Source organism: Cryptomeria japonica, chromosome 5 (genome assembly GCF_030272615.1).
Source record: "Cryptomeria japonica chromosome 5, Sugi_1.0, whole genome shotgun sequence".
NCBI classification, from domain to species: Eukaryota; Viridiplantae; Streptophyta; class Pinopsida; order Cupressales; family Cupressaceae; genus Cryptomeria; species Cryptomeria japonica.
In genome coordinates, this window is record NC_081409.1 from 643,315,252 (window position 1) to 643,387,340 (window position 72,089).

Sequence of the window (72,089 nt, forward strand, 5' to 3'; positions counted from 1 at the left end):
TCATGGTGTAAGATTATGGCTGCTAAATATTTGGATTCAACCGAAGCAGAAAGGATATTTACAGTGGCCAACTCAATTAAGGGTTCCCCAATTTGGAAACATATTTGGGAAAGTAGAAGTATATTAACAGAGCATCTGACATGGAAAATAGGAAATGGTGGAAAGGCAAAATTTTGGAGAGATTCATGGAATGGTGACATTTCTTTAGCAGAAGAAATAGACGACAAGGCATGGATTTATGAAGTGGAAACAAAGGTTGGCTATTATGTGGCGGATTATATTTTGGAAGGGCAGAAGGAATCAGATTGGATTACATGGAAATCAGTTGGTGAATGGAAGATGGAGAAGAACGCGCAGTTAAAAGACATCCTAAACAGAAAAAAAAAAATTTATCTATCTTAACGAAGAAGACCAGTTACTATGGAGTGTTTCTAAAACTAGAAAATATAAAGTCAATCTGGGATATGAGATCCTTAGGAATAGAATAAAGAATGTGGAATGGCCCTCGGAGTTGCGTTGGCATAAATTAGTATTGCCTAAGGCAAGGGCATTCTTATGGACAGCTTTGCACGACCGCATATTAACAGGGGACAGATTGAGAACTATTGGAATTGTTGGTCCGAGTGTATGCATCCTATGCAAGGAAAATGAAGAGACAGCGAATCATCTTTTACTTTGGTGTTCATACTCTAAAAAAGTCTAGGAATGGCTATTGGATAAACTACAGCTTGGATCAGTGAGAAATCTAACATTAAAAAGTTTTATATTATCATGGCCGACCAACATCAATAAATCAAAATGGAGTATATTGTGGGTGGTGAGTCCATTGCTGTTTGTGTGGCATATATGGAAGGAAAGAAACATAAGAGTTTTTAATGAGGAAGCTCTGTCTTATGATATGCTAATTCCAAAAATAAAAAGAGCCATAGAAGAGGTAATCAATGTGAAAGTAGTGGGAGGGAAGTATTGTATGTATTCTTCTTGGGACAAAGAGATGGAAAGACACTGGAATTTAACGAAAATTAGTGGATACAAACTAATGGAGAAGAAGCAGAACAGAGCCAGTGAAGTATGGATTCCTCCAAAGATAGGAAACTTCAAGATTAATTTTGATGGAGCTAGCCAAGGCAACCTAGGTAAATATGGATATGGTGCCATTATAAGGAATGAATTTGGCAATTTTGTAGGGGCAAAAAATGGTTCACTGGGAATCAATACAAACAACATGGCAGAATTGGTAGGATTACTAACTGGACTAGAATGGTGTGTGGCACATGGTATTCAGGATGTAGAAGTTGAGGGTGATTCACAAATTATCCTGAATGGGATTTCAAATCAGAATTTTGAAAACTGGAAACTGGAGGCGGTACGACCCAAAATTCAGAAAATAAGCGAAAGTTTAAACAATTTCACCCTCAAACACATCTACCAAGAGGGCAACTTGGTGGCGGACTGGCTGGCTAATAGAGGCATTGAATGTGATGACTCAATACAGTTGACAGAAAAGGAGGAGCTACCAGACGGATTGATAGAGATCCTTGCTGCAAACAAAGATAGATTTCCTAAATCGAGAATCGGTTGACATAGATTTTCTGTGACAAGAAGGGTGCATCGAGGATAAACGCGAGGGTTTCAATCATGCCTTGATTGCACATAGTATTATGGGCTTGCCACATCTGAGAACTTTTCTTAAAGAAAAACGATAGGCAGAGACTAAAAGTAGAGTCACGTAAGAAAAGATATTGTTCGGGTACCAATAATAGGGATCTAGGAAGCAATTGATGGCTGGATCACATGGTTCCCGAGAAGCTCAGGTAGTTCAGAAAAGAAATCTCAGAAAAGATTTGAATTCAGTTAGTAAGATTCTAGCAGAAGTAGGACAAAGTTAGAAATTGCTAAATCATTCACCATCCTTTTAAGGCAAAGGTGAAGGTTTTTTTGCCAAGTGATTTTTTGGATAAGGTCTTAGGGGAGACTAGAAAGATTAGTACTAAATATGGCTTTTTTCGGAAGGATCAGCTGTGTTAACTATGAAAATGCATTGATTGCACAATTGAGAAACTTGTTCAATACAGAAGAGTATGCTTATGATTCCATTAGGGGGCTTGTGGGCATTACCTTAAACACTGATAGACACTGGTGCGATGCTTTGGTGCTGGAAGTTGTTCTTCTTCATTTGGCAGATATCATTGAAACGAAGGAGAAAGTGGTTGAATTAATAGCAGGTTTCATTAAACCCTTCATAGCAGATACGGTTGCAGAAGCCATTCTGGGCTTGGAGGAAGGAGTCAGAGTTAGTATACTGAAGGTTTATTTTCAATTTGAAAATTACCTTCGATCAGACTCTGAGGAAGAGGAAGAGAGTGATGGTGACGATGCTGAGAAAGGAGAAGATAGCGAGAGCAGTGATGGAGGAGAGGAGGCTTCTGTGACTAGTGAGGAGATTCGAGAGTTGGCCCGTAGAGAAGTGTGGAGGGAAGAGCGGGAGAGAATAAAGACTTTTGGGGATGAGGCATGGGAAGTTTTTAGATGCGTTGTCTTCAATGGAAACATGAAACCATTTCACAAGATCATTGAGGTAGAAGAGTGGTGGCTTCCAAAGAGTTCCACACGTAAAGCAATTGCGATTGGTGAGTATGTTGTTGTGATATACCAAGCCATAGGAGGACAGATGTAACCCTAGTTTTGCGTTGGGTCAGTTGAGGTAATTTGGAGGTAGAAGGAGGGATAACCTTATGTGCCTTTTATGCAAAGTATTTTATATATGTATTTGGGTAGATCTAGATGGTCTTTGGGTATATGAATATCTATTACAATGTAATTTCAAAATTCTCAAGTAATATAGGGAGCTATCCCCATAAAAGATAGCACTTATCAATTAAAAAAAACAAAAAAAAACAAAAGAAAACTATTCTAAATGTGAAAACCAAACATTATTTATTATAGGCTTTAAAAAAAATCTGAAACAAATGCATTTGGCAGGCATAAAACCAAATTATTTGCCAGAGTCTTCTCCATCTGTGCCATAATCAGATCCTTAGAAATAGGGTATCGACAGACATTCAAGCATAGCGGTAGGGAGAATTTTCTTTTGTTAGACATTATAGCTAGAAATGCTCTAGCAGGCATATAGGAAAAACGTGGAATTACAGGCAACACGCCTGAAGTGTTTGATAGAATACCTCAAAGAGATGCCATCTCATGGGATGCAATGATTGCAAGATATGCAAAAAAAGGATTTGATGAACAAAGCTTTAGAAACTTACAAGAAAATGCAATTGGCATACAAATACCAATCTCACCGTAAGCTCGCAGAGAGTGGATTTGTTGGAAAAGCTTTAGAAATTTTAGGAAATAAATAGTTGGTTCCAAACTCTACAATCCTTCACCTGTGTCCTCACTGCCTATGCTAGATTGGGCACTTGATATGTTTGTTGTTGCAACCGCCTTGGTAGACTTGTATGCAAAATGTTGTAGCATAGATCAGGCACACGAACAATTTAAGAATTGTGATCTCATGGGTGCTATTCATAGGATACACATACCTAACAACGTGTTTCATTGAAAAAACCTAAAAACTTTAAAACAATATGAGAATACCTAAATGTTGAAACCTAGTGGACAATCTTTAAAATAAAGTTGTAACAACCTTAAGGCTCTATTGATTCGGTTTAAACTATAAGAAAAAATATCCAATGCTAGCTACCATAGTAGGCATGATTTTGGACAGATTTATATAGACTTAACGTTGTTGGGAAGATAATATTCTAGATTGTTAAAACTCACTCTGTTTGGATTTTTAGTGCAACCTTGTACATTTTCCATTGGTGTTTGTTAGGCAATGATGAATCTGCATACCTGAAATCTTGTTGTAGTGATTCTTTTGTAGTTGCGGTGAGAGTCAATTAAAAATGCATATGAGTTATCATTAAAGTTCAGATAAATGCATAAATGCATACAGTGTACAATCAATAAAATAAAATTTGTGTAGACTTATATGCAGGAGCTAACATTCATACCTCTATGTAAATTACAAACATCATAGGTCTAGCGAGAGTATAATCAAACATGCCATCTAGAGTGTTGAATGAAGCTTATGTTTCTTCTTCGAAGTATAGATCACAAAAACTAGTCATAAAATCAAGTGGTAATCAACACCATCACTTTCATAGATATTCAAATCACCATTAGAGGGCATTCATAACATTATGGATTTGCAAAGCTTAAGGTAAGCTTTTAGGTCTTTAGAACAAGGTCCTTGTAAAATAAAAAAACCACGTGTCAAAACATTGGAATATGCCATTGAGATAAACCCACATTTCATACCTGAAAATACAAATGCCATGCACTCAAAATTCCACGTTTTGAGATATCGAGCATACATGGAGCAGACAGGGAGGTTAGATTTCTTTTACATTGAGAAAATTGCAAATTTGAGCACCTGGTTCCTTTCTTTAATGGTTAAATGTATTCTCTGTATACAACCAGTTGCTTTTCTTTACCATAAATGGATCCTACGGGAGAAATGAATGCCCATTCACATGTCCCGCTAGCTCATTGTATGCATAACAGTTGTTACAAAATAAAATTGCGTGTCTCAAAGTTTTCTAAAGTTACCAATTTACTTTATTTTTTACTTCAGTTGTACTGTCATTAGTTTTCTTTTTTTCTTTTCTGTATTTTCATAATATTATAAACTATAGAATATGATAAAACTGAGTGTGCTTTAATAGAAAAAGTTGTAATCTTCTTGCATGGACCCCATGCACAGCTCCCTTTCATGCGGCTCAAATTTTTTTGTATTAAGCATCATATAAACATGAGTTACAAAATTGAGAGTTTGGGTTGAGAACCTTTCAGTCGATTAAAAAGTTAACACCTAAGATCAAGAGCTATATCAGATAACAACTCAATCCATGATATACAGTGATTTACATAGGAGCTAAAATTACAAAATTACATACAAAATGATAGTCATGATAAAGCATCTCGGGGAGTGCAACTAATTGAACACAAAGGAGGAACCAGGGTCATTGTTGTCGCCCACAGGGGGGAGCCAAGCAGTCCAACCTAGTTCTCCATCGCTCCAAACCAGCACATTTCCATCAGCGAACTGATCTCTGTAGGGGTGGGAGGGCATTCCTTCTAGCTCCAGCTCAATGAAGTCTTCTCTCTGCTGTCGTGCCTCCATCTCTTGCATGAACCTCATCAGCCCTTGCTCAAAGTGAATCTTATTGCTTCCCATGTGATCCCAGGTGTATCCATGCGAGAGCTCCCTTATGAAAACTAGAGTGGATCCATTCTTTAACCACCTGTCAAATTTGCCCTCCTCTAGTCTTAGAACGGTTGTGACCTACATAGCAACAAGGTATCGGTTGAGTCTCCTAAGAGACTCAGTGAGGTTCCTACTCTTACCATTAAACACATCATCATTCCTAAATTTCCAGATTATCCACATAATTTCCAAAGAGATAGCAAACCAAAATAGATTAGCATGTTTCTTGTCGCCTTTAATATAACCAAATACCATCTCTTCAACAGTAAAACAATTATTGTTAAGTGAGATACCAAACAGATTCCATACTTCTCTAGCAAAATGGCAGCCAAAACAAATGTGATAAACAGATTCTGGGATACGACAAAGTTTACACAGAAGGGGGTTTCTGATGATGTCTTTCAGTGGCAGTTTATGAAGAATAAGTCTCCAGGCAAAAAAATTATTTTTAGGCTCGGTTGGGTAGGACCAGAATCTCAATAGGGTAAAATGCCATTGTTTAGGGTCCCATGACAGGTTCCAGGCATAGTTAAGGTGATCAAGGATGTCCCTAGAGTCAGTAAGGGCAGAGTATATCATTTTGGCTTTGGTTAGTAGTAGGGGGGATTCATCTATCCAGCTGAGGGAGGCTAAGGGAGGAGGGGAAGAGGGGGGGGAGGTAGGGAGGATGGGGGCGAGTGCAGAGTTGAGGATGGAATAGGTTCTGGCCTGGGATAGGGGGAAGTTGAATCTAGAGCTGAGAGATTCCCAGGAGGACAGAGTGCCATTTTCCAGAATGTGCTCAAATGTGACTAGTCCCTGGTTATGCCATTTCAGGGCAGAGCATCCTTGAAGATGTGCTAACTGTTTCCCATTGTGTAGAGTATTCCATCATATAGACCTTTTTACATTAAGAGATCCTTTCTTATCAATTATGTCATTATTGATAATGTATTGTCTAACAAGATTTCAGGCTTTCCATATAGACTTGAAGACTTCTGATCCCAAGGGGGAGACCTCAAAATTCCCCGCTATCAGATCACACATGGGTAGGTTCTTCCATTTTTATGCCGATTTTGGAGTTGAGCATTGTATATTGTTCCTAACAAGGACTTTCCAGGGTTCATTGCCTTCAATGGATTTACAAATCCATTTGGCAGCCAAAACAATTCCTTGAAGTTTAAGGTCTTTGAGGCCCATGCCTCCTTGCAACTTAGATCTAGTACACCAATCCCATTTAACATCATGTTGTTTCTTTTTTCCTTTTCCATCTGACCAGAGGAAATTCTCGATTTTCTTTTGAATGTAATTGAACTGGTAGTTGGTGAATAACCAGGCTGAGGAGCAGTATATGTTATATGGAGAGAGAAGCTTCTGGCAAACTTGGAACCTACCTGCTAGGGAAAGGAAGTTTCGGTTCCATTTAGAGAGTTTCTTATCTACCTTGTTTTTGAACCATTCCCACATTTCTTTCAAATTTGGAGAGACTGAGAAGGAGATTCCCAGATATCTAATGATGGTATTTGGGCCTCCCCACCTTAGTTCAAACTTAGACAACCAAATAGGAGGATCTTCAGTCCAGCCCAACAGGGTGGATTTGTGGAGGTTAATTCTACTACCTGATGCTTTGCAAAATATCTCGATGTTGTGAAGGAGATGTATTAAGTTCTCCTCTTCTAGGGAGAATAGGATAGCTGTATCATCTACAAATTGAATATTCCCGATTTCTTTTTTATTAGGGAGTGCAATCCCTTTTACCTTAGGGGATAAGCTGCAGTCCTTTAGTATGTAGTGCATAGCATCTGTAGCCAGGACAAACAGGGCCAGGGCAAGAGGACATCCCTATCTAATTGATCTGGAAAGCGAGATGTTGTCAGATTTTAATCCGTTCACTTCCACTACTGCATTGGCATCACTAAATAGGGTCTAGACAATCCCGCAGAAGGAATTTGGAAAGCCCAAACTAGCTAGCATCTGCAAAATGAATCCCCATTCTATCCTATCATATGCCTTCTCAAAATCTATTAGTAACATAGCTCCATTCTTCCCTAAGAGCTTGGCCCAGTCTAGGGACTCCCAGCAGGTCACTAAATTCTCCAAGATGAACCTGCCTTTAACAAATCCTATTTGAGTAGGACTAACAATCTTCAGCAGTATACCGATTAACCTGTTTGCTAATACTTTAGCCAAGATTTTATAAGATACATTTAGTAGTGTGATGGGCCTCCAGTTCTTGACCAAGGTCTTGTCTCCGTCCTTGGGTATGAGTTTGATAAGTCCTTGATTGATCTCTTTGCCAAGGGTTCCTTTAGAAATGGCCTCCAGATATAGGGTATGGAGGTCATTAACAATCAACTTAGAATTTTTCTTATAGAATTCCACTAGGAATCCATCCGGTCCAAGGGACCTGTCATTACCCATAGAGGAGATGACCATAGCAATTTCCTCCCTTGAGATGGGGGATTCCAACACTTCATAATCCTTCTCATTAAGCTTGGTAGGGGTTAATTGCTTTACAAGCTCTCTAGCATGACTGTGCTCGACATCAAGCTCTTTTGAGGAAAAAAGGTTTTGATAAAAGAGGGAGAAGCATTGTAGGATCCCTTGGGAGTCTGTGATGTGAGTGTTGTTGTCCCAAATACTAGAAATGCTCTCCTTAGCTTCCTTAACTTTGAGCATGTGGAAAAAGAATTTGGACCCCTTATCCCTCGAGTCTAGCCAGTTAAGTTTGGATCTGGTTTTAAGACCTTTAATTTTCTGGTTTTGAATAGCCCTGAGGTGATCTTTGATTGACATTAGAGAGCAAGAGAGGTTACCATCATTTAGAGAGTTCTGGAGATTCAATTCTGCTTTACATAGTTCCTCCTACAGGATTCTTTCATCCCTCCTAGCATCTTTGGCCCTCTTTTTACCCACTTTTTTACAAAGGGTAGTCCAAGTTTTGATGTTTGCATTCCAAGCATCTATGTTAGAGAGGTGGCCCCTATCCCTCTTATTAAACAGTCTGATGAAGGCCATGGCAGAGCACAGGTCCTCATCATCTAGGAGTTTAGTGTTTAGGATGAATGAAGAGGTTCTTGAAGAGGGGGGAGGGGGCACTAGGGAGAGGTCTATTCCCATTATTATCGGGTGATGATCTGAGAGGGTATAAGGGGATATAGAGTAGTAGTCACCATTAGGGTCCTTGTGTATCATAAAATGGGATTTATTGAGGTAGATCTTGTCTAACCTGCAGTATATCCTTTTATTCAATTGTTGATAATTGCACCAGGTGTACCAAATAGTGTTCAAATTGTCTTTCCTCCCAGCAATAGGGTCAAACAGGTGTAGTTTATTGATCATTCTATCCCATTGTAACCTTTCCATTCCCTTCCATTCAAATTTATTGCCCCCCTTTTTATCACTGGGAGATTCTATCATGTTGAAGTCTACCCCAATAATCCAGGGGATATCTTCTAGTATTGTTAGCTAGTTCCATAATTCACCTCTTTCTCTGTAGTCATTCGGGGCGTAGATAGAGCAGATTCCAAACTTCAGGTTCTCCATTTGAATTGAGACCCAAATAGCTCTGGCACAGGGGGATTGACCCCAGTTAACTACTTTATTGGCCCATTTAGGACTAAGGAGTATGGCTGAGCCACCTTTTCCTTTGTTATGGTTAGTGTAGAAGGGAGTGGCTTCCTTCCAAATACATTTGAGTCCAATTTGCAGTGTGAAGCCCATTGCTTTTAGTTCTTGCAAGAGGAGGCAGTCCCTGTTCTTATGAGCACTGAGAAATCTCTTTATGATGTATTTGCGATCAGGGGCCTCCAGGCCTATGATATTCCAAGAAATGGTTTTCAACATGAGTCACTTGGTTGGGAGGGGTCGGTTAGGGCTTTGAAACCCTCAAAACACTTGGGCCAGTCCTCTTTGTTTGCTATATTGCTAGCATCAAATGCAATAGAAGAGGAGGATCTTCCTCTCTTTTTCCTTGCATCAGAGATTTGTTCAGGGCCTAGAGATTCCTTCTTGTTAGCACTATCTTTATTGTTCATAGGAGACCTCTTCCTTCTCGCTTTCCTATGTTTAACCATGGTAAATTCATCTTGAGGGACTGTCAGGCCTTGTTCAAAGTTGGTTTCCACCAGGGAGAATTGATCAGCATTGGGATGCATTACCTGAGTGGTATCAAATTCTGTCTTCAGGGCACTGATAGGGGTGTTGTCAGTGAGGGGGACACTACTAGTAGGGTCTCCCTTAGAGTCCTCTAAGTTACCAAATTCTTCTAGAGGGGTTGATGGTATTTTCTCCAGAGGAGTTCCTTGCCTATCCCCTTTTAGGGTAAGGGGTTCCTTAGTGTTGAACTCATTCGGTTCTTTGCAGGTGAGTTGCTCGGGGTCTTGGGTCAAGACCCTACTAATGGTGCCTGCCAAGTCTGGAGTACCCCTCTCAACGTCCTCAAGGTCAGGTAGATGACACCGAGAGGCTTCAATTTCCAATTTCTACTTGAGGAGGTTTAGTTCAAGTACTTTTCTTGCTTCCGCTACTTTTCTCAATTTTTCCATCACTAGTTGTTGTGCATTAAGAGTCCTCGGATTTGAGGGGTGAGCAGGGGTATCAAGAGAATCCTGGGGGGTGAGGGGGGGAGGTTGAGTAGCAACTAGGGCTTCTTTAATGGCATTGTTGTAATCTAAGATGGAGTTTGTCATCGAGGGGGAGGAAGAGGTAGGGGGTGCAGGGAAAGTGTGAAGGGGAGGAAGGCGAAGAAGGAGGAGGGGGGGGGGGGGTGGAGAAGGGAGGGGAGGGGAAGACGAGGGGTCAGATTCAGAGGGCACGGTTTCCTTAACTGGGGGGCCACGGATGCCCTAGATTTAAATTTTGTAGATTTGCCTGATAATAAGGGACAATTATTCCTAAAATGGCCATTAACTTTACAGTAGTGACATGCATCTATTCCACCCATATACTCATCTGAACAACAGTAGGTTTTATTGTTTAGTCGAATAACAATTTCTGTAGGGTAACTCAAACCTGGTTTTAATGCAATGAGAAGCCTAGCATCGAGATGCGGGAGGACCGAGGGAGAAGAATCGATTTTAACAATTTTCCCTAGGGGTTCCACCATTTTATCTACACAGGACCACAGGAAAGGTGGGATATTCTTAACAGTTATCCATTTCGGGCAGGAAAGGGCAAGAATCTCGTCATTACAAGCTTCGGGGTCCCAGTGAACCGCCCTAAAGGACAAATTTCCTACTGACCAGAACTGTTTATTTACAATTTTGCTTTGGGTTTCCTTATTGTCAAAGAAAATAAAAAACAAGCCCTTCTGAATCATTCTACAAAACATAGAATGGAACCCTAATTTATTAACCCACACATCTTGCAGCCATTTGTTCATATATTGACGAGATGGTAAGTTATTTACATCAAAGGCAACGAAAAAAATTGTTGAATCCCTAAGTCTCGAAATCTCCAAAAAAATGGCAGAAAGTATGGAGTCATTAGGTTTAATGGTGATGCGTTTGGAGGAGTGGACCTCACCTTGTGTTGGCGCGAGATTGGTCTCATCTTCATGGTGGAGAGCGGCTTCGAATCTTGCATCTTCTGGAAATGAAACCCTCTTGCCCTCCACCGCTTGGCTGAAGGTCCTCTTCGGCTCCCGAGCGTTCACAGTAGGATGAATGGGCTATTTAGGGTTGGTGAGACCATCTTTAATCGACTCCATTTAATGCAGGAGCGACAATAAATGACTCGAGGGCTTCCCAGCCAGGCCAGGGATCCCCTGCACGCAGTAGCGTACTGCAACCAGCGGCACCCTGGTTTTCGTGCCCTAGTTGCAGAGCCCTCCTCCTCTTTTTCGATCTTTTTTTTTGTATTTCATCTGCGGCTCAAAATTTGCAAGAAACTCTATGTTTATAGCTACAATAATTTCAATTAATTAGCCGATAGGCTATTTAACATGGGCATAGCCCACCGGTATTGTCTCACGCACGTCGGAAAGCAATCACGCGCGACCGGTTTCCTTCAACTATCGGAAGGGTGAAACAATTTAATAATATTTCATCCAAATCTCATGCTACAAAAGATTTCCTCGGGTGTCGGTAAAGATACAGATAAGATTTGATTTGATATGGCAAAAGAAACGCGTCAGTATATACTTTCAAAGCTTTATTTTATCGAGATGACTTAAAGTTTCGTGCTGCCAGAAAAATATAAATTTGGTAATATGTAAAATGAGTTTATCGGTAAATAGTTTCATGCGAATCCACCCGTTTTGTTAGGCAAAATAACATGCATCACCATTATGTTTTTACTTTGGCAATCCGAATGCCTACAGAATAGCCAACAGAATAGCCAACAATGGGCATACCACTATAGATATTGAGAAAAAACATGCCTCCCACTATGGTTACTAAATCTATTGGATTATTATTATAATATAAATAAAACACGTTTGTATAGAAATTTAATATTATAATATTTTTATACTGGCCATTGCAGTCACTCTGTGGGAATAAGATTCTTTATAAATGTGAAAATGGGAAAAATAATAGTGATTTTACAAATTGCTTTTAATTTAAAATTGTATCAATAAGATTGCAATTTTTAGCATTTTTTTGTTTTTGCAATTCTTGGTGGATGCCTTTCAAACATTCAAAATAATTTTAAAATCGAATTATGAAATACATATTGTATACTATTTAAAGAATACATATTGTATATTATATATTGAATTATAAAATTATATGTTTGAATTAAGGAATTGTTGATTAATTTATATGTAATTAATAAGGATTAAAATTTGTTGAAAATACAATTTATATAATTATCAACAAATAAGGTTAATATTGTGCTTAGAGTGATTTTGAATAACTTTTTAATTTTAAAAACTAAAAAATATTATATTTATATATAAATGAATTCATTTAAGAATAGTTTAAGATTTTTTTTTTGAAATAATAAAATTACATATATATAGAATTAAATATATTAATACAATAAAAAATATATATTAATATATTTATCAAAGATATATATTTATATTATCAAATTTTATGAGGATATCTAAAATAAAGCTTTAAAAGATTTAAAGATTTAGATAAAAAAAATTAAATAATAAAAATTGTGTGCAACCAATTGCAATAGTACTAGTCTAACAACTAATAAATTCAATTTGAAATTTCTCATGTTTCGAATATCTAATATTGACTTGCAAATTTGATGTTGTTATTATCAAACAATTGTTTTTGTAAGCTAAATAGTGAAAAAGAAAATATTAGTCATTTTCCAAAGTCAATTTATGAACAACATTACTAAACAATGTATATCCATTTCACTTATTTCATGTTTATTCCCATTACGTTTTTAAAAACTCCAAAGAAATATTGCATAACAATGGATCAGATAATAATTTCTAAAAATTTGATCTATAAGATTAAAAAAAAATAGCCAATTATATTTGAAAAAAAATTAAAAAATTACAAACTTACATACTATATATATATTAACTTTAAAGTATCATCAAATTAATTGATAATTGATAATGATAGAGTTTTTAATAAAATCAATTAAGATTTAATGAATGCAAGAATATTAGAACTAAGAAAAATGTCTATACTTATTCTTAATATTAATATAAGAAATTAAAAAAAAAATCATTAATAAGATTATTTTATTATATTTATATTATTTATTTTAAATTTTATTGAATTTACCAAAAAATTGTTTACTTTACTTTTTAAAGATAATATTCAAAATTATTTAAATTTTTTTATTATATTTAACGAACATAATCAATTTATATATTAAACTAAAATAATATAATCATATTTGTTTCTTTGCAACAAAATTTAGGTTTGCAAAAAAATAAATTTGACTTTTGGTATAGCATTCACATTAGTATATGGTGTACCTACTCCAATTGAAACACCGCGTTAATATTAAACCTACTCCACAATATGTAACTTCATCTCATGGCGTAAATATGTAGGTGCAAAAAATGTCATAATTGCTAAAAATGTTAAATAATTTGATTAAGTAGAATTATTTCACTAAGATTATGATTAACATCAATAATACATGATGTAAATTACTTCATGTCAATTGAATCTGAAATTTATTTCTCAAACGTACTATAATTATCACTAATAAATGCAGTTTTGGCAGTTTTCACACTCTATTTTTATACCTGCAACATAATGATTAAAGTATATTTTACTATCGGCTAATCATTGCACCTTCGTTTTGGTGCAAGCGCTAGTTATAAACTATAACTAATTTACCTAATTGTTTTGATTAACTAGTTTGATTGAATGATTATATTGATTGATTAATTAATTTTATTTTAAAGCTTATTTTGTATATCTGCAATCAAATTGAATGTTGGTATGCTCTTGTGAGATGAAGAGTATATTTTGGAATGTTGGTATGCTCTTGTGAGATGAAAAGTATATTCAAGGAAATTTACTTTAGTAAAGGTGTAAGCATTTGTATATTTGAGTGATAGAGGAAGGAAACTAAAATGATATGATGAAAAATGTGTGAAAGGATGAATATTCAGGAGAATTGGATGATAATAAATATGATGAAATGAAGATGATAAATTGATGAAAATGAGTGCATGAATGATGGGATTTTTAAAATGTAATATAAATATTTGTAATAAACTTTAATTTTAGGAATATAAATGTATATAAATTGGTTTAGTACATGCAATCTATAAATTCGTCTGTTGCGAGTGAGAGATTTGAATATATTATATTCTGTTGATTGCAATTTCCAATTCTTATTCAGTATATCTTGTAATCGTACTTAACTAGTGCCACTCTATTATATCGTTCTTCAAATTTTGTAACAACATTAGCTGTTGACAATTTGATTGTTTTTGAATTTAACTTATTCATTGATATTTGTTTCAAATCATTAAAAGCAATACATATTGTTTGAACTTGTCATTAATATTTATTAAATACGAAATCAAAATTTATAGACACGTTTGTTTAAGTGAGATAAAGATTTCTAAAAAATTAAATTTCTTTTTAAAATGTTGGTACTTCAATTATGCTTATGTTACTTCAATTTACATATTATCACAGAATGTACACTATGACAACCAATAAGTGAATATATATTCCGCCACCACAATGGGATTGTCCAATTATTGGGCCAATTGATACGACTACAATGGCACACATCTTTTGTTTTCATTCTCCCTCCATTGAAGAGTCCCTAAGGACGATATTAGGTGAAGAATTCCTGCAGAATGCTTCTAGTTCAATCTACTACAGTGACGTGGTGTCTTGTTTCCTGTCAAATTGCATGGACTTGGTCCAGGACCCAGAGTTTGTGGAAAAGTTTGCAAATTCATATATTCAAGACTATTTCACTCCATCGATTGGTTACAATGCATCTATCAATGCTTATGATAGAAGAAACCATAATGGTCTTCTGGGGGGTATATTTTCGCCCAACACAATAGCACTATGTGATGCATCTTCTTGTGTTTACAATGCTGTAAAAGTTGCCGTGAACAATAATTATGAGCTGGTTTTTACACATGCGTTGAAAGAACACGGTGAGCACTTGGGCCATGATCTCACAAGAAAGCTATCAAATGTGTTCAAGGCACTGATGTTCTTATACACACATCTTCCTCCTCCTCCACCTAGTACAACTGCACTTCCCACACTTGCTTGACAAGTGTCTTCTTAATTTGCATGCACATCTTTGTCATGCACCTATGTCTATGCTTTATTATTCTACTATAAAAGCTAGATGTGTTCCAATGTTTACTACTATCAATATATTTCAGCCATAAACATAAGACATTTTCAGAAGAAAGTATACATTTAAATGTGTCATTGTTATTGCTATTTGAGATGTATGTGTGTCAAAATATGAAAACAGTAACTGTAATCATGAATTGTGCTTGTCGTAAACTTAATATGTTAGATTTCTAATCACTAAACAAGTAAAAAACAACAACAATGCACAAAAATATCACTACCCAAACACTTAAAACAATGCAATATTCACTATGAAATCAATGCTTAATTACAACATATTAATTTTTGGTTCAATAAAATGAAATCAATATAACTATCTATTTTTACATATAACTAACATGTAAGAAATAATTTATTTGTCTATGTAAAAATGTACAATTTTTTGATTTTTCAAAAATTTCATTATCGTTCTTTTCTATTATATTGGGTTGAAAATACCTCGTATATAATTTGAAGATCATATTCAACTTAAGTGAAAAAAATAATTAGGAGTTAGTTAGCCCTTATGTGTACAAATGTATAATTAATTTAATAGTTCTTTTTTATTGTAAAAAATCCAACGATAAGTTACAAATATTCTTTCTATTTCATCACAAAGAAGTAGGTTCTGATACATGATGTCAATTAGTTGTGTTGCAGGGTTCAAATTAGCCCAATTTTGCTATATTGAAGGGAAATCAGCTTAAATACTAGCTTGAAATTTCAGCAATACAGGTGCAATTCACTTCATTATTTTTAATGTACAAATTTCATATTACTATGAACTCAACCTAGCATTGTAGATTTCAAATTTCATTGTTGTTTACACAAATGAACTTACTATTGTAGATACAACATAGTTCCATAGGCACGACAAAAAATAAATCAAAACACTCCTTGTTTAAATTTTGTAGAAAAAGAATTGTTTTTCCATTGATATACATTATGATATTGTTATACAAAGACACATATTTGAAAATTACTAAACTCATACATTTTGTACAGGTCATGAAATTACCATGTGCACATAATACTAGAGTACTATAAAATTTAAAACAATGGTTGCCCCTGGCTATCACAGTAACTTGCCATTAGAACTAGGTGCTCTCTTTGTAGAGATGTGCATCGTATTTGTCATGCTTATGACAATAAAAAACACTCCTCTATTCATTACATCATTGACATGCAATGTAGTAATATTCTACTACTTTACATTGGTCATTGTTTAATGATTTTGTATCAAGGGGTTTGAGAAAGCTAAGAAAAATACAGAGAGAATGCTAAAAAACACAAGTCCTTTGTCATCTCTACCCAAAAAATGTAGTTAGATAGAGAAAGGAAAGTATAATACTTGCACAACTTGATGCTTATTTTCATATTTTCATTGTCCTCCTCATACTAACCATCTCAGTAACACAATGTCTACAACAACTATTTACAGTAAACCAGTCCTGTATGCTAATTCCACTGTACATAGTACCATAGACATTGACAATGTTAGTCAACTGATTCAAGAAGGCGATTGCATGTTGTCAACTAATACTTTACAGTTGTTTCCATCAAATCCATCTACCCCAACACTGGAAAAGGCAAGCACAATAACTGCTTTCCCAGGTAGTGGATTGTTGAATGATATTGTCCACAAATACATTTTCCAGCCAACTATTTGTGACATTATTAAAGGCAAAGGTAACAATTATACAGGTCTAATTACCTGTAATTGTTTCAAAAATTATAATGGTACACCTCATTTGTCAACTCTAGCCTTCGAAAAAGTAGGACACACAGCTTCAAAGTGTGTATACCTACATCAAATAACTGGTATGGACCTTATTTGTAAATGATTTTTTGATTTTTGGCATTGCTATGCAGTAATTGACTTCACTAACAATTTCTTCTGCTCGTATATTGTAGAGGATAGTCAAGTTTGGCTTCAACAAAATACTCTATGCCACAAAGGTGACAATTTCTCCACAGAGCTTCAGATTACAGATGACATAATTTTAAATGTGGAAGGCATGTCAAATAGTGAACAATTCAATAAGGACATATCAATTGAACATCAATGCAATGACTACAATTCCTTGAGACAAAATGGTTCCGACCTGCCACAGGAAAGAAAACAATGTTGTCAGCTATGTTCAAAAGTTCAATTACAGGTGCAACAAGTAAAGGACTTATCAAAGATAGAAAAAAGCTTGAAGCAATTGGAAGGCTACAATAACGAACTATGCACATATTTGCAACACATTGTTAAGCATTCAATATGAAGAGTGGTGCAAAAAAATTATTATAGTTTGAACTATAACAAAATTTCAGAGAATGTGCAAACTCTTTGCCAAGCCCCTTCTTTGCAGAGATATTGAAAGATTAAATATGAAGGGTGCAAACTATTTCCAGGCAAATATTTGTTATAATAGTAAGCTTTATATGTTTGTATTATTTATCTACAAATGCTTCGAGTTTGACTTTATAAGCTAATTAGTAAAATAAGGATGATTTTTCACCACCATGTATATATAGTTAGAACAACACATACTTATCGCTCTACTCACCATATTTAAGAGCCTATTAAAAATCCTACTTATACAAAAACTTTTTATATTTATTTTGTAAAGTAGAAGTGACATAATATATTCAAATCTCGAGTCTCTATACATTTATCCTATTCAATCTAAATAGAAGAGTTCGTGTCTAAATGATTTGGTTAGCATATCAATTTTCTTTAATACATTCTATGATATTGCTATATTACTAGGTAATCTAGATATGTGTGTCTTGTAATTGACCTTGGGAATTGGATCATTTGTGGGAAATTTGTTTCTTATTCCATGTAAAAGTTGACATGAGCATTCTTGATGTTCTTAAGCATATTATTACTCTTTGTGCTAAGTGGATTATTTGTACCATTGAAGGATCTAAGGCCTAGAAGGTTCTTCTCAAGTATTACATTGAAGGTTGTGTGTCTTATGGCAAACTGTGTTATTTGTGTCCATGGTGTTTGGTTTTTTCTACTTCAAGATGTGTATGACCAAAGTATAGAGCTTTGTTTTTTTTGAAGCTTTTAAGAGACATTAAGGCTAGCCTACAATATTGAACTGTGCACTATATAAATAGTCCTTAGATTCTCCATGTCCTTTGAGTAGGAGCCTAATTTTTAGACTAAAAATGCTGGCATTCATGTGTATGATGAATCATAAATTTGACAAAATAAAATATTTAATGATAGACATTAGCTTCTATAATCTATGAGATAATAATCTGCTGTTTTCAGATTAGATTGTGTGTAGAAGCAATAGCTTTTGTTGGAACGGGGAGGGATCTTGGGTGGAATGGTTCTAGTTATAGGTCAATAACTAGCTATCAAATTGACAACAGAGATGTTAGGCGAGATAGTAACAAAGGGGTAAACTCGGTCAATAGGCTTCAGGACCGGAGGATCTTAAACAACCCAGGCTACTTCAATGCATTTGAAGAAAAATATTTGAAACTATGAAATACTTCCTTAGGCGGGTTGGTGATGAATTTGTAAACAAACTTTCTATCAATAAACATAATTTGTGATGCTCCCTTATCATCAAAATCTACAGAAGAATACATGGTACCAATTGAAATTGTTTATGCCTTACATGTTGTTCATGTACCAATCACCTATACTTTTAACGACTATACAATATAACTAGTAGAATCATTTACAACATGTATTCATTGTTCTTTTGCTTGTATGTATTTTGAAATAGGCAATGGAAAACCATAATTTAATACACGAAATAATTTAGAGAAGAGTAATTTATACAATTGCAATTACTCTAAATTATGAAATGGTATATAAACATTTCAGAATTAAACAACTTTAATCCATGGTTTACTGAATGCATTTGAAAATAAATATACATGCATTAGTTAATAATAATATATGCAATAGTTAATAATAATAATATGGTTTACGTTATGCTATTTGCATTGCATTCTTTTATACTACCTTTTATATTACTTGTTCTGGGATAATGAATCGCTGCTGATTAAATATGAGTTGTTTTTTTGGATTTCAGTATACCACTTCATATGTGGTATTCTTTTAATTTGTCACCTAGCTTATATGCTCAAGCCACTGTTTGTACTTTTCTACTTTGGTAATTAGGTTACGAATGAATATTTAAGCTCTTCTAAGACCTATATCTAGCACATATTCAGTCATTCTCCCCTAAGGGACATTACAGATTGGTTTATAGCTTTCCACAAATTACATCCATCAGATCCATAAATAACTTACCTCGTAGAACTAACTGTCAAATGTCCTTTCAAAAATCTTGATACTTATCATAACCACCTTGACAGAAACTTGACGCTTTGTGTCTTTTGTTATAACATGAATCTAAAATATTAGTTAATTGACCAGTAGCACAACATTTTGAAACTCGCATAAGACCTTACACTTAATCTCCAAATAGGAGGTTTCACTTGGTCTCGAGTTCAACTGGAAACAACATTAAAGAGGGGGACTTCCTGAAACCCCCTATTTCGAGCGGAGTCGTCATATAATTTTTTATTTATATTTTTTATGTCCGAGTCTTTAAATACGAGCATTACGAGCTAAATTGCTGGTTTGAAGAACATTGGTATACGGTGAAGCACGCTCAGTAGCCTGAATAAGGTCTTCACCTTCAGCTCATCGACAACTTGGATATGGAGGAAGGGGAGCAAGAAAAGCAGCTGGGAAGACACATCTCTAAAAGGGCTTTGCGGAATAAATCCCTTATCATATCTTTCGATGAAAACGATCGTAGGTTAATCTCTTACCTACTTGATATTTTGCTCTTATATAGATTCGAACAATTCTCATGACGCTTTTTTTTTTCTTTTATTTGGAAAGCAGTTGCAGTTATTTAATAGAAACATACATCGATGAGAGAAAGCTCAACCAGTACAGCAATTGCATTTAGTTAGGGTTTATTTCGTTGGCTAATAAACCCTAACAGGGTTTGTTTTCACCCGTTAATTAAGTTTAAAATCCATTTCTTTTTAGTTATTGCAGTTGGTAAAGGCCTTTGCGTGTTTTCTCAAGTCAAGTCAGCTTTGCATGCTGCTATGTTCGATTTTGAAAGCATCACACCCATTTGTTGTGAAAATTTTCACCGCCATTTTATTTTCCGAGTGATGGATTTTGTAGAAATGTTGTTCAACATCTGTCTTCGTCACTTGATTGTGAAAACTGGAGATACCAGGCTGATTGCAGCCATTAGTAGTCCAAAGTTTGCCAGCTACATTGTTTGACGTGAAAACTATATAACCTTATTTGGTTGTTTCTATGAGTAACCCAAAAGTGTGCTAAAGTATGCACGGAATGATCTAAGTTTTTCTCAAGTTGAAAATGTGAACTACTTGCCATTCACAATCATGTCAATACATAAAAAACCACTCCCATGCCAAGAAAAAATGTGTAAAAAATGTGATCCCACTCCATGCATAGTCATCAAAAACTAAAATGGACAGTGCAATCTCAAGTGTTCAAGCACTAAGCTGAATATTACTTCTTGAGTTGCTGTTGTGATATGCGGCAATTTGTTGCAATGAAAAATACTTAATGGACAATGTGAATCCTGATGTATCTCTATGGTCAAAGAACTCATAATTTGAATCCTGATGTTCCTTTAAGTACCATGCTCAAGGAACTCAAAATCTGAATTCTGATGTTCTCCCTTATAAAATGAGTGAAATCTGAATTTTGATGTTCTCCCTTACAAAATGAGTGTAGAGTTGTTGCATAGGCCCCCTGGAAGGAGAACAATATCCACAAATCTATACACAACTCAATAATGCGTTCTTTGGTTTTCATCACGAGTCTCCATTAAGCCAGTCTTTTAGGTTTTCAACTAAATTGGAAGAGTTTGTAAGCCACATTTTTAGGTTTTTAGCTTACAATTCAAGTGCAAAAGTATGATCAACAAGAGGCAATGTTCATAGCCTCAAATAATTTGCAAAGTTGCATGGACACGGATACAGTTACGAATACTAATATGGTATCGAATACGGATACAGCCATTTTATAACACCTCCAATATGGATACAACTAGATACGACATTCATAAAAAAATACATACACATATTTAACAGATTTTTCTAAGTTATTAGATGAGATTTTCATTACTTCGAAAACAATATAGACACATAATTGCTACATAATTAATTATAAGTTGATTTAAGTATTTACAATATGCAAAATATTAGAGTTGCATTGGAAGATATAACCCGAAAAAATGGTTTGCTAAATAGAAAAACATTTCATTTGTCTTTCTCATTTGATGTAGGCTTTGTTTATACCATTTTTTTTTTAATTGCTTGATTGAAGTTTTTTAAAATTAAATTTAGGAAAATTTACGTCAATTTTTTTTAAAAATCAAATCAAATAGTGTTTGGCACGGTTGGAAAATCAAGGTTTTTGGGACACTTATGGGTACAGCATCCGACATGTATCTGTTTTGGATACAGGAATATGTGTGCCCAATGAGGGACATAGGAGTATCCGGCTACTCTGATAATTTGTACCGAGCTGCTTCTTTGGAATTCTTAGTGTGTTCTTTATCAATATCCCAATCAAAATGGGAAATTATTGGTACAGAAGGTCACTGCTTCGATCAACACCATAGATACTATGTGCATAATCATCCTCTGTGGGAATTGAGTGACAATCTTCTATGAAATTACATTCCCAGGCTTGACATGAGCAATAAAGAAATTTGGTGAATATTGAAAGACAACTAGAACTCTTGTCAGTGGAGGAACGTGGATGTTGAATACATGGTCCAATAAAAGAATCTATAAATGATTTATAATTGAAACTCATCAGTGCTGCCATTGCTTCCCCTGTCCTCTACCTTCCTCCTGTTTTCTTCATATCAAAACTTGTAAGCCATCCACTTCTCTACTTCTTTAGGCACCTGAGGACAAATCTTCATGTCATGTCTAGAAAGTTGGGCAAGGAGGAATTTTACTCTCATGGTAAAGCTGCAAAAATTGCAGGTCATTGTGCCCTTGGTCTCACTTCATGCAAGATCTTTCCTGCTACTGCCTTTCTTTGAACTTGCTATTGCCAATTTTGTACATAGAAAAAACAGAAAAGATTAGTAGGTTTTTAAGTTTTTAAGTTTTGAATCTTGATAGTAAATTTGTGAAAAAAAAAATGAAAGGGAAAAATTAAAATGATAAAATAGAACACCACAAACAGGGAGGGTTGGGAAATGAGAAAAAAAGGGCAGTCTAACAGCATAGTTTTCATTATTTGACAGATAATTCGAAAAATGTAATGTCCCCACTTTGAAATACAATTTAATGATAATCAATAATGATAAAATTAAAATAAACACACACACACACATATATAAATAAATAAGTAATAATAAAATATAATATTTAACTAAAATGGGAGAGAACTGATAAACAAAAAGATAGTAAGTAACGTGGCCAAACAATCATGATACTCATCCATCGATTATTATCGATGCTTCCCAAGAGTAATATATATTGCTAAGAAATTCGTACCACTGGCCAAGAAGAATCAATGAAGGCATCAAGCGATTGTTCTAATCATCCGCTCTTCATAATGAAGGAGAATGACATAGCGGGCACACTAGAGAGATTTAAGGTGAAATAGCTTTCTCCCAGACGCTGTTTTCACGTAACCTATGATGAATAATGATCCAACAACTAAGATACGCTACATCGCACATCATTAATATTGTGAGAAGAATACCGTTGTAAAGGGCCTCAATGACAAGTAACTCTATTAAAGCACATGAAGAAGATTATTGTAAGATGCTGTTGAATGATTACTATGAAGACTAGATTGATGGATATGGAGCGATACTGGAGTTAATCAGTGCATGAGGAATTAGTTAAGGATAATGATTACGGTATATTCCTAAGTGCTAACAGCAATGGTAGTCCATATGAAATTCAATAGCCAAGCAATGAGCAATTAATGATCATGAATATTGATCAATATACCCAATGATGGTCAACCAAATCATAATGCTGTAATTTGAATTATAATGATATCGGCTAAGGCAAGGGTACATGTCGGTTAATAATTATTATTAAGGTAACACGATGTCAACTAATGATCAGCAGTCACCGATTAGAGACTAATCTCAATTAAGAGACCTGATGACAACCCAATTACCATCGATCATTAGTTTGTAGATTAATAATGAAAGGATGAAGGAAGGCAATCACAATAAACACGAGGCATGTCTCCTCACCCTTAGTGCATGGTATAAGAGGGCATTCACAATCTCTCAGTTGAGGGAGGGAAAATATTTATTGGAGTTTATTACAGACTAGAAGGGATCAGCAAGAGCTCTGTCACAGCCCAACAGGGGTGGAGGTGTTCACCATTTTACAAGGCATAAGCGTATATATAGAAAAGATAATATCAGGAATTTCATAATAGAAATCAGACCAGCGATAAGATATCAGAACTATTATTTAGTTACAGGCTGTATCATCCTAATTCCGCGGTTTCTAAAACAGACTTATCTAATTTTTTTGAGTGAGAATTATGTCTCTAACTATGTTATATTCCCTGTTTCATTTGGATTCGTGAATTTAGGGCAAAATATAAGGTAAACCAGAAAGGGGACATTACAGAAAAAAGGAGAAAAGATATTAAAAAAGGAATAATACCTTAGTCAAATGCACTCCAAAATCAATTCAATCTCAAATTTTTGACCTTAATATGCTTACCAATTACTCTTAGTTCGATTTGCACCTGTGGAAGATGAGTGAAAAAAATGGAACTAATCCATGTTTTAAAATCTAGGGCTTATTTTTTCTGTGTTGGTGAGTTCAGGCATAGGAGTTGTGAGTTTTTGTCTGAATCCCACCACTTTTTGCAAGATACTAATCTGTGATTTGCTGAGTACCTTGCTGGACTTGGTGGCGCACAAGTCTCAAACAAGTCATGTGTTTCATTTTTTAAATTGTGATTCCATGCAATCTTGGCTGAGTTTTCTTTCTATGGACCAAACAATGCCTCCATCCACAATCTGTAGGAAATTCTCCGCATAAAAGTCTAGTTTGGTACTTAAAGAATTTAGAGGGTAGGTCCTGTTAATGTTTGCGTACGCTGCAGGAGATTTTATTTACCTGCGATGGTTGTGCTATTGTCTTCAGTTGTTCGTCTTCCTTGTGATCTGCCGGTTTCTTCTATGTAGCTGTTCACCATCACTGTTCTGTGTCCTTGCTGGCAGCGGTTCTTTTCATATCTGTCTCCGCTCTTCTTCATTGCGCACCTTTGAATGCTTCGTGTCAACGTCAGTTCTTCTCCTATTCTCTTTGTATTACTTCCAGGAAGAGATTCTTTCGTGTCTTCATCCTTGTGGCTTTCGTCGGTGTTCATTTGTGTCTTCGTCTATGTGGCTCATGTCGGTGCGGGAGGAGTTACGGTTTTCTTTGTAACTGTCGCCGAGTTTATGATGTCTTAGCTTTCTGCCTTTCTCCGTCTCGAGTTATCTATTTCGTGAACTTGTTCTTCTTTAAGAGGAGTATTTTTGCAGGGTGTCAGTGTGAATGATGAAATTATTAAGAAGGACAATTTATATATATGTGTTGATGATTATTCGTAGAGTAGTTGTTTTTTGAGAAACTATATCTTCTTCAGAATCGTTGCATCTTCATCGGTCTTTCTGTATTGTCTCTGTGTGTTCAATTTATGTGTGATCCTTTCATTTTATAGAAAGGTTATATGTTGTATATATGGTAGAAGCCATCATTTTCAAAAGTTTTTGGCTTATACTGTTGATTGTCAAAGTGAAAGCATTGTATCAGATTTGTGCCAATAATAAAGGTTGGTTTTTGGTGTGGCTGGGTTTTTCACCCTCAGGTGGAGGGTTTTCCTAGGATAAAATTTAGTGTATCTTGTTCTTGTGAGATTTTCTAAGTTTCAGATTTCTGTGTCTTATCTTTCTGGTTCTATCTTTAACATGGTATCAGAGCAAGATGTGAGGCCGTCTCCCTCACAGGAGGTCTCAGGATTTTGGGAGGGTTGCTTGTTTATTGTTTGGTGTTATTCAAACTATGTTTTTCTGAAGACTACACCTTTCTCTAAGTTGCGACTTCATTTCTTCCCATTTCGGATTTCTTGAGCGGCCCTGCAAAACTCAACGGGATCTTTGCAATGCGACTGATTTGGGTATCACATCGTGTGAGGTCCACTTTATTGTTTTGGAAGGACAAGATCACGACTTCTCTGTGTCGTTGCTTTAATCTGGCATTTGCATCCTATCAGCTTGTATTTGTTGTGATCATTTATCACATTGTTGTCATTGCTATAATCTGCAATCTCTATTTTGTTCAAAGGAGAGAACACTCAGTATGTGGTGTATTTGAGCAGACCTTAATGCATACCAAAAGATTCCTGATATAAAGAACAGTGCTGGAGGAGTCTTATGAGAAGATTAGACTCAGCTATAGGACTAACTTAATGGGAACTGGCTATAAAGAGGTGAAGGCTACACATGTTCTAGGTGCATAGCATGTGTTTGTGAACTTCCAACTAAATGCTATATCTGAGCATCATTTGAGCTATCACTATGTTTCATATTGCTGGAGGTGTTGGTCACTCTACTGAGGGGAGATTTGGAATTGGGGTATACTCCAACATACCTCTTGATCGCTACAACATTGAAAATATTAAAATTGAGACAAGAGGGCTCTCTCAGTGAGAGAGAGCAGACTGCAAGGAGATTTTTGTTCTAATCTCAGGATAGTCATATTCCAAGGATCATGGTCTTTTCAGCTTTAGAGGAAGCCTAACATTTCAACTTCAGAGGGAGCTTGACATCCAGCTTCAGAAGGAGCCTGTTATTTCATTAGAGGCAACCTTGGACGAGGAGGTCAGAAGGTTGATATCAGGTTCAGAGGGAGCCACGTTGTCATGAAGATCTGGTTAAAGCATTTTTCTCTGTGATGGAGAAATTTGAGGTGAAAGCCCTTGTTAATGAGTTCTTCTCTAAGAGGGAGAAGTTCGAGGTGCAATCCCTTGCTAATGAGTTCTTCTTTGTGAGGGAGAAGTTCGAGGTGCAATCCCTTGTTAATGCATTCTTCTCCGTGAGAGAAGTTTGAGGTGAAAGTCCTTGTTGTGCCCTCTGTGAGTAGGCATGGTGGAATCACCCTTTGCAAGTAGGCATGGTGGTAATGCATTCTTCTTTGCTAGAGAAGTTTGAGGTGAAAGCCCTTGTTCCACCCTCTGGGAGTAGCCATGGTGGATGTCATGTTGAGAGACTCCATGACAACATCACGTTGAGTGACTCCGTGATGAGAGCTTGTGTTTATTTCACTCATGGGAGTAGCCATGGTGAACATCATGTTGAGTGAATCCATGATGCTATCACGTTGAGTGAATTCGTGATAAAATGTTGCTTTTTACACATATGGGTGTAGCCATTGTGTTTGTCATGTTGAGAGACTCCATGATTCAAAAATCTGAAAATCTGAAAATAATATCTCCTTTGCTAAGAGGGAGTGTTAATGTTTGCGTACGCTGCAGGAGATTTTATTTACCTGCGATGGTTGTGCTATTGTCTTCAGTTATTCGTCTTCCTTGTGATTTGCCGGTTTCTTCTATGTAGCTGTTCACCATCACTGTTCTGTGTCCTTGCTGGCAGCGGTTCTTTTCATATCTGTCTCCACTCTTCTTCATTGCGCACCTTTGAATGCTTCGTGTCTCTGTCGGTTCTTCTCCTATTCTCTTCGTATTCCTTCCGGGAAGAGATTCTTTCGTGTCTTCATCCTTGTGGCTTTCGTCGGTGTTCATTTGTGGCTTCATCTATGTGGCTCATGTCGGTGCGGGAGGAGTTATGGTTTTCTTTGTAACTGTCGCTGAGTTTATGACGTCTTAGCTTTCTGCCTTTCTCCATCTCAAGTTATCTATTTCGTGAGCTTGTTCTTCTTTAAGAGGAGTATTTTTGCAGGTTGTCGGCGTGAGCGATGAAATTCTTAAGAAGGACAATTTATATATATGTGTTGATGATTATTCGTAGAGTAGTTTTTTGAGAAACTATATCTTCTTCAGAATCGTTGCATCTTCATCGGTCTTTCTGTATTGTCTCTGTGTGTTCAATTTATGTGTGATCCTTTCATTTTATAGAAATATTATATGTCGTATATGTGGTAGAAGCCATCATTTTCAGAAGTTTTTGGCTTATATTGTTGATTGTCAAAGTGAAAGCATTGTATCAGATTTGTGCCAATAATAAAGGTTGATTTTTGGTGTGGCTGGGTTTTTCACTCTCAGGTGGAGGGTTTTCCCAGGATAAAATTCAGTGTATCTTGTTCTTGTGAGATTTACTAAGTTTCAGATTTCTGTGTCTTACCTTTCTGGTTCTATCTTTAACAGGTCCAAGTGACCTGATTATACTGATATTAAATGTCTTCTCTGACAAATGATTAAGCAGCTTTTCTCTAGAAGGAGATGACAAGGATCACATTCAGAGTACCTGAAGGGAGGGTACGAAGATGAGAAACATTAAAAGTGAAAGAGTCAAAGTCTAGGAAAACTTGATGCAATGGACATGACAAGATTTGCATAGGCATGAAATAAAGATTCATGAAATTGAATTCTTAATAGCTAAGAATAAATTATAAAATATATTAATATCTTCCAAGTATAACTAGCTGGGCCATCTTCTAGCCCAATCTGAAGCTATGACAACTTGGGAAAAAACTAAAAAGGTTGCAGGAGTATATAACGGTGTTTAGAGAAGTTCAATTTCTGTTTCATAGCTAGGAATGAGCATGGTTCCTTTTGGATCAGATTATTTGGCACTTGATCTTAATGGTCCAAAACCAGGAAAATGGAGGGTTATTTCCATTTTATGCTTCCCCAAAATTGTATACATTAAATGCTTAGCTGTTGCAACTAGTACTTACGTCTAAACAAGAAGTATTTTTGAGATGAAAACTCTATATTTGTAGAATGGATGATTAAAAGTTATCTATCAAGTTAATTGTAAAACACAATAACACATCTAGGGTGTATTTTCTGTGCATCCATTTGTGTGTCTTCTAAGTACATCTTTTGTCATCTGATTGGATGGAAGAAGTTAAGCTTTTGTTAATGTTCTATTTTAAGGTAGAATGCATTAGAGAACAGTTGAATCTTGGTAGTGCATTTGTTGTGTGCTTTAACTTTCTGTTTTAGTTGTTTAACTTCCATCATTTTTTATTGTTGTATCCGCTTTCGATTTACTTATGCTGAATTTAAAGCTTATTCGTTTTCTTAGGGAGTTTGTTACTGGGTTCCACAAGAGGAAAAAACAGAGGCGCAAGCTAGCTGAAAAGCAACAAGAAAGTAAAAAAAGGGAGAAACGCCTTGCAGAACGAAAAAAGGTTTGTTATTGTTGCTATATTTTAGTGCACTTCTTTTTTAATGATTTATTCATTTTAGAGTTCTGCACTCTTAACCGCTATTATTTGTTGCTCATTCATAAATATATGAAATGATATATGTGCATAGGGTTCTTGTTTTACAGGATTGATTTGTCTCTCGTGGTTAGTTCATCTTCAAGTGTTCAATCACTTGCCAAATTGAAGTCACTAAGTTGTGAGAGTTGTCCATCAGAAATAATGTTGCATTTAATCAATTTCATGTGAGCTGATTGCATCAAACTCAAAAGAAGTTGTTGTAATGTCCCCACTTTGAAATGGAATTTAATAATAAATAATAATAATAAAATTAAAATATTAAAAATTAAATTATAATATAAAGAATATAATTAATTAAAATTTAATTAAGTTCATGAATGGTTAAAAGACATGGATTGAAAAGTTGTGACTCCCTCAACAATAAGATATAAAAAGGAGAAGAGAACCTCATTTGGGAGGGGGGATAACTTGGAAATCAGAAGTGCAGATCTGATTTAAATAAGAAGTGCAGGTCTGATTGTGAAAGGTTGTGTCCCTTTCAAAGGGCAGAAATAATGAAGAGTTGCACACTTTCAAAGGGTGTTAAGGGTGAAAGGGTGTGTCTCTTGCCAAAGGGCATATATGATGAAGAGGTATGACCTCTCCCTCACATTGAGAGATATAAAGAAAAAGGAATCAAAGCATCTAGTAACATCACCATGGATCAGATCAGATCAGAACTGTTATTAAGTTACAGGCAGTAACATCCTTGTTCTTGGTGGTATGCATAGGATGTGTTTAATAAGTATGCTTAATATATGAAGCCCAATAATGTTCTTATGCAGAATTGATAGTAATATTAATATGGACTGCAATATATATGACAGTCATACGTAATTTCATATATATATTCATAATACATAAGAAATATTTATACTTATAGTCTAAATAATGTTATTACTGTCAGTGTTTAAGAAGATGAGAATGATATATTCCAAAGAGGGGCAGTCTAAATCCAAGCAATAGGTTAAGTTCCAAGATAGGGTGGGGATCAGCGACCCATAAACCTTGAGGGTATAGACCCAAGATAATTAAGGGCTTGGATCTGTAAACTTTGAGGGAACCTATTGTAGTTGGTCTCTAAGTGTTTTATTAACATTCGTAAACCCTTCTCCTTTAAAACTGAAGTAGTAGCAAGGTTTGATACCTATATTAAGAACTATGAATAATGAAATTAATCATCTAATGGGGAAAATAGATAAACACTTGATAATAACTAATTGAAGAATATCAATCAATTTTAATATATTGAAATAGATCAGGTAGGGGACATTGCAGTTGTGCACCACTTTTAAGAATTTTCCATCTCTTAAATCAAGTCAAAACTTCGGAAGTAGTTGAACATCTTGACTTGGGATTGACTAAAACAATTACATTGAGAAAGCCATTAGTGCTGGAACAAAATCATTTTGCAAGGATATTCTAGACTTCGTTAAATGCAATGTGGCAAGTTTTCAAGATAAAATTCCTCTATTTTTGAAAGATATTAAATTAATAATATTTTGTCAAGTGGATTACGAAAACATTTAAAAAAAGAGTTTTATTAGGGTTGGAGCAAAACAAATTAATAGGGAATTTCATAGGGTTATTATTTACAATTTGGCCAACTTTCAAGCAGAAATATTCTTCCAATCAAAAGATATGAAATTAATTCTCTTTTAGACCATATTCATGGATTTATTGGAATGTTTTTACAAAGTTCATATAAGACATCTAGAGAGCATGGTGAAAGGATATGAGGTATTTAGTTGATATATTTATTAAGTTCTAAATGTGAAAAATTTAAAGAGGTTAAAGCTTTTGTGTTTCAAATGATCATTGATACTTTCCCATGGTCTTGAAACCTCTTCCAACTGCCAAAATTACCTCTGTCGGCACTTTTCATGAGTTACCTCTTCAAATTTCCAAGTTTTGAAACCTATTCAAATTCTCAACATAGTCTTTATTGGACCTTTTAGAATGTTTTTGAAACCTATTCTAAACACTGACATACACTAGATCGGAAGATTTCCTGGTTTCAAAGCTACCACAAAGTGTCGATAGGTTTTGAAACATCTTCGAACTACCGACATACAAGAAGATTAATGTGCCCAAAAAATGAAATGAACTACTTTTGCTATGCATTTTTACTACCCTCATTCCAGATATGGGAACATGGCAGTCATTGAACATTTTTCATCATTTTTTCGAGTGCCATAAAAACATAATGGATTGAGGAATTTCAGATGATGCAGTTGCAAATGTCCAAGTTGACATGTTTGCAATGTTGGAGTTCTTGGTTTGATAATGTCAATGAAAATGTTTACCACACCCAAGCCTTTGCAACTATGCTCTTTCATTAGTAACTGCGAGCTTTCATCTCATGGAGTACAATGCTAGCAAGATTTGTGCAGAATGGATTGGTTGAAAAGGCTGTAGAAACTTTCAAGCAAATGTGATTGGAAGCTGTAAAGCTTAACTCCACAACCTTCGCCAACATCCCCCTTGCTCATCCCAAAATGGGTTTTTTGAACAGCATATGGCCATCCGTCATGATGTAATGGAAGATAGAGTTTTATCAGATTAAAGATGCAAATGCTGTTGTTAACTTTAATGCAAAATGCCAAATCATAGACAAGGCACATGAACTATTGGACAAAAGGCTTCAAAGAGATGTAATCTCATGGAACACGATGGTTGGTAGCTATGCAGAAGATGGGTTTGTTGAAAAGGCTACTTAGAAAGTGGATTTGTGAAAAAGGCTTTAGAAACCTTCAAACAAATGCAGATTGAACTTCCTCCCTATCTGTGCCAAAAAGGAAGCTCTAGAATACTGTATAGACCTCCATCAAAGCCCTTGGAGTTAGGGGATTATTCATTTGTAGTGAGCCCAAGAAAAAAGTATCTCTAGGTCAAGCAATGAATGCTTGGTAGTCATCACAAATCAATGGTGTGTTGGCGCCCCAATTGCAACTCTTGAATCTCCAAAAACAATGTTTGATTACTTTGATACGAACACTTTGCCAATTTTAGGAACTTATTACATTTGTAATAGATGCTTCACATGAAGATGTTGTTATAGAACAAATAAGACTCAACAAGATAATTTGAAAAGACTCAATTGATGTGGAAAGAATTCTAGAGGCATTTGAGAGTGCATGGCACAATGAGAGTCAAAATATAGCATCAAATAATCAAGACAACCCTACATAGTCTTGTAGCATTGTTAACTTCAATCTCAAAGCTACGATACCAAATGTATCATATACAAATGTTTGATTGGGTAACACTAAGGTAGCATGGTAGTCTTGTAGCATTGATAACTTCAATCTCAAAGCTACAATACCAAATGTATCATATACAAATGTTTGATTGGGTAACACTAAGGTAGCATCGTATAGGATCCCTTGGACACTATCAAGGAAGAGAAAAGTAGAAATCAGTACGTTGAGTCTACAATTGGCACTAATAATGTGAAGCTGGGAAGGATGGTTAGGAGAGTGCAATTGAGATGTGTGTTCTTGATGGCCAGGTTGTTGATGAATGGGTGATTCATAGATTGAAAGAAGACACAATGCTGCCTCAACAAGACCAGTGATTTGGTCTTTGTTACTTTTTGTAATTGAAGTTAGAAAAGTAACCCTCTTTTCAGACAAGTTAGGCAAAATCTAACTTTCGTATTTATTCTTAATTATTGTGAAAAGAATCAGTTACAAATTGAAAAGATATATACTCTCAAATGTAATGTAAAAAAGGAGTTATTGGCTGGGACGAGCCTTGGATTCTCACATTTTATAGAAGCACCAAAGGGTTTGTAGAGCTCTTTTTGGAAGTTAATAAAGAATAGATTTTCATGGTCTATTAGCCCATGTTCTTATTCTTTATGCTATTAATTGTTTGTATGCTCGGTTTGGAGCCATTTCTAAATAGTTTTCTGGTTGTGAAGAATTCAAGTAACTTCCTTCCACATATAAGTGTTTACTTTGTTGCATCTAAGATGAAATAATAGGTTGTTATCTGATCTGAGTCATGAAACCCTACGTGGATGTGGCTTTCTTATGTTAGACTGGATTCTGTTATTAAACCCTAGTTGCATTCTTTCCATTTTGATAAATTTTTCTGAGGAATCAATCTACATGTTTATCCCTTTCCTTTTCTATATTTCCTGTTATTTGGTCCCTTTTTTGTTTTAGTTTCTTTGTCTTTTCTGTATTCTGGTCAAAAGCTTACCCACAGAAAACCCCAAATTTCATTATATGAGGGAGCTGCCCTCCACAAATGCAGAGGAAGATCACTAATCCAATAGCAATCTAACTGTTGGAATGTTTGTATCTGCCTGTTGGGGTGAGTCTGGGCTGTTTGCAGTGAAATATTGTAGCAACAAATTTGTTTACCAACTCTTAAAAAATGTAGAAAACCTTATTCTCAAAAATCTACGATTGTATTTCTCTATGCTTGAGATTTTGATGGCCTTTTTCTACTCCATTGTGTCATAGTGGGTAGACTTTGCACTTTGCACAACCCATGATTTTGCCATGACCTTGTTCATGTTATTTAGGGAGCCCATGCTGTTGACCTTCGCTTCCCACTTTCTTCTTCGAGATTGAATATTGCTGGCTTTGATATTAAGCAGAAGAATGAGATGAAAGAAGAGATTGTTCATCTCAGGAGAAGATGACAGCTTTATATTATTGTGGAGCATCTAATAATATACGACAATTACAAATGACATAAAGATGGCAGTTAGAAAGAAAAGACATGTGTAATCAGCTACATTATTATTGTCATTATATTAATATAATACTAAATATCCTAATAACACCAACCATCTTGGTTGCATATCTTTGTTCTTACTAAACTGCCTTGTCTCCTTGGGGCCTACATTACACTATGGTGCTGGGCTCTTCATGTATTGAGGTGTCTTGCAATCAATTAAATGCAAGGCATTGTCTACAAGGAGCTTCTCTACTCTCCTAGATGTTGGTTTGTTTTTTATGGACTGGATGAAGCCATATATGGATCAATTCCTCTAAGCAGGTAGTGCACTAGAAACTTGCAAAAGAAGGTGAATGGTAAGTCCACCAAACAATTTTGGATGCCAGTTAGTTCCCAACAACTCGTTGGCTTGTCTTGTGCTAAAGTTTGTTTTTCTATCTTTCTGAACTCTTGTAGACATTTAATCTAATAAGTTTTCTTTGCTTTGCTTTGATTAATAAAGCTTCGTCTGCACTACATTTTCTTGAGGGTTTTCATGAAATCCTCCTTAACCTCCTCATCAATGGAAACAATTCTACTAGCACTTTTTCATGTACTATTTTGGATTGATAGCATACATGACCATTTGTCAAGGGCTGTATAGATCCCCCCACTTCCATTGAATGATGGGCTGAACCTACATGTGGTGAAACTATAGGGTGGGTGTCAAACAAATCATGGCCTTCATCTCGTCAAGCATGCTATCCATGCACTCACAGGTCTGCCCAAGCTTGGGACTGTCAGAAACTCCATATTGATGACTCTGAAAATGATACAATAAATGTGATGTAGGTCACAACTGGCCAAAATGTATCACAGAACCTCAACTCCTTCATCTTCTTCCTTGGTCTACCTTGGACACAAAACACAGTCACTTTTGTGTAATAACCATTAGTTGCAAGGGCTTTTGCAACTCAAGCATCCTTTACAATAAAAAGTAGGATGCAAATTTGGTCTCCAATGGATTGAGGATATCTTTGTCAAAAAGAATCAAAAGAGGGCTAATGGCATGTGGTGGTTTCATATGAACCTTTACAACATCCAAATCATTTGCCACAACCTGTTTTACCCAAACAATTTTTACAATGACCTTCAGTGAATAGTTCATTGCATGCACACATTATTGGTTCTGGTAGATGTGCCTGTAGCTACCCTTACTAACATTCTTGCTGTCCCACACTCATATGTTGCATTGCCTCTCCCTAGACTACATTAGGAGGATCAACCTTCCTGTTTAGCAACTCGTAAAATTTGAAACTAGAACTCTGCATCCTTTTTCTTTCCAAAAGAATCAACTTTTCGAAGGAACCAAGGGCTTTCCTTGCACATAACTATCTCATTGATAAGTGGATAATGTCCAATATCCACACACCCATGCATAATTATGCTACAGGTGCTTGACATCCACTTGGCCTTCATTTCCTCCATCAATAAGTTCATTTTGAAATAATTTCTTTCTAACATTGCAGTTTTCAGTTTCATTTTGCTAGGAGGCACAGATGGTTGATCTGCATTGCATGCCTTGGTGAAAGCCTTTGCAAAATAAACAGATTGAGCAACACGAAATGGGATTAGCGATGACAAAAATGAATTTTCCTCCACCTCTTATTTAGCCTACATTTAGAATCAATTTAATTGATTTTAAAGTTGATGCTAAACCCACATCCTTGCTTTCTCCTCATTGGCAGAAGTGGGAATTGCATGAGGTGTAGCTACCTGTCTTGAAATCTTGTAGAAAGTGATATATGGTATATGTCCCTGTTGTACAATAATTTGATCATCTTTGCTCTCTCCATAAGTGTCAGCTTAGTACAAGGCCCGAATCCTCTTCTAGACATATTTGGGAGGTGTGCATTAACTCTTTTAATGCTTGCTTCCAATCAAGAGCACAAATGTTGTATTTGAATTGCGGATTCCTTCCAAAATTACGCATGTTATCTATGTCAAGAGTCACTGCAAACTGGAACAAAGGGGTTCATTTGTTGAATTCCTCTTGGCATACTGTGCCAAGATCCTGGATTCACATTCACAATGAACTCCCAACCGAACCATCTGTATATGGGGTTTGGCTGTCCTCACCGCTTTTTTCAATGTCTCCTCAACTTTCACCCCACAATCCAATTCATTGTCACTCAAGTAACTCATATTGGCCGTGAAAAGAGATTCAACTGAAAATTATATAAATCAACCTTTTTAAAATGATTTTTAGTACATTGTAAAGCCAAAAAATCAGTGATTGTTTTATGCATTTTAACACATTTTAAATGCAAAAAGACCAACATGAATAAAAGATCATCTTATTTGAAGTGGAAAAAACAGTAGTTTGTTCAATCATAAGATAATAACTTAAACAAAAATATTTTTTTTACGTCCAATCATCATTTGTTATCCAACCCCTCACCTTATTATTTAACCACTCCTGCCAAAAAACTATTTTCCCTGAGTTTGGGTTTCTAGATTTTGGAGATGGTAGGGGGATGACTATGAAAAAATAAAAACTGAAAAAACAATATCAAAGTCCTTGAAATACAAAGAAAAACTGTGCAAGCAATATTTTTAATGCTTTAATTTGTTTGAAGTTGATTTAAGAATAATATGGTTTTTTTGCAAAGTGCTGAGAACATATTTTTATGCAGGAATGACTATTCGTCCTCAAAACAATAAGAAGGTTCTTGGGTCTTTTGTACTATAGTTTTTCATTATTTCTATAATTTTTTTTTTATAGTCAATTTTTTATTTTTGTTTTGAAGTGGCTCAATCATCTTCTTACTTTTAAAAGGTGGTGTGGGGGCAGGTGGCTAATATACCTTCCTTGTCCCCAAAGTGTCTCGAATATAGTTCAGATCCTTGGGGGCATGTCCTTGTGGACTTTATATTCTGTATGACACAAACATTGCGAAATGAAAGTGAGAGTGGAGAATGATGATTGACCTGCAAATACTTTCTTTTCCATCTTCCATTCTCTTTTTCCCTTCTTGCAAATGCCTGGACAATGAAAGATTGACATGCAAGGACTTGCTTTTCATTTAGTGTCGCTATTGAGTGGGACCTTCTTGTTGCCCCCATTTTGTTTCTTAGGGTTTATAGAAAACAAAGTATATTTAATCAAAGAGCTTCTGGAAAAAAAATTAATATAAACTTTTGAATCATATGATACAAATTCTAGTAATTGTATTTATATTCCTTTCTTAATTATTTCATGATTGTTGATTTTTATTTTAACTTAAATATTTGTAATCATATTTTATACTTTTAAATAAATTTGTTATATTATAATTATAATTATAATCAAATCATTGGACTTTTTAACTTCAAATATTCACAAAAATTAATTTAGGCAATATGTATACTATAAAATAACTATTTTCTTTTATAATACTTGCACCTTATTATATCCTCCTATTTTATCTTACATTATAATTTTGCTTTTATATGTTAAGTTTCTCCCTAAAGCTCTCATTATACTTGCCCTTATCCCTCTCCTTTTAAAAGACCTGGTTCTGCAATCTGCATCGTATTTCTTCTACTAAACTAATGATGGATCACAGAGTGTGATCAGAAATGCTGTTTATTGATTCAAAAGCTTACAACAGTGTTCTGCAGAAGCTCTTTAATTTATCATAATGGACTCTGGGAATATCATGTCTTTGAAAGTATACTTGTTTTTTAATGACCATTTAAGGAATAGTCTGTGGGGATGTATTAACATTTTTGGCATGGTTGAGAGACTTGAGGGACACCAACGTGACTCTTGCAAGTTTATTTTTGGTGGGATGTCCATAGGAAAACTCCCAAAATTAAGGGGGCAGCTTTTTGCATTTTTGGGATGGAAATGGCACATTTTTGTTTTACAATCGCTGTTAAGCTCTATTGAAGTTAAGTTCTTTGTGGTTTATGGTTTGCTTTTTTTTTTTATTAATTGCAAACTTAACTACCAATCTAAAAAATAACTGTAATCTTGATGAGTGAACCCCAATAGCACCCCAAGGTTCATCTACGATTAAAATTTCCTTTCACACAAGAGAGGCAATTAATTTGCTATGAAGTCCAATATTTCATTAGATGTAAAAATGAATAATAATTGATTTCAAAATATACAATGAGAAACCCATATTATAAAGGCAAGGATGGATACTGAGATAGGATTGAATTAGATCATGACATTCTTAATTTTATGATATGAGACAAAAAAACACACGACCTAAGTAAGTTTAAATATGCTAGTGTGAACAGGACCTGATAAATCTAATTAAGCGATATATTTTTTTTCACAATAACAGCCATCCTTGAGTGTAATTTAGGGAGTGATAAAATGCAAATATGCATTGATAATGAATGATGGATGGGTTTTGGCTACAAGACTTGATGAGGTACCCATGTATGAACAAATAAATCTCTCATAACTAGAGAAAAAGGGAAAGCCTTATAGGAAAAAACTCCTCTTCAAAACAAGTAGCTTCTATGTCAATGGCGAAATCTTGAAGATAGAAAACAATCCACTGCCTACAAACAATAGGGAATTATAGAAGCCATTCCCATAATTTGGATGAATAGGGAATCTAAATCTAAATGTGTTCCTTTGAATGCAACTATGGTGTCCTCATGTCGGAAAAAGATGTTTCCTTCAAAACAAGAATTGAGTGCCCAATCAAAGAATTGGAACTAGTTGAGGGCATAATTTGAATTGCATTTGGTAACACTAAAGATGTGATGACATCACTGCCATCAAAGAGATAATCCAACCCTCTAATGTGTCATCAAGATTTGCATTGTGATATGTTTGATAAAAGGGAATCCTAATGAGGTGGATTTGGAAGACTGAAATGATTTTATTGAATAGAAGTAGTAACACCTGATGGTGGTGTAGAGATTTCAAAGCATGTCATCTTACTACATTGCTTACCCTTTAATGATGTTTTGTCCACACAAGATTTTTTGAGTGTGAACATTAGATGCTATATAAAATATAGGGAAAATTTAAAATATATAGGAAAATTCTAAATGTTCATATGAAAACATGAATAAAGCATGCATCTATACATTATATTCATATGAAAACATGGATATAGCATGTGTATGATACTATGAAAACATTCTAGAATGCAAACATCGAACATACAACATTATCAATATGCATTTCATAATAGATATTAAAGAAATAACATACAAAATGCCCAAAGGCTACACTGCTGCCATATTGTTTCATTGTCAGTTGCGATATGGAAATCAAAATAGTACTAAGTAAATACTAAAAAGCAAAGTATAATATTTATTATTTAATTTATTTTCTATTTATAAATTTAAAAAATTATAATATTAATTAATTTAAAATTATAAATATTTGATATGAATTAATAAATTTAATGTTGGAAAAATTAAAAAAAATTGAAAATACGACATTTTTATTTTTTTAATATTTTTCCCTAGCCCTAGATGTGGGGGACGTCTAGCCATCCCCGGGACGGCTGGGACGTCCCCAATCCGTCCCCAGCCGTTCCCGGGGCGTACAGACGTCCCCCACAACTAGGGAAGCCGTCCCCCCGTTTCGGGGACATCCCCTCAAAATTCTGACAATTTGGGGACGGGGGGGGGGGGATGTCCCCTGGCCGTCCCCAAGTCCCCGAAATGTCCCTAGGACTGGGATGGGGGTTTTCAGGTAGGGGATGCGTCCTCGGGTTTCGTAGGTTAAATATGAAACAATTTATGGTCTCATCATCTCCCCCACATATAAACTATTGCAAGTCCCTTTGCAACTCATAATGAGCCTCCAAAGTCTATAAATTCACTTTTTTTAACAGTTACTCCGAATAGCTTTGAACAACTCCCAATTAGAGTTCAATTTTTTGTTGTTGTTGCTCTGGACAGCTCTAGACTACTCCATAAATCTTGGGATATGCTTTTAGGCACTTTTTTCTTCTTTTTTGCGTGGCTTGAGCAAAATGAAAGAACTTTAAGCTGGATAAGAGTAAAATAATAAAGCAAATAATTGATTTTATTTTAGTTTTCCATGCAACCATCATGCACTAGTTGTAGCTCACTTTTTCCATGATGCATGCAAAGAGTTTCTTTGTCTTTTGAGAGCTGTAACTTGATCTTTTACACTAACTAAGAACTCGGATTGCTTCATCATTGTTTTTGCTTCCATGCTATTGAAGTTTTAGTGCTGGAATTAGAGCTCAAAGTCAACATTGCAATAACCAAAAGAGGAAATAGCATGTGCAAAGCGCTTATTTGCAGAAAGCAAACCTACCCTAACCTATATACTCAATGATCTAGAGAGGTTACACAAAATCATTAACTAATTGTAAAAAATATCTTCCCTTTGTCATCTTTCCATACATTCAAATTTTTGAGAGGAAAAAAACCATGAAAAGAAGATGACCAAATATTTGAAATCCAATGCTTTACCTTACTTTGTAGAGGAAACCTTCTCCATAATTTCTGATTGTAGCATATGCATGGGCTTATTGGAGGGATCTTGCAATCCTTCCTTCTGATTTGGTGCATGCATGTTTGGAAGCAGCTCCTTGTTCTTTAAATCTTTGATTGGGCAGCCCGCCTTGGACTATAAAAGTTTGATTGAGCAGCCATTCTTGGACTTTGAAGGTTTCCAAATAATACTTTTTTGTGCAAGCTTCTATAATGAAGACAAGATCTTTTTATTGCACGCTTTATCTCTTTCAAGCAATAGGTCATCAATATTTTCCTTAAATAAATATCCTTTGCTAAGACTTGGAGTGATCGTCCTCCATCTAAGGATATTCCCCAAAAAAAGAGCAAGGTTTTTCCATGCAATAACCTTTTCCTTTAGATTTGGTGTTTTGGGGGGGTTTTGAGAGACATGTTTCTGGAAGAACTTCAAAACCTAAAAGGCTGCCAAACTGGTTTTCCTAATTCCCTAATGACACCTATCCCCAACAATGGCACCAAAAATGATCGGGTTGTTGCAATCTTCATCATTTAATTTATCAATCCAGTGCGGTGTCCATAGCTGTATGCAAAAGAGGAAGGAGAAAACTTGTTTGACTATCTATTGTATAGCACACTTGCTGGAAATGAAATGCTTGCTTGAATACAATTTACTCTAGAAATTTGGAAATACATTGCTATTAAAATACTTGAATACTTTAATACCAATGCATTAGGAAGAAATAGATGATTCTTGGGTTAAATATGAGACTATTTATGGTCTTATCATAAATTGGGAGAAAGTGGCCCTTTGGTGGCTTGCTGGTGGGATGGTGGTGATTTGGGCAGCTAGGCATGGGGCAAAGTGGTAGTGGATGTTTGGTGGCACTTAGAGTGGCACAATTGCAAGTTGCAGTGGGCACTGCTTGCTGGGGTTAAGCCCCTGTGGTTGTTGGTGACCAAGGGTGACAACCTTGATATGACCAGATGTTGGAAATTAGATTACCAATTTGGTAATATTTAAGAAATCAAAGGTTTTTCCCCCAAAATGGCAAACAAAAAAAGTGTCGGATTAATTTGCCGACTGTAGGAAAAAAAACAAAAATTCTATTGCAAAACTTCATTGGATGTTTGGTAGAATGTTAGAATGTGATGTAGGAAGGGCCAATCTAGCATAGAAGATGTACAACACATCATACTATAGGGTATGCATTTTTTTTACCAAAAGGTTCAAGACCCAAAAAAATCACCTTGAGTTTTCCAAACTCTAATTTTAGCATTTGGATAGGTTATCATAGGATTTTGAAGCTTTCTAGATACAATGGTGGTGTTTGTCTTACACTAGGATGCATTATTTGAAAGGTTAAGGTTGAAACTCCTAGAAAAAGGAAAGGGAATTGCAGATCTCAAGCTTTGAAATGATGGTGGAGTTGATGATTGAACACCCACACACCGCAAATTTGCTTGCAATTAAAACATCCTTTCACACAAGAGAGAAGCAATTGATTTTCTTTGAAGCCTGAAATTTCATTAGATGCAAAAATGAAAAATGATTGATTATCGCAATATATAATGAGAAAGGCTTGCTATAACAACAAGGATGATACCTTGATAGGATTAAATTAGGTCCTGATATGTGTTTTGATCCTATAACATTAGACAAAAAATTCACATGACTGTAGTAAGCTTAAGTATGTTAGTGTGAATAAGACCTAATAAGAACACAATAGTTGTTATACCTTTTCCACACCAACATTTCAAACTTTATTTCTATTGGGGCTTGGTGGTGGTATGCAGTAGAAAATTTTAAAGTGTTTTCAGGAAATTGCACCGTGAAGCAGTATTATTTTTACATATCTAGTTAAGAGTGTCATTTTTTCCCTTGTAAGTGGAGACAAATTGTGGCAGGTTAAAAGCTGAGGAAGAGTTTGGATTCATTTACAGTCACCGGTCTTTCTCATTGTTTGTTTGTTTATCTCAAAATGAAATTAATTGAAGACATTGGAGTTTGTAAAGCTGTTTTGGCTGTTCATATATTTGCCAGTGGATGCTTTTAGAAAATTTATTGATTCGTGAATAGTTTCCAAGCTGACATGTTAGCTTCCCTTGATTATGTCAGTAGCTAAAATAAACAAATCAGAAGCTAATCATAATGCTATAATCCCGTTTTTTTTGGCACCACCTTCTAGATTTGATCTAACATTAGCATGCAGCAGTGTTTCCTCAAAATTTTAGTGAAGAAATAAAAAACACATATTTGGGATTAAAATTACTGATGTTTTTTCACTTCCATATGAAAATTGGACAAATGTTTGTGAGAAAAATTTACAGGGAATTTTAGCTTTTCTCTGCTTTAGAGTGCTTGGTGCCTCAGTTGTATTTATTTATGAAAAGGATAAAATCTCAAAATATACTTATTGTGATTCAAGTTCATTGGTATGCGTCAGATATGTGCTAGATCCTTTCTCATTATGTTTTTTGAAATGATTCTAGTTTTATACCATGCGTGATGAATTGCTTGTATTCAGGTCTGACTGAAAGATCCATGGGCTTTCATGAGCTTCTCTAGTGTGTATTTAATTTACAAGATTTTACTGTTTACCTTCTACCACATTGATATCTAGTGTAAAGCGCATAAGCTATATCTAGAATAATAAGCAGAAGTTAAGCTATTATATGCCAGCATTTCATCATTAGTTTTGATTAAATCTTGTTCTATATAAAATTTGTTTCAGCGGAGGCTTGCAATCAAAATGGCTTATGGAGAGGCCTCTGAGCTGCCTGAAGAAAATCCAGATACCATGTTAGCTGGAGAAATAAGTGAAGATGAAGAGGAAGATAAAAACTCTTATGATGTCTCCACTGTTAATGGTAAAACGCTGAGTTTCCAACAAAGTAAATGCTTGTCAGAGTTTACCTGTGCAGAGTAAATTGTCATGCAAAAAAAATTGGTCGTTGAAGTTTTGCCTTAACTATGATCTGGCCTTTTTGTGATGTTTCTCGTGTCTGGATTTTTTAATGTTTGTCAAGTTTGCCTTGGAAAATCATATGCTGACTTAACATGGGGATATTTTGGATTCTGAAGGCACTCTTACTTACGAGGATGGAGAGACAACTACAATTGTAGAGACTAAGGAAGTATATCCAGAGAAAAATGATTGTGAAATGCCTCATCTAAATAGCTTTCGGAACTCAAAAGGAAAAGTCAAGATTCAAATTGCTAAAAAAAAGTCTTTCAAGAAGGTCAAGAAAGGAAAGAAGCACAAGAAGGGAAAGATGTTCAAGAAGGATGCGTCTAGTAGAATGAGAAAGAAGGGGAAGCATAAACAATAGCTTTCTTTTGTGGTTCATTGATTTTCAGTCATTAATCTTGTAATACATGGTAGCTGTTAATTTTAGCAGTTTGATTAGGGGTATTTGCATGGTATTGACTGGCTTTCATACATATAGCCTGATTTGTCAGGTAATTTGTAATCTGAGGCAAGCAGTCAGTCAAAACTGTGTTTTGGATATCTTCCTTCAGTAATTTTTACAAGATGATCAAGCAACTGAATTGTCCTTCCAACACTTGTTGGAGGATTTGTGGCTCTGCTGCTGGGATAGGCGAAGAGCTTTGCCCTGTTTGGGTTTTGGCAATGGCTTGAACTGAGGTGTTACATCCATTTTCCCCAATGATTGGATTCCGTTTTCTGTAAGCTTAAATTTTTTTTCTGTAGTATCTATATTCAACAAGAATTATATATACTAGCTGCTTTTAAAATGCAGGTGTAAAGCAATGCTGAGCATTTATTAATGTATAACTATAAAGCTATAAACTATAAACAATAAATCAATTTCAGTCAGTGGCCTGCAGGAAAGCTGTTTTTCTTGATCAGTGGAGTCTATAGCTTAACTTGGAACCGCTGGTGAGATCACATAAGGTGGTTCCCATCCCCAACTAATCAAATTTCAAACATCCATTAATAACTGACATGTCGAATACAACCAAATGTCCATTATGGGATTCGAACATGAGATTTTTAGTGAAACAAAAAAGATACAAACCATTGCCGCATGCACTGTAGGAAGACACTTTTGATGTAAATCTAGTTATTAGCCTTAACACTGAATTTAGTTGCATTTGGTTGCATAATTGTACCAAATATCAGCCCATCCAATGAATCATGGCATGACTGGTGTCTGAAGCCATTTTCCATCTTGTAGGAAAAAAGCCAGATTTCAAAAGACGAACTTGAAAGAAACCTCTGTGGGTAGCCCATAAAATTGATTAAGCATAGGTGTTTGAAAAAAATACTGTTATAGTGGAATTTGAATTATCATTTTTATTAAATGATTAAAAAAATATGGCTACCAATTACCTTCATTTCCTTCATTTTCTAATTCCAATGTTTTCTTTTATTTTTTTGATCAGTAAAGTCAAGTCAACGCACTAGGATGTTTAGCCTGGCCCTAGCTCTAGGTGAGGCCACAAACGGGGGGCCTCATCCCCAGCATTAACACTCGGCCGTCCTTCTTGGCATTAATGCCTGGCTGTTCATTACTCCTCGTCTCTCCTCCACCACCAGCACGTCCTCCAACACGATCTCCTCCACCACATCCACAGCTGTCCTCTTTCTTGGCATTAACGCCTGGCTGTTCATTACCCCTCTTTTCTCTCCTCCAACATGTCCACCTTATATCTCCTGCCACCAGCAACACGTCCACAATGATAGTCCATAACTGGCATGAATACCATGTGAGCCAAGCGGGGATTTGAACCTTGGTTGCACCATTAACAATGCAACCACTTAACCATCACCCTACAGGATGAACCCCTAATTCCTAAGTTATCTTGTTCTAAACAGAATCTTAAACTTTAAAATATTATAAAAATTCTATTAAATTATTTCAGTTGTGGTATGACTAGCCAGCCTTACCGAGCCTATGAAACGTTTAGAGGTCATGCATAATAGAATGGGAAGAGAATCACATTGGCCTTGGTAATTCTGATGACTCCACATACAATTAGACAATTCAAGCAAAACTTTTCCATACAAACAAGGTTCAAAATTTGATTTTTAAACTATCAAAATCTGTTAGGTGGTGATAAGAGAACGCAACTGTGAGGGGGGTTGGCATATTGTTCACCTCATATGTGGCATGGTTGGATATTAAGCAATGGCAAAGTTGAAGATGTTGAGCTATTCATTCATTTAATTTCATTGTTGTGTTGGTGCTGATTTTGGTTTGTTCCTCAAATCCTGCTTATATGCTGGTGGACTTCTTTGATCATCTGTTCTGGAGAGTGTTAAAATATGGAAGTCCATAAATAAATGTGTCTTAAAATATTCAGTACCATAGGCACTTGGTATCTGATATCCCAGCATTTAAGTTTGGATATCAGTATGCATTACATGTCAAAAGTGTTTTCAAATCCTTTTATGACATGATTGTAATTGCTAGGAGTACTGGTTATAGGTTCCCACAGTTTTGAAGTATGAAATATTGGTCAAAATTTATGTGATATATCATCGAGTTCAGAGGTGAATGGTTATTGTATTACTGTAGCAAAAGTGCATGTGAAACTACAGTTGAAAGAAACTTTACCAGTTGTAATTGTTGGATTGCATGTAAAAACATAGGTGAGCCATTGGATTATGGTGTATGCATTGCACAATTTTCTGGCACAAGCATCCACGACTTAATATATTGAGTGTTCTATTTGATCTTTGTTATTAATTAAACTGCAGCTTCCTCTAGATATCAATCAGATCATCTAGGAGCAAGCGCTTCCCATAGTCTAGTAGCAGGAATTTGTCAGAGATGAACATACTAGCTAATTTGGTTTATATGAAAGTTTCAACTTATTTTCTTCTATTTATGTTAAGCTACAGTGATATCAACTTTCTTGGCTTATTTTTAGATAGAATAACTTAAGACCAAGAATTCGGAGAGTACATTCTCAATCACGAGGCCATTCCTAGATCCATAATGTGATGTAAATAATAAGCAAGGTTTCATAGAAAATCAACCTTATATGTGAGTTGCTTAAAGGAAGCTTTGTTGTTGAATATGCTTTAGATGCTGTTGGGTACCTTCTCAAATTCCCTTTCTATTCTTTCGCCACTATGAAAATTCAAGAAGGATCATAAATTTGCAAAGTTTGTTTGGGTTTACTTGGAGCAATCATTGTTTCTTCATTCAGCTTCTTTGTATGGAGGAGGGATACTTGGTATAAGATGCGAAGTCCCTTTTTTTCTCTTCTTTTCTCTATGTATATTTCCTTAATTCTGTAACTATAGATGCTTGATAAAGGTTTGTTGTCTCGTTTTATATTTTCGGTGTTTGGTTTGTATGCATGGATAAAAGAGGGTCAATGCAGTTGTTCATGCGTAAAGCATTTATATCTAGCCTTTGTTTCTTTATTGCATGAATTAGTACTACAATTTGATTGATATAAATAGTAATGCATTTTGAAACCAAAGATTAGTTTTTATTAACGACTACTCTGATTTGTGTGCTTTTTGGTTCTGTCTATTAGTGTTTGTGATACCTAAGGATTAGGAAATTTGAAATCCCTTCATCAGCTGAACAAAATAGTAGTTAGGATCAGGTATGAAACCACCTATTGAGGAAGGCAAAAGGTTTGAAACTACCTGTTTAAGCAGACACTAAGTGTGTTAATGAAACTGCCAAGTTGAAAAGACAACTCTTGTTCTGTTTAAAATGACAATTTTGCCCTGAGATTTCATATAGGTAGAGTAACAACAAAATCATTCTTTCTTTATTTCTGAAGATGGTTTGGAGTCATCTAGTGAATGAAATAAACCTTGTGGGTATTGTAGAGACGAGTGCTGTATGACTGCTGAAGTGTGGAATTCATTGTAGAAATAAGAAATTGTTGTACGAGTGACTATAGGAGCAAGCAATATTAGGTGAGCTTGTAATTGTTCTATTCATATTTGTTATACTTAATCTTTGGCCACAAGGAAGCTAAACTGCTGATGAACTTTCTAACAAAATTAATCTTTAAAAAGAAAGATTTTAGTTCTTTTTACTGTTTGTGAAGGATAATATAAGAATAGCATTTGTCATTTTGGGATCTATTGAAATGCCATTATTTGAAATAATGTGACCTATGAGTTTTCCCTTGGTGACCCCAAAGTTGCACTACTTAGGATCTAAGGAAACACCTAAATCTTTGCACCTCTTGAATACTTTGCACAAGTCTCCAATGTGGTCAGCTCTATTTTTGGAAAACAGTGAGATCATTCATGTAGATTATGACGAAGTTTCCAACTAATCCGTTGAACACTATATCCATGGTCTATTGAAATGTTGCTCCTATGTTGATTATGCATCCTCTTCTAAGAAAGTGTTCTCCACTTTGTGGTGAAAGTGATCTTCAACCTATGTTCTTAGACTATCATTTGATTACATTCAAGAGTATACATGCAAAAAGGACATCATCTGAGAGTCGTTCACAATATGCAGACCTCACCTAATGGGGTAATAGATAGGTGTCATTTTCAAAAGATTGATTAATGTTTTTGAAATAGACACAAGGCCTAATTTCTCCGTTTATCTCTCGCACTAGCATCGGGTTCACCACCCGTGTGATATGTCATACAAGATAGATAATCTTTGCACTTAATCACTCTTTTTGTACTTTTTGAATCAATGGCTCTAATAATGCATTTACTTGCCTTTGACTTTGACAAAAAAGATTGACTCCTAGTTTTAAAGGAATCGTGTGCATGATTACAGAGGTGGTGTAAGTTTTTAATTCTCCATAACTCCTCCATAATATTTGAGAGACTTTATAATTCCCCCCTCTTCTTCAATAGTACACATCTTCCCAATTAAGAGCTCCCTTCCCTCATGTTTAGTCCACATGTTATAAGGGTCACTGTAGTCTCTTGTGGAGTCTTGAGAAGGTTTCCTTTTGTTTGCAACATCATCTGGATCAAATATCCTCTCAAGAAAGACCATTCTCTTAGGAATGGTATTTGTCTTGAGATTGATAATCCTTCATTGGTCAATTCAAAGAAATCCCTATCATTATCATCTATTACTTGAGCAAAAAATATTCCAATGTTAGTAATGAAATACAAAATATGGTGGTCATTGTCAAATACGTAGAAATTTGTGATATTATTAGGGACGACAAGTATTGAGACCAACTTGATAGAGAACCTCTTTAGTCTTAAACCAATCATGGGCTAAAGTGAATTGGATGAGATAACCAAGGAATCCATAATGTAGTTCTTCCTTCTAGGGATGGATTGAATATTGAAAGCATCAAAATCATCTATCAAGTCCTAAATTCCATTTCTATAGGCTAATAGTCAAGGATCATTCTTGATGAAGCATGTAAAATTTCAAATCGAGGAAGAGATGTAGAATTCTTAAAGCAAAATTACTCTACATATAACCTTAGAAACAAAAAATTTAGCCATTTAAATTGTATGAAAAGGGTAGGTGGAAAGGTAAGTAAAATAGCAACACTTTGCATGTTTGTAAAGATCAAGAATCATTGTATCTATTGTGTTATTAATAGGTATGCTAGTGGCGAGCGTTGGAAGTTTTATCTTGGACTACATCCTTAGAATTGCTCTAAGGATTGCAAAGAGTCCATAGCATTTTTGGAAGATAAAACAAAGAAATAAAGAAAGGAATATGAACAAGTTATTCAACCCAAAATCCAATTCAAGAAAATAAAGTTAAATGCACACACTTAGAGCCAGTAACCTTTGGGCTGAGTTGGAAGTGTGATTTCCATTTTTGCATTTGATGTAGTGTTTGGAAGTACATATTTATCTTAGAGATGTTAAATTTATGAAAAGGGATAACTTAATATAAATGCATGAAGGACATGATTAAGTATAACATAAATCACACCAAAACAAGCACAATCTTGCTATTGTAAGTACCAACCAAGACATAATATTTATGTATGAAAAAAGAAGTTTTTTGTCTTTTGAAGTATAGACAAGATCAGATAGAGATCTCTACACTTGATTGTTTCAACATAGGGTTGAAGGGTTTGTGTGAGTTGCTAGATTATATTCACTTTGGAGAGAAATGAAGTAAATGTTAGGACTAAGTATTGTAAATATTGCAAGTCCTAAGGTTACAACTCTTTAATATTTATTAAATATTGTAAATATTAGATCCTAAACAAAAAGGGTGCCACATGGAGGGAATCTTGAGAATTTTTTTCTCACTACTATCTATCATGTGTCATTGGTCTTATGATGATTGTAGGAGGGGGTTACAAGTTTGACTATAACTAACATCTATGACCAACTAGTAGTTAAATGTTTGTAAGATGTGTGTAACATAAATAATGACACCCATATAGAGAACTCTAAGGCAGCACTCAATCCTCTTGGTCATAGGGTTCAAAAGATCCAATTAGGAGTTACATTATAAGTTGGAGAGGGGCACATTGGTCCAAGTTGGACTAGTTGGACATGGTTTCGCTCATGTTTTTGGGAATTCATCGATGGTAACCTAGATCTCCATGGCTTATAAATTGTGGGCTAGGGATGGGGATTGCATTTTGCCAAATTTCCTCTGTATTGAAGACTTGCAACCTTGAGATTGTTATTGGGGTTTTCCCTTGTCTAATTTTTAGGGTATATTTTATGTTTATTATCATTATTTTACAAAAAGTTCTTTGGATTTGCAATTACTTGCATTGAATTTTTGTAATACCACACTTGAATTTTTGTATTAGAGCTCAATTATTGTAGCTCGTTTGATTTGTAGCAAGAGACTTACTATTAACCCTTATTTGAGGGAGAGCTTTACATAGTTGATTTTGTGTCCTTATGAATAAAGAATGACAAACACATCTAGAATGGAGATCGAGAAAGTTCAATGACACTAACTTTGAGTGACATTGTTCATAAAGATTTATGACCTATAGTTCTAGTTTGAAATGCTCTAACATGTTTGTAGAAGACTTGGGAATAATTGATAGGAAGGCAAGAAGCTTGGCTTGACATTATGTTTTTGATTTTATGCTTCAAAATGTATAGGGAGAAACCACCATCGTTAAACTTTGGATGATAGGGAATTTGATATCATACAAAATCCCTTGTTAGCAAACTTCTTCTTTTGAAGATATATTTATTGAAGATGTGTGATGGTGATTCTATGAAAAAATGCTTCAATGCCATAAATATCGTTGTGAGCTAGTTGGAATCTATGGGTGTGAGATGGGTAAGGAAGACTAGTATATTACTCTGCAATGTTCTTTGCTAGATTCATAGAACAATCTAGTTATGGTGATCAATACATTCTCAAAGATGTGTTGGAGTATTGTCATTGATGTCAAAGATCAAGTTTATGGCTAATTATTGGAGATTCGATTGTGCCAAATTTATGGCATTGTTATCAAGATATCGTTGGGTAAGGAGTTAATTACCTTGCAAAAATAATGATATATTCTATACATGGGCTGAACCATGTCTAGTGCGCCTTCATTGAGTTAAAAAATGCAAATTAATTATTGTTTCTATGAAGCCTACCTTGCCCTCCTTGGTTGCCCCATTTAAGGAAATTAAAAAAAAAAGAAATTCATTTTATTTGAGCCTCCCAAGAGGGACCACTCCCTTGACATGAGTACCCATCTTGTACAAGTAAAATTTGATATATAAAAATAATTTGTTGTTGGTATGTCTGACCCCCTTGGAGGAGTTGCCTCCTTTGGAAAAATAGGTGTTTTGGCAAATATTAATAGCAGTTTGAAAGAGGTTTAAAAGCACACAATTTTTATGTAATAATATTTGTATGAAGAGCAAAAATAAGAGGTTACTTATGCAGATTTGTCAGAAGTATTTAAGTAGATTTATGAGAGGTATTTGAGCTCATTTATGGGAGACATTGGAGTGGACTTATGACAACTTTTTGAAGGAGAGCTTAAGTAGGTTTGGATGAAATTATAAGTAGATTTGATAAGACATTCTGGAGCATAATCAAGAAGAAGTTCCCAAACATTTATCACATTTTATTTTTGAAGGTTGGTGCCTTCTATCTAAATAGATCGGGAGGTTGGAGCCTCTCATTGAAAGAAATTGATGTCTTGCTATATTGGCATCCAATTGTAGGGGATTGTTGTCTCCTATGGGTTGGTGATTACAAAGATTTGTTGAGGTTGGATTTGTATGATAGATCCAAGTAGCTATTTTTCATGTTTTCTCTTGAAAGAGTTTCCACGTAAAATATTATGGCTTTAATTTATGTGGGTGTTTTTGTTTGCCTTATTGTGCCTATTAAGGTTTTGATAAGTAAAAGATTGTCTTATTTTGATTCATCCCCCCAAAAGTGTGTGCTTTTTCAAGATGAAGCCTAGTGATCTGGTTGTTAGGATAACCGGTGAACAACTGAGAGGGGGGGGGGGGTGAATCAGTTGTTGACAGATTATATCAATTAATTCACTTAATACCCTTTAACCCGATCACATAAACATTAAGTACCAGAATGGCAGAAACATATACCGGTAAGCAATAAAACTTAAGAGTGAAACAAAGAATTAACATAATGAAACCATACCAAATAGCACCATGATTTATACGTGGAAAACCCGGAAAGGGAAAAACCATGGTGGGAAGCCTACCCACAGTCAGATGATACTTCTACAAAAAGTATGTGATACAATGGGGGGCTTGCACATGCACGAAGGCACACTGCCTAGAGCGTACTGTTCATTACAAAAAAGTCTCACTGACTACAAAGAGGTAATAACCATCTCAAGATGAATAGACAACAATCCATAATAATGAATTGCCAGAGATAACATCTACCATGCCTGATTACAGTCTCGGTTAAGCTCAACACTGGAGGCCTTTGACCTCTTCCTTAATCCCAATTCGATCACCTATGATTGACCAAATCTCCTTCGCATATGATATTGCATTCCAAGACCATGACACACTTCCTATAATGATATCTTACATCATTTTATACCACCCTAAGGCCTAAACCAATTAGGTTGGCCACCTAAAAGATATTACAATAAGATCATTACATACATCCATATTACAATGATATGCCATGTCGGCTTAAGACCAAAACAACAATAACCAATCCATAAATCATCTCGGTAACGTGTAGAGAACACGTTAACATGATACCGGTCCATAACCTAGATAGGCACGAGACCTAATCTGGGTCCACCACGCCAAAACAATGTCTTCAAACAGTTGAGTCACGATCAAATAATATCTTCAACATCCTAAAATCCATCTAGAAGCCGCACCAACACCACTTATGCATCCTGTCAAGATTTCTTAGTGAAAGCTCTACCGGTTAAACCTTAAACCAATGCTAGTAAGGGTTTACAAGAGTGTATGATAGCATCTGATTACCAAGTCAATACCAATTGACCAAAACATGCTCCAGAATAATGTAACACATAAAACCAAACATACTCCATTGATCCAAACATGCCGGAAGTGTCCAACAGATAGTCTCTTCTGCCGGTAACACTAGATCTTCTATCTGTAACCAAAACCTGTCTGTCGGTAACCAACCATAACAACTAGTGTTGACATCAATGACAAAACATCAATGCAACACATAATCAATTCATCCATATTGTCAACAATCTCCCCCTTTGGCATTGATGACCACACTAGATGTGAAAAACATCTAAATATCAAGAAATGCCAAACAAGTCTCCCCCTGTGGAAGACAACCAACATTCTCCTGAATATCAATAACTCTCCTCTTATGAATAATATCTCTATAAAGTTTTGAATTTATTTTTCACATCACTATCTCTCCCCCTTTGACATCAATGCCAGAAATCTGACAAATATCAAAGCAAGAATATAAACCTCTAAATTTCAAAGCTGACTACTCCCCCTGAGTAGTAGCACCACTCATCAGTGCCAGAATGAATAGTATCTCTGATTATGCATACGAGACTGATGACAAACTGCATCAATCAAGTCTCTACTGGAGGGGCAAAAACCCCTAACTTGTCTCTCAAATACTCAAATGATTCCTTAGACAGTGGTTTAGTGAATATATATGCAATTTTCTCTTTAGTGTTCACATAAACCAATTTGACTCCCTTTCCTTCTACCTTGTCCTTCATAAAGTTATACTTTATTGATATATGCTTAGTCTTATAGTGAAATACCATATTCTTAGACATGTCAATAGCTACAAAGTTATCACAGTAGATAACTACCGGTTCACTGTAATTTACCTTGATATCCTTCAACATTTGCTTCATCCACAAGACTTGAGTGCAATTAGTTGCTGCTGCAACATATTCAACTTTTGCAGTAGATAAAGAAATGCATGACTATTTTTTGCTGATCCATGAAACCAATTTCTTTCTAAGAAAGAAAGCTCCACCAGAAGTTCTTTTCCTGTCATCAGTATCTCCTGTCCAATCTGAGTCAGTATATGCACATAAAGTGAAATCATCATCTCTAGAATACCATAAGCCATATTCTGTTGTTCCTTGCAAATACCGAAATATCCTCTTTACTGCACATTCATGATTTTCTTTAGGATTACTTTGATATCTTGAAACAATACTTACTCCATTCATAATGTTAGGTCTAGTTTGAGTTAGATATATCAGACCACCAATCATAGACTTATACCTTGTCGGATTTACCGGTGTAGAAGTATCCTTGATAGATAATTTGTCACTTGTCACCATAGGAGTACTTACCGGTTTGGAATTATCCATACCAAAATTCATCAACAATTCCCTTAGATACTTAGTTTGACAGATAAAAATGTATTTGTCAGTTTGAGTAATCTGCAAACCTAAGAAAAATCTCATCTCACCAATCATGGACATTTCAAATTCATTCTTCATATTATTAGAAAATTCCATGCACAATTTATCTTCTCCTCCAAAAATGATATCATCAGCAAATACTTCAATAATCAAAATATCATTATCAGTGATCTTATAATATAAATTACTATCAACACTTCCTTTAGTGAAACCAAGCTTCAAAAGATATTTATCCAACCTTGCATACCAAGCTCTAGGAGCTTGTTTCAATCTGCAAACCATATCTTTATCACCTGTCAGTGAAAATCCATCAGGCTGCTCAATAAATACTTCTTCCTCAAGTTCACCATTCAAAAATGCACATTTAACATCCATTTGATAGACCTTATAGTTCTTATAAGCAACATAGGCAAGAAATAGTCTAACAACTTCAATTCTAGCTACAGGTGTAAATGTCTCACCATAATCAATTCCTTCCATTTGAGAATATCCTTTACAAACCAATCTAGCCTTGTTTCTTACAACTTTACCATCCTCATTCAGTTTATTCCTAAAAACCCATTTAGTTCCAATAACATTCTTATTTTTAGGCCAGGGAACTAAAGTCCAAGTCTCATTCTTCTCTATCTGATCTAATTCATCTTCCATAGCCTTTAACCAATGTTTGTCTTTACAAGCTTCAATAACATATGCCGGTTCAATTTGAGAAATAAGACATACCTTTTCATTTGCCAGTCTTCTTCTTGTCATAACTCCCTTGTTCCTATCTCCAATGATTTGATCTTCAAAATGATTTAATCTTACATACCTTGGTTTCTTCTGAACTTCAGGTTCACTGCTCTGATCATCAGTCACAGTTGAATTTTCTGATTGTGCTGGTGTAATTGTCTCAATTTCCTATACCGGTTGAGGCATTGCCAATTCAGTTATGATCATTTCCACTGTTGGCTCCCTGTCATATGATATAGATTGATTTTTGTATTGCTCATCCACTTTCATATTAGCGCTCTCCACAATTTTCTGCAATCTTTTGTTATAGCATCTATATGCTTTGCTTTGAATTGAATAACCAAGAAATATCCCTTCATCACATCTAGGATCAAACTTCCCAATTGAATCATCCCTTTTGATATAGCATAGTTTACTTTTATTGAATCTATATCTGTTCTAGTTAGGCTTAAATGATTTCTTAACTCTCTCTTCAAATTTTGCATTCCTTTTAGGACATCTAGATGCAAAATGACCAATCTTATTACATGCAAAACATTTAAAAGGTGATTTTCCTTCATACTTACTTCCCGTCAGCCCTTTAGGTACTCTTCTAGCAAATAAGGCTTCAAGTTGCTCAAATTCTTCATCTTCTTTCCTCATATCTTCCAATTCTTTTGCAATTAAAAAGGTTTTCCAATCACTTTTGCCGGTAGATGATGATGCATGAAAAATAGGTTCAAACTTTGCAGCTCCAGAAGATCCAAATTCTTCAAGCTCAAAAATAGATAATTTCCCAATCAGAATGTCTGTTAATTGAAGTGTTTGCCATTGTTCTCAACTCATTAATTACAGTTGCCTTCATCTTGTAAGCCAGTGGAAGGGCTCTCAAGACTTTGGAAACCATTACATCTTCACTCAGAGATCCTCCACAACATTGAATTCCCATAACAATCTCATTTACTCTTTCCATAAACACAACAATTCTTTCATTATCTTCCATATTCAAGTTTTCATATCTTACCCTGTAACCATCAAGTTTAGCAATTTTGACAGTAGGATCACCTTCATTCAGAGTTTGCAATTTATCCCACATAACCTTTGCCGATTATTTATCAGTCAATCCCATGATTTGCTGATTAGTAAGTGCACACAAGAGGGCTTCTCTAGCTCTGCAATCATTTTCAATATTATTATCCAAGTTTGCAGGAGCATGATTGCCAGATGCCGGATCATAAGGTGAATATCCTTCCTCAATGATCTCCCAAATATCCTTGCCAAAACATCTAAGATGAGTCTCCATTCGAATTTTCCATATCCCATAATTTGTTCCATCAAGCTTAGGGATTTCTCTTCTGAAAATAGTTGCCAGTGGATTTGAAGTGTTAGCCGCCATAGGATCTACTTCAAGCGGTTAAGCTTCTGCAAAAGAGTACCAAAGCTCTAATACCAATTGTTAGGATAACCGGTGAACAACTGAGAGGGGGGGTGAATCAGTTGTTGACAGATTATATCAATTAATCCACTTAATAACCTTTAACCCGATCGCATAAACATTAAGTACTGGAATAGCAAAAACAGATACCGGTAAGCAATAAAACTTAAGAGTGAAACAAAGAATTAACACAATGCAACCATACCACATAACACCATGATTTGTATGTGGAAAACCCGGAAAGGGAAAAACCATGGTGGGAAGCCTACCCACAGTGAGATGATACTTCTGCAAAAAGTATGTGATACAATGAGGGGCCTGCACATGTAGGAAGGCACACTGCCTAGAGCGTACTGCTCATTACAAAAGAGTCTCACTAACTACAAATAGGTAATAACCATCTCAAGATAAATGGACAACAATCCAGAATAATGAATTGCTAGAGATAACATCTACCATGCCTGATTATAGTCCCAGTTAAGCTCAATACTGGAGGCCTTTGACCTCTTCTTTAATCCCAATTTGATCACCTATGATCGACCAAATCTCCTTCGCATATGATATTGCATTCCAATACCACGACACACTTCCTATAATGAGATCTTACATCATTTTATACCAACCCTAAGGCCTAAACCAATTAGGTCGGCCACCTAAAAGATATTGCAATAAGATCATTACATACATCCATATTACAATGATATGCCACATCGGCTTAAGACCAAAAAAACAATAACCAATCCATATTGGCTCCACAACGCCAAAGCAATGTCTTCAAACAGTTGAGGCATGATCAAAGAACATCTTCAACATCCTAAAATCCATCTAGAAGCCGCACCAACACCACTTATGCATCCTATCAAGATTTCTCAATGAAAGCTCTGCTGGTTAAATTTTAAACCAATGCCGATAAGGGTTTACAAGAGTGTATGATAGCATTCGATTACCAAGTCAATACCAACTAATCAAAAAATGCTCTAGAAGCATGTAACACATAAAACGAAACATACTCCATTGATCCAAACATGCTGGAAGTGTCCAACAAATAGTCTCTTTTGCCGATAACACTACATCTTCTACCGGTAACCAAAACTTGTCTGCCGGTAACCAATCATGACAACTAGTGTTGACATCGATGACAAAGCATCAATGCAACACATAATCAATTCATCCATATTGCCAACATTGGTTAGTGCCTTATTGTCAAAGAAGACGAGGCAAAAATCATCATGATCTATAAATGCTACATTGGTCATAAGAGGTTGTTCAAATGAAATATACAAGAATAAGAGTGAAAAGAGATCTAAATCCAAGTGAAAAACTAAGTCTCATAGAATATCTAAGCTCAACTGTTAAAACTGTAGGAAATCCAAGTACATTAGGAAGGATTGCAAGTAGAAGAAGGTCAAGAAAGAATCTAATGATGGTTTGAGTTCAAAGGCCTTACATAAAAGATAAAGATGATGTGTTTTTTTGTAGCCCTCACGACACATACATGTGAATGCACAGTTGGCATGTAATGATGTTCTAGTTGAAAGAACATTAATAGTGATGCGGTTTAATTAAGTGACAACCCATCTCTTAATATTATTGGATGTTCCAAAATCACATATCACATTTAGAGATGGAAAGATAAAATTTCTTTGTGTCTTTCAACACATTTTTGGTTTGGAAAGGAACCTCTTCTCAGTATGTATGATGAATGTTGTGGGTGTGTAGGTAGAATTCAGCTAAGAAGGATGTAAGATGATGCATGGAGCCATGATGCTACCCAAGGAAGCTCATCTTGGAACTTTATTTCACTTTGAGTTGAGCACCATTTAATGTAATGATTTGAGGTTCCTATTTTTGAGAATCAAAAGTTCTAGATAAGAAAACTATGTCGTAGCATGAACACATTGGCCACATTGGTGAGAAAGGCCTTAAGGCCTCAAAATCTAAGAGTTCCGTACAACGGCTAATAGATTTTTCCCTTGGTTTTGAGTTTTACGAACATTGTATCTATGAAATACAAAATTCATGTATTATGTTTTTGCTAGATATTTAAGAATTTTGGAATTGATGGTCTTGTTGATGCACTTTCACTTGACAAATCTTCACAATATGTATCTTTTATTAATGTTTTCTCTAGGGAAACATGGTTGTTCTCTTTTATATAGAAATTTGAGGTCTACTTGAAGTTAGAGTTTAAAGATCTTGTAAATGACAAGTTAAAGAAGAATACCAAGGTATCAAGGACACGTAAAGGTAGATTATTATTTTTTATTTAGTAGAGTTTGATAGTTTTTGTAAGGACAATGACAAACAACAACATAAGAAATTCCACAACTCTCAACAAAATGAAGTTGCAAAGAGAATGGGATGATGCTAATAAATAAATTTAAGAGTATGCTTAGTGGAGCCAATTTGGATTTTTTTTGAGGGAAAAGCTATGAACACATCTTATTTGATTAAAAAATTTCCTATTTATTTATTGTGGACAAGCACTTGATGAGGGTTGGATTGGTAAGAATCCTTCATCACAACATATTAGGTTTTCATGTGCAAGGTATGTGTACATGTTCCTAAAGAAGACAATTCAACTTAGGTTTCAAAGTAGGTAAGTGTATATTTATTGAGTGCATAAGTAAAGTTGAGAGATAGAAGATTCAAAATCTTGAGACAAGGAAAAAATGTATTGTCAAAAGTGATCTTTAGATAGATCAAGTATTCTTCTAAACCTACATTATATTATAGATTAGAAAACTTTGGAGAAATTGAAGCCAAATATCAAGGATAGTATAGTTGAAGTCTACAACTTGAATCCTAATATTAGGAACATAAAAACATAAATTTTGGGCCTTTAAATGGTCATTTTTTTGTCCCAAAACATGTCAAAATCTATCTTGGAAACTTTCATTGTTGAAATTTACTTTGAGATCTTTAATTTAAAAAAAAAAAAAAAGGTTCAACCAATATTTTGGATTAAAAGTTATGGCACTAGGAAATTAGGCCTTCCACCTTAGAAACACATAAGTGTTTACAACATGTCAAAGTTCTAAGAGGGAGTTAACTTATTGACTAAATTATGATGCATGGTATGACACATTGTAAGGCATATTGGAATAGAGATGATGGAGACAAAACAAAACACCCAATTTGGTGAGTAAATATTATGTTATGCCAACTTATAACATGCATACTAAATATGCTATTTTTAGCTCTTGGACTAATCTTGGGATTCAATTGTCATATTTGACTAGGGACTTGAACACCACATTTTGGATGGTTTGAGATCATGGTTTCTTAATGATCACATTTGATGGTTTCCTATACTACTTCTATTTATGTTTCTAGAATATCTCTAGATTTGTATGTTGGTATAATCTTCTATGAAGGCTTAAGTCTATATTTTTATTCTAACCCACTTGCATTATTGATAATAAAATTAGTTTGATATTTGGATACTAAATTTTTTCTTGAAAGAGTTTTCTTGGGGTATATGCTTTGTTATTTTTGTGTATTTATTCTATCTATGTTTAAAACCGTATATATTATCTATTTACAAATCTATCCGTGTAGATTAGTTGTGAAATATTTATCCAAATTTTGTTCATTTAGTATCAAAACTTGGTCATTGGTTATTAGGTATCAGGGTTATAAGATTTTTTGTTTAAATTAATCTTTCTTTAAGTGGGATTTATGTGTAAAATGAATCATGTTTGTATGAGAAAATGGAAAGGACATCTCATATGGAGATGTAAATGTTGAAAGACATGGACATTGAGCTATGGAAGCTTTTAAAAATGGAGGATTTGTGGGTGGATCAAGATTTATGGGGTGTAGTTAGTGGAAGAAAACTTAAAACCATCTAACAAGGAGATTGGGATATGTTGGATAGAAGGACGGGGAGCCTCAATTGATACTATTTGGTAGATTTAGTGTTCCTAAATGTTTAGAATAGTCCACCTCGATTTCCTTGTGGTTAAATTTTGGGAAAATCTACTAGGCCAAACCCATGGTAAATAACGTTTTTCTATAGAATAAATATTATTAATTAAAATGGCGATACTGACTCTATTTATGAGCACCTTAAGATGCATTCAATAGCATGGTTGACCTAGTCAAAGTCAATTAGTGCATAGATACAAGATGAGGATCAAATTATCATACTTCTTGGTTCTTTTGCCCCATTTGTAAGACAACATGATTACCACCATTGGAAGGAACACTGCTAAGTTGACATTTAAAGAGGTGGCAGGTGCTTTCCTTTCAAAGAAGATGAGGAGAAAAACTCAAGACACACCAAAAATTCCTTGGTTGTTGAGGTAGAATGAATGAGTGAAAGAAGAACAACAAAAGAAAGAGAAAGGAAGATAAAAGTCTCATAGGAGATCTAAGTCTCTTGACATATCTAAGGTAAAATATTGGAATTATGGTAATAAATACTACACTTGAAAGGACTATAATGATTATGTAGATTCAAGGAAATATTAGGATGACTATGATGCTTTTTTTGTAACCCAAAGATACATATGCATGGATGATTGCCTCCAATGCTTCTCTTCACATGATTCCCCATAGTAAGTAGTTTTCTAAGTATAAGAATATTGATAGTTTAAAGATCTACTTTGGTGATAATATATTCTTCACTATTGTCATTCATCACTATATCAATATCCATTTCAATGATCAGAGGGTGACAGATCTCTCTAGAGTTTTGCACATTTTCAGTTTCGCTCAAAACATGATGTCTATAAGAAAAATGAATTATGTGGGGGTCCAATTGGTTTTTAAAAAAGAAGGGTGCAAGATGGTTAGTGGTGAAATGATGTTTTCTAAGGGAGCTATTTCTAGAACTCGTTTCTATCTAAATGCAAGTGCATGAATCCAATACACTTGATTCTATTGTACAAGAGATCATCAACTTGTTCACTTTTGTCTCCAAAACCTATTATGACAAAATCTTTATCTAGATCTTTCATGCACATTGTATGGTTTTGTAAGTTTTCTCTTACCTTAGAAAGCAATAAGCTTCTTATTGTGAAGACCATATTATTTCACAAGTGTATGGGCCACATTGGTGATAAGGGCTTAAGGGCCTTGAAAAACTAAAAAATCCTTTTTGATAGGTTAATTGATTGTAATCCGTATTTTGATTTATGTAAATGTTGCATATATGGAAAATAAACTCATGTTTGATTTTATTTGAGTTCTTCCAAGTTTTATGGTGTTTTAAATTTGTCACACATCGATGTTTTTAGTCTAAAAAATGATCATCATTTGAAAAATATTTTTATCATGTTCCTTTCATTAATGCCTTATCTAGGATTTTTTTTTCTTTCTTTTTTTATAGGAAAATTTTGAGGTCTTCTATCAATTCAAAGAATTTCGAAGCTCTTGTGGAGAATGAGATAAGCAAAAAGATCAAGGTCTTGAGAATGAATGAGGACAAAGAGTATTGTTTGGGAGAGTTCGATGAGATCATGTGACATAAGAAATATTTGTAAACCCCTTAGCAAAATGAAGTTGCCTAGAAAATGAATAGGATATTTGATAGAGAGGGCTAGGATTATTCTCAGTGCTGCTACTTTATATTGTAAATTCTAGTTAGAAGTTGTTAGCACCGCATAGTATTTGTTTAATAGGTCTCCTACATCAATGCTTGTTGACAAAACCCCACAAGATGTGTGTTTAGATATAATGCATATGTTCTTGTGCTTAGATAATGAGGTCTAAGTTTTACTATAACTTAGATATTAAACATCTCTTCACTAGCTACAATAAAGGTGTGAAAAGATATATGGTATAGAATTGTGTAAATGGAAAGACCATGAATAGCTAGAATATAATATTTAGAGAGATTTGGTCTATTTCCATAGTTGATCAATTAAAGGATGTTGCCAAATTAAATTTGCAACTAGAATTGAATATTGAGAGAAGGGTTTACTCGAAGATGACCTAGAAGTTCATGATGGAGTAGACGAGGAGGATGGTACCAAGAGCTTCAATATTTAAGGAAGAACCTCCATCTCAATCTCTACAGAGGTACACTCGATATATATAATAACAAGAAAGGTATAACATGTTTAATTTAAAAATATTTTTCTTTGAGTACTAACATTGATGAGCCTAGGACTATGATGAACATGATTCAAATGTGTTCCAAAGAGTCCTCAAAATTGGTCAAGAAAAAAAAATGACTCAATTGAAAAAGAATAATACCTGATGTTTGGTTAAGTTGCTCAAGGGTTGAAATCTTCATTGGATGCAAATGGGCTTTGAAAAAATTAAGTTCATATGGTAATAGTGAAAAATACATCGTGGTTGGTTGCAAAAGGATATTCCTAGGTGGAGGAAATTGATTTGGGTGATATTTTTCTTGTCTTGCTAAGTTGACATCCATTAGATTCTTGTTATCTTGTGTTGTTGCATTTGATTTTGAGGTTGAGTAGATGGATGTGAAGACAACTTTCCTACATGGTGACTTGGAGGAAGAAATTTGTATGTCATAGCTAGGTTACTACATTGAAAAGGGTAAGGAAAGATTGTTTTGTCTAGTGAAGAAATCCCTCTACAATTTCAAACAATGTCTAATAATATAGTACATATTATGAAATTTTTTCACCAAAGTGAAAAGAAAGTTAGTTTTTTCTATAAAATGACCTTTTTAAAATTAAAAGGGAGGTAAAAAAATAAAGGTAATATATATCTTTAGTTAAAAGGGGGGATAATAATGAATATTTGTCAATTGAAAATATCTCTCTATAATCTCAAACAATCTCCTATAATATAGTACCTTTTATGAAACTTTTTCTCAAAAAGGGAAAAGAAAGTTATTTTTTTCTATGAAATGGTTCTAAATTGAAAGGGAGAGAAAAATATAGGATATAACAACCTTTTAGTTAAAAGGAGGGATAATAATGAATATTTTTAATAATTTTTTTTTTCAAGAGAGGAATAATTAAATTTATTAAATAAACTAAAGAAATCTTTTGTGAAAGGGTGTCATGGTTTGAAAAGCATCCCTTAAGGAATTATATAGAACACCTAGACTTGGAAAGAGCATGGAGATCACTCAAGGAAGATTTATATTCTGACATTGTCTTGGCTAGAGCTTGTTGAATGGTTGCTTTGTTATGCATGTTTTATAATCTCTACCTTGAATAAGAATTGTTTCCTTAAAAAGTGTACCGAGGGCCAAGACCACCTAAATCTTCCTAGAGTGAGAGTGACATTTCCAAGTGCTTTAATTAAAAAGTATCAAAATTATTATTATTTTATTCAAATGTATTTAGAATTATAAATAAATGAGATGGATAATTAAATTAAATTCTCAAAAGATTATACTTGTTTCCTTTCAATAATAATTCATATTGTTAGATATAATTTTATATATTAATGGTGATATAATTTGCTAAAAAGGAAAAAAGATACTTTAATTTTAGATAATGACATTAGCAAATTTTTCGTTATACAATATTAACTTTGAATTACTAAATCTATCATACTCTAAAAAAATACCATTGCATTTTCTTATTTTAGAATCAACAATCCATCATTAAACATATTTTGAACAATATTGTCCATCACGTCTTCCATCTTTATGAAAGTAGTAGGTGCTTTATTGCACAACTCAGTATAATTACTCTAATTTTTGTTGGAAACCCTTGCTTATCACATCACCTTATAATCTTAAGACATTATAAATAACACGACTTAGAACAATTATTTATGCTATCCTATTATAAACTAAGTAACAAGAAATTACATCAATAAAATTTAAGAAATAATAGATAATAAGATGCCAATATTGATTTAGACTATTTTATAGCCATAACAAAAAAAATATAAATACAGATAAAAAATGAATACTTTAAATCAAATGGAATATATATGTCTAATGAGATAGATTATAAACATGACACTAGGATTGCATGGGTTAGGGCACATTTGTATAAGACAACTATTCACAACTCATGAGCTATATACTATGTCCTCCTATTTTATTGGTATTGATGATATCCAATCAAGTTGATGAATAAATAAAGTTGATTAATATTACTTATACACGTGTAAATTCCATTCTTGTCGCATTGCTTTTTGAAAGGTAATTGGATGAAGAGTTGTATGGTAAAATAATAGACAAAAAAAAATGTTTGAAATACTTTATTGAGTGGAGTGTACTTAAAAATATTTAAATATTTAAGCTTTTTGAATAAAATATGAAAAGGGAGGTCTTCATATATTATCAAAGGAATTCATATCAAAGGGCTGACTAGAGAGGACCCTTCTTTTACGATCACATACTTTATAAGTGGGTTAACTAATTATACAATGAAAATTCATTCTTTAATTTTAATCAATGATTTGAGCTCATAATAAAGGTAAGATAGGAATTTGAAAGATACTCTCCATAATTATATCGAAATGACAATTGATTAGTTGTAATTATAATTTTTTTGATAAATATGATAGATCGATAAAATTCTTATTTTTAATATTTATGTATTTATTAGTTTATGTCTCTTATTTGCAACTAAAAATCATTGCATGCTTTTCTAAAGAAAAGAGGGATAGTGATTAAAATATTTTCAATCATTGTAGTAGAAATTAATTTGATTCATGACAAGAGCATGACGAAATCAAAATGACAATTGACAAGTTACAATTGCAAAATCTACCTGATAAGCACAATAGACCACCACAATCCCTACCTTTTATTACATGTGTACTTGACAATTTATGTCTAATCTTTGCTTCCCAAAGTCATTACACACCTTATGTAAAGAAAAAGGGATAGTGATAAAATATTGCCAATCAATATAATGGAAACTAATTTTATCCATGATAAGAATAAGATGGAATCAAAATGACATTTGACAACTTATAATTATAAATTATACCCGATAAACATAATAGACTGTCACAATCCCTACCTTTTAAACATGCATACTTGGTAGCTAATGTCTTGCCTTTGTTACCCAAAGTCATTGCACAACTTACATTAAGAAAAATGGGATAGTGATTGATATATTATCAACCATTGTTATAGAAGCTATTTTGATTCATGATAAGAGCAAGATGATATGCTATAATACATAAGGCTTAACAATAGTAGGATGAAGACCTTGAAGATAAGTAAAATAAATTGTTGTAATCATAGGTACGACTAAATTTTCTATAACAAATCATTAACTCTTTTTTTACAATTCACAGAGGAAATTTAGTGCAGTATTTGATCTCTATGCTGATGAGCTCACTTGTATCATATTGGAATTTTAAAAAGCCAAACATTATTTTAATTATATGCAAAATATCTCACCATTAGGGAGGTTCACTTTCATTAAGACTACACTTATGTTTGTTTGTAGGAAATTTGAAAGACACAAACATGTGAATCTATTGCATGCAAAATGAAGGCAAATTAAAAAATGATTTATTCATACCACTTATTGAAATAGGACAATAAGTCTATTTTGAACCATAAAATTGTTGCGTCTCTTAAGCATTGGATAATTAAAATCTTCAATTGTAATATTTATTTAATTATGCCAACTTAGCTTGAAATTTGAAGAAAAACTAGGAAAAAATAAAATGGATGAGAACCTCCAACAAATATTCTTTGAAGATCATCAAATTACATCTTTTAGGGAAAATATGGCTATGTAAGAGCTCACTCAAACTAGTTGATTGAGATAACCTTCAAATATCTTATTATTTAGTGAACTTGAGATATATAAAATCATCACACTTCATTAAGGCACACATTTATTATCTTAAAGAGTAATTTGTTCTATTCATTTTGAAGGATCATAATGCATCATTGAATATACTATAGTAGCATAATCAAAGTCCTACTACATGTGATCTATCCGACACTTTGTGAAACTATGGTGATGAATGGATCTACCTTATAACTCGCAAAATTGATTAGTGAACTTTGTTCTTGTATAAGAAAATGTAATTCTATCTTTATTATCCACTAATGTGTAAGAACTAGTGATATTGACAAACACCTTGAGTTTCATCAAAGGCTCTTCTTCTTCTAATTCAAGCCCCTTGATTACAATAGCTTTACAATCATGGTTAAAGGTCGAATGCATTAATATTAAGCATGTAGGTGTCCCCCAAATGAATTTTATACAAGTCAAGGTACACCTAAATTTGTTATAGAAGTCGATTTTAAGTTACACTATGGACCCATAACCTATAAGTCTTAAGATCATTTTCACATCTTTGAATTGGTAAAACACCATATTATTCAAACGTGTTGATCAAAATACTATTATTTTCTAGGATGTGTAATTCAATAGTGTTTAATAGGCTCTAACATAGGTACATACCAAATTTTTACAGGGAGGGACAACCTCTAAAATTTTAAAACAAGAACTAGTTATTAGTGTAAACATGTTATGCATAAATTTAAAAGTGTTCTAAAATTTATCCATATGTTATAATAGTCTATAATTATTCTATTATTGTTAATATGCTTAGTAATATTACCATATTTTGTTTTATTGTACCTTTTTATCGAACTTATCAATCCAATAACTTTGTACATGTGTTTTACAAAGTTGTAAGGTCCAACTTTATTTGTGATTCTCATTTTTCCATGGTATGCATATTATTACTATTTTGACAATCAATAAATGGGTTACAAACTTTTTTTAATATGGTGTAGCATTTAGAACCCAGTGTCATGTCTTATGGTTTAAATCTTGCATTCTTATTTTCTTTAGACACCATGTTGGAAGAACATGTGTTTATATTAGAAAGCTATATATACTTAAATTTGTAAGTTATTGATATGGATAATCTAACATTTGTACCTTAGTACATGTATCATATTTTTGAAATATTGTTGAATTCAAATTACATGTTTAGACCCTATGATTCTCTAATCTTAATTTGAGTAATGAATATGGTTAATCGACATTACTTAGTTTGGATTGGTGGATATCAAACCAAGTAGGAATCTATATGAACACATGAGTTTGAGATTATATAAAAAAGCACCTTTTTAGCAAATTTTCATTCCACTTTATTTCTTGTTTTGGAGATAGAGTGCTTTCGTTTCTAGGAAGAAGGGGGAAAACCGAGTAAAGAGGAAAGAGTTGGTGATCAAGAGAGGATGGCATGAGGAGTCTGCAAATCTATAATTGACATAGAAAGATAATTTTTTTTTTTTTGGCTTTTGGTTGATGTGTGAGTAATGTTCATTTGAGAAGTTTTTTATTTGATAGATTTTATGTAAATTGTTGATTCATGTTAGATCCACATTAAAATGTAGTCATGATATTAGGTATCGGATCCACTAGGTTGGCAACATCGGGAACTTTGGGTTTGAGTTGGGTTTTAGATATGTTTGTCTAAGTGAAGTTAATTATTTTAGTGGATATACCTTGCCTTGGAAATTGAATCTAATTGCAATATCCCAACCTTATTTATGATTTATTTGAAATGGATACTCAAAATTAATCATATGAAATAATTAGAATAGGTATTTAACTTAATGAAAGTTATTTAATTGGTAGAAGCTTAACCTTTTAAAAATTAAGCCAAACTATAACATCATGATAATGTGGACTATGTGAAGTGTAAGGAAGTTAAGTAGCGGAAACAACTTCCTACACTAACCTTGAGAGGAGGGTAATGCAAAACTTTTTCAGATCATTACAACAGTTACAGAAAAATAGAAATAGATATAATAGCATTCATACCACAACACAATGATTTACGTGGGGAAAACCCTTTCGGGAGAAAAACCCCACCCTCCAAAAGCAGCTCAATATTTTATTCAGCAATCAAAAATAGATTACAACATACTTGCAGAGCAAGCTCTTCGCAGGAGTACCACTAATCAGAGATTCAGAGGCAACTCAATAGCCATGAGACTCTTACACACAACCTCTATCTCACACACCTCATAAATAGGAGATACAATACAAGAAACCGTCAAACGGTATTACAAAACCATGGGCTAAAACCACCCAATAAGGTGTAGCCGACCTTATCTCCCTTCTATGACATGTTAAAGCACACATCAACACGTGTCGCTCCCTTTTACAGCTCATTTATGTATCCGATACAAATTATTTTTCCTATTTCAGGAGTACAAACTTCCGGAGGCCATAACTTGAGAACCGGGTGTCCGATTGACAAACCGTTTGAAGCGCCGGAAAGCTCGCGAAGTGCTCTATCACCTCGTAACCCGCTTCGCCGGTTACGGCCACTTTTCAGGGCGTTTTGGAGCCTCTAAAGTCCCCAAAATTAAGTTTAAACATTTTATTGCACCCCTCCAAGACGAAAACTTTAATATCTTCAAAACTAGCTGTGACCTTGCGACGCAACTTTACCGGAATGCTTATCTAGCCAACCAGAAGCTTCAGGGAGAGTTTCGCACCATTTCGTGCTCAAATGAAAACTTACTATAAATAGTAACCTCGCATAAATGCAAGGTTGAGACACCATTTTTCCCAACATGAAGGAGTAAGGAAAGCACTAGTTACCTAATAAATGAACATTGTAAGTGTTGAATTTTGGAACATAAGCACCTACAAGATTAAACAAAAAACAAAACACCTTCCACAAACAAGAGTTGCACAAATGAATTCTATTTGATCAAAAACAAAGAATATATAATGAGTTACAATTGTACAATGAGATAACTATAAATAAACTACAAAGATTCCCTAAGCTAAATTTAGGAGAGATAAAGTGCAAGAACAAGGAGCTAAACAAAGCTCAACTCTAGCTAAAATAGAAGCACAAAAGCAAAACTAGAAGCAAGCAATCCTAAGTGAACTTAAGCAAAAAAACATAACTAGTTATAAAAAATCAACTAGTAGCTAAATATGCTCTAACACTCCCCCTTAAGTGAAACTTAGGGTGAGTAAAAAGATTTAAATGCATGGTTGTACAAATGGTTCCCAACGAATAAAGGCTTGATTAGGTACCCATGTACAAACTAATGAAGTCTCTCTAAGTGGAGAAAAGGAGAAAAACCACATGAGACAAAACCCCTCTCCAAAAGTGAGATATGCAATACATGAAAAAACATGAACTACTAAAAAGGAATGAAGGCCTTATATAGACCCCCCAGGGACAACTTCCTTCACTCCAAGCATTGATTGCAACTAAAGATAGCATGGGGACACCAAGGTCTTGGTGAAGATGTCTACAACCTACTCCTTTATAGGTATCTAATCCAAGATGAGAATACCACCCCGAATTAACTACCGAATGAAGTGCATGTGGATCTCAATGTGCTTAGTCTGCTGATGCTCCATTGGGTTGCAAGAAATGCGAATAACACTATGATTGTCACACCAAAGAATAGTGGGACCATAAGGAGGAAAACCAAACTTTGTCAACAACTGACAAAGCCAAAGAACCTCCTAGCTAGCAAGAATTGCTAATCGATATTCATCCTCAATAGATGATATTGAAATAGAAAATTTCTTCTTACAAGACCATGCAATACGACTGGACCTAAGACAAAAAATGGGAAGTAGACTTCTGATCTTTAACATCACCAACCCAATCTCAATTAGTGAAGACAATAATCCTAGAGTCTCTTGATGTAATGAGACCCAAAGTGCAATGTTCCCTAGATGTATCACAATACATCTTTAGTAGCCTTCCGATGACTCTCATGTGGATCATGAGAGAATCGAGAGACTAGACAAACTGCAAAGGAAATACCAGGATGGGTGTGTGTCAAGTACAAAAGACTACCTACCAACTACTTGTACAATGTAGGATCAACTGAAGGAGTAGAGAAATTGGTAGACAACACAACCCTTGAATAAAGTAGGGTGTGGGTAGACTTGCAATCAAGCATACCAAATATCTGAAGCATATCTAGAGCATACTTTTACTAACAAATGAAAATCCCATCTAAAGCTTGAGTAACTTGAAGCTGAAGGAAGTAATGCAGAAGCATGATCTATTGTGTTGAATTGATCCATTAATTCTCTCTGAACACTTTGTATCATGGAAGAAGAACTGCTTGTAAGAATCAAATCATCCACTTACAAGACCAATATCAATAGATCCCCCTCTTGTTTTTGAGTGTAGATAGGGATCAAAATGACAACGTGTGAAACCAATAAAGAATAGTAATGTGTCCATCTTCTCATACCAAGCTTGAGGGGCCTATTTTAAACTATACAATGAAATTTGAATCCTGCAAACAAGTGAAGAGTCCTACACAAACCCTATGGATGCTCCATATAGATCTCCACATGAAGATCACCATGCAAGAAGGTACTCTTCACATTCATCTGATATACTAACCATCCTCGTGAAGCTGCAAGAGAAAGTACAAGGTGAATAGAATCTATCTTGGCAACATGAGAAAAAGTCTCAGAATAATCAATTCCCTCAACTTGTGAGAACTCCCTAGCAACAAGACGAGCCTTATAATTATCAATGAAATCATCTACACCATAATTGGTACGATACACCTAGTTGCACTGCACCAACTTTCTTCCCTTAGGAAGAGGAACAAGAACCCAAGTGTGGTTCTTCATCAGTAAAGAATACTCCTCTTCCATAGCCATATCCCACTCTGGAATACCTTCTGCATCTGAATCTTTTTGAGGATCAACATAAATAGCCCAACTCACAAGAGAGACACCATAACTCTGTGAATTAGTAAGATGAGAATAAAAAGGATCACCTACCCAATCTCCACCTGCATCAACATTAGTATGAAACCACTTAGGAAGTGGTGGAGAAGGTAGTGGTTTCTCAACTAGAACAAGTTTCTCATCCTAGAAGGTAAAGAATCCTCAAGAAACTAAAGAGTAGGAAGTGTTGGAGAAGCTAGTGAGGGAGAATCCATCAAAGGATAGTTCTCATCAAATTGGACATCTCGTCAAAACAAGAACTTTCTAGAAATAGGTTCAAACAACCTATATGCCTTCAACTCCTCAGAGTAGCCAAAAAATATTAGTGGTTGGCTCTTCCTATCCATGACTTTCCTTTGTGCATCTAGAATAAATGCCCAAGCAACACTCCCAAAAACTTTGAATGAAGACATCATATTTGACATGGGATCAAGCCTCCTCAAGAGTCAACTATAATAACAACTTGTGAGGCATATGATTCTAAATGTAATTAGCACAATTCACTACCTCAACCCAAAAAACTGCATCCATATCTCAATATTGAATCATTCAATTAGCCATCTCCCTAAGTGTTCCGTTTTTCCTTTTGACAAAACCATTCTACTAAGGCTTATAAGGAACTGTAAGATGATGAAGGATGCCACGCTTAGTGTGAAAGTCCCAAAATTCCTGATTGACATACTCTCCCCATTGTCTATGCATATCCACCTGATAGAAGGACCAAACCGCTTCTCCACAAATGTCTTGTACCTCTTGAAGAAATCAAAGACATAAGTCTTGTACTTAATAAAGTACACCCATGTACACTTGGAGAAGTCATCCGTGGAAGTGAGCACATAATTGGCGCCCAGAAAAGATGGAGTCAAAAAGGACATGAGGTCACTATGAACTAACTCCAAGGGTGCCTTAACACGGTGGGCTCTACGCGAAGGAAAATATCCTTGTGATGCTTAAAAAACACACAACCTTGACAAACACCATTAGTGCAAGAAATATGAGGTAGTCCAAGTACCAAAGACTAAGTTCTCATCTTCTATAGATACTTGTAGTTGACATGACCAAAGTGTTCATGCTAAAGCTTACTCACTGAATTTGGATGAGCTATGAAGGAAATACCAACAAGAGACATAATCTCAAAACCATCAAAGTGGTAATAATGGATATGCAAGATCAACAATCTCAGTGGCCATAATAACATCAAGATCATAGAGGTCTCTGATAATCACACCATGTGGTGTGAACTGAATTGTCTTCCCTGTCCTAGAATGACAAATATGATAGACTGAGAGAAGGTTGTTGGAGATGTCGAGAACAATAAGAGCATCCTCAAAATGACCATCCTTAAGCTGAATAAGTCCTAAACCAACAACTAAAAGTTGAGTAGAATCACTCATTGCAATCTGTGTAGTGCTACAATCTAAAAGAGAATCAACTAGATCTTGAGAGTGTGTCATATGGTGAGAAACACCAAAATCATGTATCCAAGTAGCATCTGTAGACAAGGCATGTGTAGAAAGAGCTTGACCTTTTCCTTTATTTGAGGAAGAAGACTTAGGGGTTGAAACATGCATCTGCTACATGGCCTCCTCTAAATCCTCTAGTCTCTTCCAACATATAGTAATATGATGTCCCTCCTTGCCACAAAAATTGCAAGGTTCACCAAACTTCTTCTTCTTTGTCTTGGAGGAAGTCTTACTAGACTTAAAAGAATTAGTAGGTGGCAGAGTGGATTTGGACTTCTGATTTGACTGTTGAGGGGCTTGGAGGGACTTGTCCCCACAATGGATTGTGCCGTGTTGCTAAGTATAAAACTCTGTAATCTTGTGAAACATGGGATGATTTCCAGGCCTGTGGGTTGCCTATAATGAAAATCAACCTCCATTAGAAGGTAAACCAATAGTCTCAAAGATGCCAAAAAGACAAAGATTCTTAGAAACAGTAAGAGCTGGCTCCATCAAAGGCTACAACACTT

General features: G+C 34.8%; 1 protein-coding gene across 1 annotated transcript; it reads left to right on the top strand.

Annotated features, from left to right (window-relative positions):
- The first annotated feature begins 19,472 nt into the window (after positions 1–19,472).
- Positions 19,473–43,366, top strand: LOC131049790 (ribosomal RNA-processing protein 17). Its single transcript, XM_057983866.2, has 4 exons — positions 19,473–19,790; positions 28,284–28,389; positions 42,342–42,477; positions 42,692–43,366. Exons 1-4 carry the CDS (start codon positions 19,690–19,692, stop codon positions 42,937–42,939), a joined length of 591 nt encoding a protein of 196 aa, XP_057839849.2. The 5' UTR covers positions 19,473–19,689; the 3' UTR covers positions 42,940–43,366.
- The last annotated feature ends 28,723 nt before the right edge of the window (positions 43,367–72,089 follow it).

Bases quoted from the DNA above. Each gene is read 5' to 3' on its own strand.
- LOC131049790 (XM_057983866.2), top strand. From the start codon at position 19,690: ATGGAGGAAGGGGAGCAAGAAAAGCAGCTGGGAAGACACATCTCTAAA. The intron at 19,791-28,283 runs GTTAATCTCTTA...TCGTTTTCTTAG, and splicing joins TTCGATGAAAACGATCGTAG to GGAGTTTGTTACTGGGTTCC. The intron at 42,478-42,691 runs GTAAAACGCTGA...TGGATTCTGAAG, and splicing joins TGATGTCTCCACTGTTAATG to GCACTCTTACTTACGAGGAT.